Source organism: Lissotriton vulgaris, chromosome 11, assembly GCF_964263255.1.
Source record: "Lissotriton vulgaris chromosome 11, aLisVul1.2, whole genome shotgun sequence".
Lineage (NCBI taxonomy): Eukaryota > Metazoa > Chordata > Amphibia > Caudata > Salamandridae > Lissotriton > Lissotriton vulgaris.
In genome coordinates this window covers 422514091-422586179 of record NC_141699.1, presented here as the reverse complement: position 1 = coordinate 422586179, position 72089 = coordinate 422514091, and the positions used below count along the sequence as shown (strand labels likewise).

Here is a 72089-nt window from a genome sequence, read left to right as displayed (position 1 = left end):
CACCCACTAAACTCGTCATTTGCGGTTCATAGATACCAGACTCGACCATATTCGTGCGAGTCGAAAACATCACTTACAATTGTCACGGAACCTCAAGTCTCTTCAGTTGTTTCTTCCTTGGCAAAAGTCCTCTTGACCACGAAGTAGCTCCAGTCTTGTTCACACTTGTTCAAGCCGTTCACCAAAAGTCATCATCTCCCTCAGAGCCTGCGCTCTGCCCCAGGAGTCGACACACATTACCTGGGGGGGCGCACCCACTCTCCTCTCCTCATCCTGCGACTTGGGCGTCCGATGCAGTCTCTCTGAATTTCCGGGTAATGGGAAGATCCCAGGCTGCACACTACACCCGCAATCAGAGTTAATGAAACTCACTGGACTCTGGGTGCATGATAACCAGACAACTCCTCACAAGGGTCTCAGGCTGCACACGACACATGCACACAACGCCGCTGAGACACACTTGATCTTCTGGTGCCCACGGTCACAGGGCACAACTTGCGAAGGTCTCGGGCTGTAGAAAGCACATGAACACAGCGTTGATCAAAACATGCTTTATCTTCAGGTACCCCCGATCACAGGGCACCTCTCGTGAGGGTCCTAGGCTGTAAACAGCACACTCACACAGCATCGCTGAGGCACACTTGCTCTTCTGGTGTTCACAGTCACAGCCTAATCCACGTGAAAGTCTCACGCTGCACCAACCACACGCGCGCTGCACCGCTGAGTCTTACTTGGCTTCCTGATGCACACTTTCACAGGACAATCCTCTTGAAGGACTCAGGCTGCACCAAGCACACGCACACTGCATCGCTGAGTCTCGCTTGGAACTACACGTGGCCAAGATCACAGGGCACAACTTACAAAGGTCTCAGGCTAGACAGAGCACACACACACAGCATCTCTGAGAGTCTTCTCTGTAAACTTTTGTGTTCCTGTGTTTCCAAACAGGGAGACAGCTCACCTCAGGCCCTTGGGGACAGTTACTTCAGGACACAGCACACCACAAAGTCCTTCAAGCAGGGGGATACAGCACATAGCAAAATCTCTTTAGCATTTCCGTGGTTGAAACATCAAACTGCAGGCCAGCCCCAGATCACACAGCAAGAGCAGTCCTAGCCTTCAGTCTCTTCAGTTGTTTCTTCCTTGGCCAAGGTCCCCTTGACCACAAAGTAGCTCCAGTCTTGTTTACACTTGATCAAGCCATTCTCCAAAGTTCAGGGGCTTCAGCTCGCATAGTTATACGCCTCAATGGCTTTGAAGTCTTTGTGTTACAGGGGGCACTGACCCCTGCTCAACAAGTTCTGGGTGCCTCCCTACCAGTGACACTGTCTTCCTTTGATTAGTGGGGGTCTGGATTCTCAATCATTCAGCATGAGATGGGACAATTGTTTTATAGCACCAGCCAGACCTCTTCAGCTCTAAGGGCTTCTCCTCCCCTACAGTCCAGATGCAGGTCAGCCTGTGCTGTCTCACCTCCTCCCGGATCTTGACCGTCAAGACATTTCCCAGATCCTATCACTTTCAAATCCAGCCAGTCAATCCAAAGCCAGGCAGAGACACACAGAAATGTTTAAAGCACAAAAACCCAGCCACTTCTGAAAGAGTGGCTTACAAACACATAATGCAAAAACCATCTTCATAAAAATATGTGTTATTGCAAGGTGAATCAAGGCTTACTAAACTTCACCTTTCCATCTTAAGCCTTTGGGAAGATCGGCTGGAAAACATATTACACAGCCCTCCCATTCTGTTCTAATGGGCATTATGGCCTTTCAATAGGGAAAACAAAATAGTAGTTATTTTACTGTCAGGACATGACACACACCTTAGTACCTTTCACATGCACTACACCCTGTCCAGGGGGGACCCTTGACCTACCAAAGGGGTGTCTTAGGTGCACAGAAAGGGAAGGGTAAGGTCTGGCAAGTGAGTGCACTTGACAGAACAACATGGCAGTTTCGCAAACTGCTCAAAGGCCCCGCAATGTCAGGCCTGAGTTCCCTTTGCAAGGCTAGTTGAGTGGGTGGCACAATAAGTGCTGCAGGCACACAAGTAACATTTGCATTACTAACCATGCCACAAACAGTGCATTTTACTAGGGACTTCACTAGTAATGCGACATACCAATTATAGACAACCAATTACCATTACACTGTACACAGGGAGAACTTGTATTTTGACACTGTTTAGCAGTAGCAAAGTGTCCAAAACATCTAAGTTGGCAACATATGTCAGAATAAAGGTCTAGGGGAAAAGCAAAATGTTTAGGGAACCTTAGCCCAAAAGGGCCAAGTCCCACAGGGGGCATCTATGTTCTCCCCTCACCCCCACATAAAGAAGAGATGCCAGTTCAAAATGTTGACCTATGCATACAAAGCCCTGCATAATGAAGGATCAGCACACATTAACGAATGATCATCCACCAACTGACCAGACACCTGTGCTCTTCTTCCCTCTTCCTCACAGACACCTCTCGGATCCACCGATCCAAAAGCAGAGGACACACCTCCTCCCACCTGGAAGCCAAAGCCTGGAATGACCTTCACCTGCACCTCAGGACTGCCTCATTGTTCCAGGATGTCAGGAAAGGACTCAGGACCTGGCTGTTCGAATTAAAAGAGCACCGCAAAGCAACTAGCAACTCCAGCGTCTTGAGACCATCACATGCGATTTGCCATGCTTTACAAATACTTATTTGATTGATAAACATGTTTAACCCCTTCGATGCGTGTGGCAAGGTCAGCTCGTCATGGGCGTTACCTGCGCTGTGCGTGTGACGAGTTGACCTTGTCACGTAACGCAGGATTTTTAAAATTGCAGCGCTCAGCGGGAAAACCGCTAGCGCGCATGCGGTTAATAAGAGGATTTCACTCCCCAAACAAGGTCGGAATCACACAGCATGCCATTATATTTACAATATTTTATTGACTTATCAGGGCATTTGCATCGAGATGGCTGCTCTTGTTAATTGTCATCTCACAATTTGACATATGGAAGTTGGCCTTTTCTTTGGATGGGTCTTTATGGACTAAATAGCTTAAAGGGAACAAACATGTGCTATTGGTTAGGAATAGAGCTTAAATATGTTTGGACTCATCTACATGTTTTCCTAAAAATGTCTTAAAGCTTAAGTGATCTATATGATCCTTTTGACTTTCATGAAGCCATGCCTTTATCAATCTACTTTCTCATCTATTACTCTTGGAAATATCCTTGAAAAAGTTCAAAGCAGCGACAAAGCAAGTGTCGGTTGAAACCATCCATGAAGCATTTTTATGAAAAAAGTTTATATGCTGCTCTGTAATATTAGGATTGAGTAAAAATATCAAGAACATCAATATTTGAAGCATAGATGACAATTATTATGAGTCTTTTTGAATTCATTGCTCATTGAAATATGTCGTATGTATTTGAATCCTACAAACTATTGCACCAATTAACCTAAACATGTATGATCAATACAGGCTTTTAAGTGAGGAGTGGTCCACTATTTCCTGTTTTGTTTATACCTGGACTGGGATTTTTTTCTGCTCTAGATATACACATCATGGCAACAGATTTGATTTAGTGTCCAGAGCACCAATGTTGCATTTATGTATCGTATACTGCCCTTAAGAAAGGGATGTGCGACTATTGTACCACAGTTGCCTCTTCATTTTAGAATAGATTAATAAGAGGATGCTCACCCTGTCCCCCTTAGGGCTAAATTAATTTTTTTCTACTGGGTGTAGAGACAGAGCTTAACATTGTGTAATGGTGGCCGCAAGAGAAAATTTCTATGAGGGCCTTTGGGTTAACAGATTCAAGGTTCGGCATATGGATCTGAAGTGTACTGTTAAAAATAAAACTCCCTTGTCCAATGACTTTCTTTTTTTTTTTGGATCCTCTAACTTTCCTCAAACTTAAGTTCAAGAACAATTAGAGGACTCTGTTTATATTTTTTGATTTGTATTCTGTAGGAAACTGCCACTTTTTGCATGATCACCCCATTTTTTTATGCAGATACTGCAGTTTTTTTGACTCTGTGCACTGAGACTCTGATAACTAGACCCCAGTGCATGCACTCTTACTCCTAAAACATGTTTCAATGGTTATAATCCTAATTGGCATATTTAACGTACCCATATTCCTTGGCATATGGTAGAAAGAGTAAACACAAGGAGATGATGGACAGAGCTCTGAAATTGTTCGGACACTCAACCCCAGTCACAGATCTGAGTTGAATCCATCATCATTCTTTAGCTCATTTCGCCACCCCAGTTCAGACCCAGGCATATGCAAATTAGTCTTGATCCTATTCCCCATGGAGAATAGTCCAGCATAAACTGCCAAGCCAGGTCTTCTCTGGACTAGAAACAAGTATCCTGGGACCGATTTTGGGGTAACACCCCTTACTAGCCAGGCTAGCTTGAATCCAGTGGCAAAGTGAGCAATAGACCCACGTCTGGGCATACCCTACCAACTTAGCGTGAACAAAGCAAACAGAAGGAGATGATGGACGGAGTGCTAAAACTTTTCAGAAAACTCACCCCCACTCACAGATCTGGTTTGAATCCATCATCATTCTTTAGCTCACTTCGCCACCCCAGTTCTGACCCAGCCATGTGCAAATCAGTCTTGACCCTATTCCTCGTGGGAACAGTCCAGCCCGAACTGCCAAGCCAGGTCTTTCCTGGACTGGAAACAAGAATCCTGGGACTGGTTTCGGGGTATGACCTTGTTCATCATTCTGTCCATCAATTATTCTTTTTGTATATGGTAGAAAGAGTACCAGTGGCCTGTAATTTAAATGTCAGTAGTGGACTGCAGTCCATATTGTGACAACAATACATTAACAATGCATAGCATGTCTCCAGGCCTGCCGCCGCAGCCTGGGAGTAAATTTTAAACTGCCATTTCAACCTGGTAAAACAAACCTTTTGCCTGGCTTAAACCTTACATTTAAATGCTTATAGGGTGCATGGTTTTGAAAAAGTAGGAAATGCATATTTTATGTTTAACATGTCCTGGAGGTTAAAAACCTCCAAAGTCATTTTTCACTTCAGCAAGGCTGGCTCTCCTATATGAAAAAACTGAGTAACATTATGACAACATAATTCTTATTTTCAATTTGGGAGCAGCTAGACCAATGTTTCAGGGACTCATTTAAATAGTAATTTAGAATCTAACTTAATGATCAAGTCAGACTTAATATTCCATCTAATACTATTAGACTGTACTTTTCCTGCCAAAAGGTCTTTCTGCCAGAAACCAGTGTCACATAACTGCTTATGGATCCATCTGTGGCGAGATGTGGATTGCTCCCAGAATGGGGACAATGTGCTTGGATGTATCGAGGTGAATTTCGACTTGGACATGATAGCCTGGAGACTGTGCCCAGTCCATCCTTAAGCTTCAAGGGATACCTACACTGTCTCTGGCAGATGCGGCTCACACCTAGGTCTGCCTCCATTTTGTCTTCCTGGACAGCTTGGCCTCAAACTCATTGGGAGATGGAGCTACCCCAGAACTGATTGTAAGTGACCACAAGGAAAGATGTGCCCATCATCATAACCACAATACTGAGTGAGCACATGGAGCTGTGACAAGGCAAGGAAAGGGTTTGCCTTGTTGGTTTTAGGGATCAAGGGGTATTAAGGGATAGGTTACATGGAAACACACAGGAAGCACTGCAACATTTGGTAGGATTAACCCTGGGAACTTTTGCCCCATGGTTAGGGAGTGGTCAGGGGTTTCCCTGACCCTTGGCTTGGCACTGGGCAGAAATGTGGCATCTCCAGTACCCTCTTCAGAACACTGCTGGACCAGTGGAAGAAAGACGAACGACTGAACCCACTATTAAGATGTCTGAGGAGAACCCTGATGGCTGTAAGAGTCAGTTGGCTAACCTTTTTATACGCTGCTGAGATTCAAAAGCTGCAAGAAGCCTTTTTCCTGAAAGAGTCCAGCTGGCTAGTGTTGGACAGGCCCTGGAACATGCGTGTGGCTTTTGCTGGAATGAGTTCTGACCCCAGTGGTGTAACATTAGCCTCCACAACCCCTGTGGTACGAGGGGGGGGGGGGTTCAGCACTGTGCACAGGCAAGTGCCCCTGACCTGAGAGCTCCAGGCTGCGTCCAGAGGGTGGGGGCCCATCAATGTACTTTTCAGGGGACCCCCCTCAAGTTTTGTTACTTTGCTGTCTGACCCCCAAGCTTTGTCCCTGAGGTTGTGGAATTCTTAGCTGGTGTTAGAGTGCCAAACTCTAACATATGGGACTTTTTTCCAACATTCTGCCTGAACAAACATCAAGGGACAGAGACCAAATTGTCAGCATCACCGAAGGGCCTGACATTTATGTAGCTGCCACTACGTTCTCCAGTCTTTTCTGTTATGTTAGGCGAAATTTATAAGGCGCACTGACACCGTAAGTTTCCTGGCGCTAAGGGTGCAGGGATTGTACAGTAGGTAGATTAGCCGGTCAGAGTGAAGAGTCTGGTTTTTAGGAGTTTCCTGAAGTTTAATAGGGAGTGATTTGATTTAATTGGCAGGGGAAGGGAGTTCTACAACTTGTGAGCAAAATGGGCGAACCGACGGCCGCCGAACTTTTTATGTTTTATTGTCGGAGGGACCAACAAGTGAAGATACGCCGACTGGAGATTGCGCACCGGGCGGTGCTCCACAATCAGGGAGTTAAGATAGGCAGGGCTGGTGCAGTGAAGGCATTTGAATATCAAACAGACGATCTTGAAGGCTGCCCTTTGTTCGATAGGTAAACAATGTAGTTTACGCAGCAGAAGTTTAGCGGATTGCCACTTTGGGGTTTTAAAAATGAGTCTGGCGGCCTGGTTTTGTACGATTTGGAGATGGCGGAGCAGAGATTGCGGAAGTCCATGGTACAAAGAGTTTGAAAAATCGAGGTGGGACAGCACCAGGGAGATTACAACCTGCGCCAATGCTGCATGCGAGATTAGATGGGTAATTCTACGAATTTTGTGCAGTTACAGGAGGAGATCACCGCCCCAAATTGGGGTTTGAGAGAAAGCTGAACATCGATGACTACCCCAAGACTCTTCACCAAGCTGGCTGGAACAGGGGGAGGGCCCAGCTCTATAGGCCAGAACTGGGGGCCCCAATGTACAGAGCTGTTGCCAGGGAGGATGAGCTCCGTTTTTCCGGGATTTAGCTTGAGTTGATTTTGGTTCATCCAATGCTGTATGTGAAGCATGACAGCTTGGAAACAGTTTGCTGCGTCGGGAGAGTTGAGGGGGAAAATAATTTGCAAATCGTCGGCATAATTGAATACCACGATGTTCCACCTCTTCAGTGAGTGGATCAGAGGCCGCAGGTATAAATTAAATAGCAGAGGGGAAAGGGAGGAGCCCTGAGGGACTCCGCAAGTCGAGGACACCTTGGGGGCCCTGAAGGGGCCCAAACAGACTGCTTGTGTTCTGCCCGAGAGGAAGGACTCGATCCACTTGACGGCCAAGCCCTGGACGCCGGCCTACCTGACACAGTGGAGGAGGACGTTATGGTCCACCGTGTCGAAGGCAGCCGATAAGTCCAGTAGTACAAGTGCCTGAGGTGTCTCCACGTCTGCATTGCCCCTCAGGGCATCCAGAACTGCCAGAATCACAGCCTCGGTCGAATGGGCCGGCCTGAACCCTGCTTGATTGGGTTCCAGGTAGCAGGAGCTTTCGATGAAGTGGGAGAGGTGGTTGGTAACATGGGCTTCGAGGAGCTTGGACAAATAGGGCAGGAGGGAGATGGGGCGGTAGTTAGAGGGGATTGCGGGATCAGCGCCAGGTTTCTTCAACAAGGGTACTAAGATGGCCTCCTTGAAAGAGCTAGGAACCGTGCCAGTGCTAAGAGAGGCATTCAGCAGAGGTAGTATGCCATCAGGGAGAGAAAATCAAACGTCCCGGAGGACAGAAGGTGGGCAGCAGTCATTAGGAGAGCCTGACTTGATACGGGCCGCAAGCCTGGCCAGGGAGTCGGAGTCAAGGACGGGAAGTGCGTGAGAAGCATTTGATTGATAGGAGAGTCGTCCAATGAGCTGGGGGAGGTGAGGGGAGGAATGGCATTCTTAATGTCAGCTATTTTATCGATGAAAAAAGAGTTCAGAGAATTACAGGAATCTTGAGTTGGGACCTGCGTGGGTAGGGTTCGGTTGTCCGTGGTGAGCTCATTCATAACTTTAAAAATCTCCTTGGATTTATTGTGGGCGGAGAGGATTCTATCAGAGATGTGTGAGGATTTGGCCTGAAGGATTGCACTTTTGTATTCTTTTCGGGCTGCGATAAAAATCGCTCTGTCGACGTCGGAATAATTGCGTCTTCAGATCCGCTCGAGCTGTCGCACCTTCAGCTTCTGAGCTTTCAAGGCACAAAAGAACCATCTGTGAGAGTTGCTGGGTCTAGTGCGTGGAAATTTGGAGAGAGGAGCAAATTGGTTACTGGCCGATGTTAACCAGTTGGTGATGTTCCCTTCTATTGACCCGACACTGGCATCAGTGTCGATAGTGGGACAAGTGTTGGCCAGGCAAGTCAAGAAGCCTTGAGAGTCGTATGAGCTCCATTTACGAGAGAGCCCGCGAACCATGGGGAGGGTTTGATCTTGCCACTCACCGTAATAGTGGTATCAATCAGATGGTGATCCGACCAGATGCAGGGGGAAATGGCTGGAAAGGATAGAGCTACATCATAGGTCCAAATATGGTCAAGGGTATGACCCTTGATATGTGGGCAGGGAGATTTGTTGGACCAGATTGAGACTAGATAGGGCTTCAAATAGTTCCATGGCGTGGGGGCTGGCTTTGTCATCATTATACCAGTAGTTGAAGGCGCCAAAGAGGGCGACTCTGGCATGATGTATCATGAGATTTGCCAGCTGTTCGCTCAGGGAGATGGGGAAGGAGGGCATGGGGAAAGGGGGTCGGTATAGGACTATGAGCGTTGGTGCGCCTGACTCAGTTTCTAAGCTGATGACCAAGTTCTCTACCTCCGGAAGAGCGAGGGAGGCCGTGACAGTAAATTTGAATTGTTTTCGTATAATGGCTGCTACTCCCCCCCAGCGCGGCATGAGGGACGATTGAGTGGAGGATATAGTATTCTGGGGGGAGTGCTGCCAGAATGTCGGGGTGGGAGTCTGCAGTGAGCTAGGTGTCTGTGATTAATAAGATGTCAGGTCTTTCTGTAGCGAGGAGGATGAATATATCTGTATTGTGTTTAACCAAGGAGCGTGTATTGAAATACAATACCCTAATGAGTGTGTCATTCCTCGCAGGGTGAGTAATCATCCTACGAAAAATGCCGGCGGATTTAATATGCTCAGCTATGTCGGGAGAGAGTGGCGGGTGCATGAATTGAAGTTCCCTGAAGAGATTGGCAGTATATGCAGGAGGGCATGCAGCGTCTACGGCCACTGGGCCCGGTCTGGCGCTGACGGGCGCAGACGGGCGTGCCTGGCGCGCCTTCGGCGCGCCCCTGTGCCTGTCCGCTATGCTCCCTGTAGTGGGGGGGGCATTTTATAGCAGCACGGGTGGGAGGGGCCGAGCACTAGCCAGCTCACCTGCTCCTCACCCAAGATGGAGGACGCTGTAGGTTCAGACACCAGGCAGCGTATAGTCGGCTGCAACGGGGCTGAGCGAATGAAGACCGGGTAGCCGGTTCAGGACGAGGCAAGTAAGCGTTTTTAGCAAGGCAACACAATTTTTAAAAGTGCAATCAATGTTAAGCACAAAGCACAGTGTAATTAATTAAAAATGACACACAGATACAAAGTAACTAGCCACAGGTCCCGGCTTCCGCCTCAGGACAATCACGGACACCCTACCAATCAGGGCACCCAGGAGAAGTGGTTTTTATAGCAGCATGGGCGGGAGGGGCAGAGCACTAGTCAGCTCGCCTGCTCCTCACCCAAGATGGAGGGCGCTGTATGTTCAGACCCCAGGCAGCGTATAGTCGGCTGCAACGGGGCTGAGCGAATGAAGACCGGGTAGCCGGTTCAGGACGAGGCAGGTAAGCTTTTTTAGCAAGGCAACACAATTTTTAAAAGTGCAATCAATGTGAAGCACAAAGCACAGTGTAATTAATAAAAAATGACACACAGATACAAAGTAACTAGTGCACAGGTCCCGGCTTCCGCTTTAGGACAATCGCGGACACCCTACCAATCAGGGCACCCAGGAGAAGTGGTTTTTATAGCAGCAGGGCCGGGAGGGGCTGAGCACTAGTCAGCTCGCCTGCTCCTCACCTAAGATGGAGAGCGCTGTAGGTTCAGACCCCAGGCAGCGCCTAGTTGGCTGCAACGGGGCTGAGCGAATGAAGACCGGGTAGCCGGTTTAGGACGAGGCAGGTAAGCTTTTTAGCAAGGCAACACAATTTTTAAAAGTGCAATCAATGTGAAGCACAAAGCACAGTGTAATTAATTAAAAATGACACACAGATACAAAGTAACTAGCGCACAGGTCCCGGCTTCCGCCTCAGGACAATCGCGGACACCCTAGCAATCAGGGCACCCAGGAGAAGTGGTTTTTATAGCAGCACGGGCTGGAGGGGCTGAGCACTAGTCAGCTCGCCTGCTCCTCACCCAAGATGGAAGGCGCTGTAGGTTCAGACCCCAGGCAGCGCCTAGTCGGCTGCAACGGGGCTGAGCGAATGAAGACCGGGTAGCCGGTTCAGGACAAGGCAGGTAAGCGTTTTTAGCAAGGCAACACAATTTTTAAAAGTGCAATCAATGTGAAGCACAAAGCACAGTGTAATTAATTAAAAATGACACACAGATACAAAGTAACTAGCGCACAGGTCCCGGCTTCCGCCTCAGGACAATCGCGGACACCCTAGCAAACAGGGCACCCAGGAGAAGTGGTTTTTATAGCAGCACAGACGGGAGGGGACGAGCACTAGTCAGCTCGCCTGCTCCTCACCCAAGATGGAGGGCGCTGTATGTTCAGACCCCAGGCAGCGCCTAACCGGCTGCAACGGGGCTGAGCGAGTGAAGACCGGGTAGCCAGTTCAGGACGAGGCAGGTAAGCGTTTTTAGTAAGGCAACAAAATTTTTAAAAGTGCAATCAATGTGAAGCACAAAGCACAGTGTAATTAATTAAAAATGACACACAGATACAAAGTAACTAGCGCACAGGTCCCGGCTTCCGCCTCAGGACAATCGCGGACACCCTAGCTTCTTCTTTCAAATTGTCACTGCCCAGCCTTGCTTTGACAACTACATATTAATCTTAACTTCCTGCACCTTTTTCTGTATTTTAATTTATTTTGCTACCTCAACCATGTTCATCTCCAGTCTACCTCCCACCTCACTCTGCCCCCCTACTCATTTTCAACTTGACACCTCATTTGAGATGGAGAGACAGATAGGTGCATAAAAAGTTGTAAATAAAGGATGGTAGAAGAAGTGAAGTGAAGTAAAGATAGAGCTATGACAAAGAAAGTGATGAAGCACAGGAAGAGAAGTAGAGGATCATAGGCAGACGTGACATAGAGGTTATCATAAACAGGGGTGGACAGAGAAATGGGGTAAATAGAATGACATGAATTAGTGATTGGCGGAGTAAAGAGTGTTGAGGTACAACAAGAAATATAAGTAGCAAGAGAGATATGACGTAGAGTAAGGTAATAAATAAATAGAGAGAAGAGGCAGGGCAGAGTCAGACTGACCTATAGAGCAATCAGGCAGAACCCTATGGCTGGTGTGAAGTCATCGTGTGGGCCGTATTCTGGCTGTTTGTGGGGCTGTTTTATGAGCTGCTAGATCGATTTTTACTGTTTTTCCTGATAATAAAACAAAAATTGCCTGCAGCATGGCCAAATCCATGCAGTCTTCAATACCTGGCTAAACACTTATAAAGCAAACCTTTACAAGTTCAAGCTGTTCCAATTTGCAAACATGACAACTTTTTAAACTTTCTAATTCACTAAAGGGGGCCACGTCTATTTTGGTGCCCCGACCTATTTTCTGTCCCAGTCCAACCCTGAGGCAGGGAAGGCAGAGGAAGATAGATGAACAGATCCAACTAATTTTTAAAGTCAAAATGTACATGGTCTTTCTGTGTGGGCAGTGCCAGAGACTCTCCACTGCCGGATTCAAGGTAGAAGGCCCCATGGTCTTTGGCAGCATGTCTCCTTTGGTGATACAAACATAGGGCTAGCCCAGCTCCAAAATCAAATCAAGGGCTATGAGCAAAGTGGGGCACAATATGACACAACAAGCAGAAGCAGGTAATGTGGACATCGCAATAAATGGAAGCATTGGCAAAGCTGGTTTGGTGGTTATATCTGTTTGTATTCTTTATTTTCGAGCAGACACCACAAAAACATACTTGTGTCTACGCAAAAAATTACATTTCAAAATAAAATAATATTCTTATGTAATTGAACAGTAGGGGATCACTCTTCAAGGGAGGCATACCAAGAACAAGTATAGAAACCCTTTAGTGTTTTAATGCACATGACAGGTACATATGTTTCAGGTGGGCACCAAGAAAAAGGCACTATTTGTGGGGATTTATGTGGATTGGCCACTGAAGGATGTGCTCTCCAGTGTATGGAGAGTCACACTTGTGAGACACGTGGCTTTCGTACATGGCTCGTGTGTTCAGATAGTGTGTGCAAAAAGTCATGTATCTGTTTAAGAGTACTGACTTGGATAAATGTCTAGAAGGGGAACAGATGTATGAACACGCTTCACCCACTGCAATGTTCTTGTTGTGTGCACCCTCCTAGCCCTATGATATTTACGTCAACATTTCCGGTTACCTTCTCCACTTCTGACTTAAAGTCATTGCTTCTGAGGTGGTCATCTTGTGGTGTTGCAGCAATCACACAATCTTTCCTCAAGACAGCTCGCCTTTGAGGTGCTATGCAAAAGTACTAAATCAAACAAAATCAAGCAATGTTTTCTGGTTTCTTTAGTTATCTTCGTGCCTCTCGTGCCTCTGACCTGGCATTTTAACTATGTTTTGCATCGTCTCGATATAATATTGGCACATATGTTTTCCATTGTACATTCACTGGCACTTTAATTCCATTGCCATATTGTCTGTCAGAAAAATTCCGATGGATATATTAACTGACCCAATATTAGTGATCACAGTCTAATGTTTCCATTTGAGGTAAATACTGCGGTAATGTCCAGCGATGGTAATACTGTTAATTTAGCATCTAAAAGTATTGTAATAAAGGTGAGAAGTACCTTGTGATAACCGAGATGCTGAACAGCAATGTATGTATTTTTATTCAAGTGATTTCTTCCAGCTGGTAGTGGTGGAAAACATTGATAATAATACTGTGAGATGCCTGGGTTTTTAATGCTTCTGTTGTATTGTACCACATTTGAAAACATTTAGGGAAACCCAATCACTGGGCATTACCATTACGGCCTTTCCACCGACTGCTGGGTGAGCTGGACTGCGATTCCAAAACTTCTAGTTTAAGAGAGTTCCGATTTAGCGGCCATATTGTTTCTGGCATTTTCTGGCAGATTAGTGTGCCTGTCGATAGGAATTCAAAAGAAACCAAGATTTTTTTGTTGCTTTCTTTAAGATCTTTTATTGCAAATGTATCAAAAATGTAGGGATAGCAAAGAAGAATGCTGAGGATTGAGGAAAGCAATATACAGTTATGTGATACATTCATTTGCAATAAGAAGGTGGACAAGTCTCTGCAGGTGCTTCATACTCTCTTCTCTAGAAGCAGATGGTAATTCCCAGGATGGTGATGATGATGGAGTTGGCACACTCGCTGAAGGTCGCTATATCTGGTTTACCACACAGAGAGGAAGGAAATAAAAAGTTGTTATTGAATAGCTAACACGAGATAGTAGGATAAAATGGTGACTTGGCGTAAGCATTAATACTTTAGGATTATACAATGACAGCATAGATTTCATTGGACCAATATGTAGTTATTACTACATGTATGCATGATCCGAGAATAAGGCAATGCTGCATTGAATCTCAGAGTATGGTTTATTCCAGCAAAAGGATAGTAGAAAACAAACAGAAATAAATGTGGAAAGTGTGCATTAACATTTTATTCACCATTTATTTAAATATGGCGCTAAAGCTGGACCTCGCACCCAGCAGTGGCATTGTTACCGCTGGACAGCATTACAGATATAGCATCAAAATCCAAGGAGTTCCACATGGTTAACAAAGAAAATTATAAAATTAAATTAAATTATTGTATTTTCACTTTGTGCTCGTGACATTGTGCTAAGATAATACCCGTTTGGCGATAAAAGGTGATGCAAAAGCGATAAAAGGCGTTTAGAGCGGCTTTTTTTATCGCTTCGCAGTTCTGGGGCCGCGTTGATAATAGAGCGAAGTTGTGTCTGCTAGTGTTTCCATAACGTGTTAGTCATGAACGCCTACTTTGCATGTCATTAGAGATATATATCGCTGACATGCAAAGTGGAAAAGAAACGAAAGCTAATGCCTGTAATCCTGCGCTAACGCCTGTTAGCGCAGGCTTGTTAATAGGGCCGCTTTTTCGGCAAAAAGTGCCACAAAAGTGGTGATATTGCTCTTGATAATATGCCCCTGTGTTTTTAATTATTTGGGTTTACTTTATCTGTAGTGCATGGAAAATACTAGGATGAATCCTATCTGCAAATCCCTGTACTACAGAATATAGAGGCAGTGGTAAGTAAGTTATTATTTGTTGTATGATTCATAAATATCATTACAAAAACTAAACACACGGTTTAACATTATACAATAGATTTTATACACAATTGAGTTTCATCAATACATAAAAAGTGTCACTTTCATGTGATTTTATATTCCTAAAAGCATGTTACATAAACATTTTCATTTTTATAGGCTGAAAAAATGGTCTCAACAGTGGTGCATATTTGCAAAACCATGGAGTGGCAACAAGCTAAACCAATGGCAGGGCCACATGCTCTGACACAAACATCCACTATATTGGTGGCCTGTGGGGCCAGCAATATAACCATCTTTCTCCTCTCTCACTGTATTAAATGTGCATGAAGATTGTCCGTGCGTCTGCAATATGACAATGCCTCTCCTCTCTTACTATATTAATTGATGGAGCAAGGATTCGCATATGAAGCGACTTGCTCATACTCATGAACGTCTAATAACAAATAACAAAGTAACCAACCTGTTTGTTTTACTAATTTTGCACATCTTACACTTACATGGGGAATCCGAGAGAAGCTTGCTTATGTGTTTTCTAATCCTAATACGCTTGCATCTAATATGGCTGCTGCTACGTGGGAATTTCTACTGCATGCGTCTGTCATACCAACGTGACATGACGTACTCGCAGCTTTGGAGGGAACCTTGTCGCATCTGTGCACTAGTGCTAAAATGGCTGTTCTGTGTTCTCACATGCAAGAGGCTTGCACTGCTGCTTTAGCTAAGCTGTTCGTTTTGCTTAATCCTAATGCTATTGTTTATATTAAATTAATGGATATAGTGTAGAGATTCAGGGTATACAGTGTAATCATTTATTACTGTGTTCTAAATTGTTTCCTTTTACTTTTCATCTATCGTATTCTTTGGGCCTGGGAGGTGCTAACTACTCCTTTTTGGAAGTCCTTTCTGCGCATGTCACCCTGCAGAGGGAAGATGAACTCTGCGGCATTGAAACCCAGCCAGATGGCAGCAACAGCCAAGATGCGCCTGGGAAGACGACCTGTAACCCAGCTAGAAGCAGCTGAACTGTACTGAAAATTGTTACATTGTATTCAATGTTATATTCACCTCTGTTACCCAAAAGGTATATGTCATGAGAACCTGAAATTTAATGGACGTAGACGAAATTTACCTAAGGAGACTGAGAAAGTCCAACATTTTGGTGGCGTGATGACCTGCCTCCTCCTTTGTCCAATCAAAATTGGGGATCCTTACACTTGTAACATTGGGGGTGGTACACTGACCTGAAAAACAGTATAATTAGCGTAGGTTTAGCTAGAGAAATTGTCCGACTTGTCTGAATAGCTGACCTGTCACTGACTCAACGCACTCAATAGGTGACTAAGAGCAGAGAGATGCGGAGCACTCTGTCGGGAGGTTCAAGAACCCAATTGTTGTTTTTGGGAAGTGAAAGTGCTGGTGAAGCACTTTGTTGGTGAAAGTTGTAACCCAATCGGGGTTTTGGCAGATTTCTTGCAGAGAGGGAGTAGCGCAGGCGTTGCAACCGAAACTGCGGGTGCTGGTCTTAACCTTTGGTGATCCGGTCCTGATCCAAATTCTGGGGTTATCCTGTCCTGATTGTCCTGGAGCTGCACCTGCTTGCCTACTGACACTAAAGTCTTTGCGGTTTCTCCTGTTCTTTCCAACTGACCCGTGGCCAGGGTTGGTCTTCACACTATTCTAGGTAAATATAAATCTGTGTGGGTAATTGTCTTTCTAAATTGCGTCCTTTTCTTTACCCTCCCTGAAATTTGCAAAGCTTTGATTGCATATGTTCCTTTTCTTTCCCGTCCCTTGGTAAATGAGATTTTCATCTATTATTGTCTAATAGCGTGTTCCACTTTTTTACCCACCTTTAGTAAAATGCTAAATGTTTCTATATTAGTATATGTTCTTTATCTCACCCTCCCTAAAAGGAGATAAGCTCAATTTATAGTATGTTCCAAATCTTACCTTCCCTATAGCTGTTGAGCTAAAATCTGAATAATCGAATCATACAAGTTGAGTTCTCCTTTTTCAAACTGTCAATGAATTATGAAAGTCTTTGGGTTTAGTATGTTTCCTTTCTTTACCCTCCTTTAATCAAGTTGCGAAAGTCTGTTTTCTAAAATTAGCATGTTCCTTGTTTCCACCTTCCCTTTATTTCAAATTTTCTAAATGGTTGGCATAATCTATCTTATTCATAGCTATACGCTGTTTCTGATCTTGGTTATTTATAGTTTGACTGCATTTAACCTGTGGCTTATGACTTTTGATGATGATGATTAGATAAAGAGTTTGAACCTACCCTGAGTCGGTGGTTATTATATACATGCAAATGTTATGGTATTTTTGAGTGCCTTTTCTTTAATTTTAATTCCCTGATTCATCGTGTTTAGGTGTCTAGTGACAAGGATTGGTAAGTTACTGGTATAGGAATTAGTATAAACACAAGCTGATACGAGAGCGTGGGTTACCTGTCTGAGGTATATAAAATGTATGACCTTTTTGAAGTATGGGCCCAGGCGAGTATTGGTAAGACCCTAGTCGGGTGACCTGGGCGCTCTGTCAAAAGGTGCATGGAGACTGGACATGTTTCAGGCCATGCTCTATCTAAATATTCTTTTCTGAGGAATTTTTATTTTTTTAAAGAAAATGACATGATTGCCTTTTTAAAGTTATGGTGGGGGTTGAGTTGGTCACTCAAAATGAAAGTGTGCATGTGATAGGAGGAATGAGTTTTCAGCAACTAATATGCTGACTTTGTAGGGCAAAATGATTGTGACAGACATAATTAGAGCCTATTTATTCATTAGTCATGTAGAGGCATTTCGTAAGACTGCTGTTGGTGCAACTTTGAAAGGATGAGACAGACAATAATTATAATTCTGCTCAGAGTTGCCAGTTTTGCAATCTTAATGGAAGTGGTCACTATTGTAACAGTACTAATGATAGTTAGTGGAACAGGATGATTTTCATTGACCAGAAGAAGCTCCTATCATAGAAAATGTTGGAGACAAATGCAATAGATCACACAACTACATATTTTGAAAGCACAGAGAGTGTTTCTTTAAATTTCTCTTGAAATTGCGGAATAAAGTTATAGATTGCGACAAGGCAGGTAGTTTAATCCATATCACAGCTTCTGCTGACTCACAGTATTCCTTACAAGCTTAGAAGAAAAAACACGTTAAAGGTTGGGATCATCTGTTGATCTCCAGGTTCTCTGTGGTTTTTAAAAAAAGAAGCAGCTGCTCAAATAACAAACTTCTACACCGTAAGAAGCCTTCCACATTACACATAATCCTTTAGCATGGCCTGGGTTTCGGACATTAGACAATCTAATTTCTGGTGTAAAATGGACATATGCTCATATTCTCATAGACCACGCACTACATGAGCCATTAAAGAGGTAACAAAAACAAGACACAGGAAAAGGACCAATTGCTTCCAGTGCTAGAATTCTAGAAGAAATTAAACCCAATTTATGTTTTTCTGAAATTCCAGCAAAGATATTTTTGTCATACAGGTTTTTCTGGGTAGTAAACAATGCAAGATGTGATTGGAACGTAGCTAGAATAAGGCAATCAGAGATCTCTTCCTAAACAAAAAATTGCATCTGAGTGTCATAAATGTGTATTTGAAATCTCAGCCCATGAGCCACAAGAATACCCACCATATGGACCATGCATAGCACTGGTGACAAGACTGATCTCTGGGGTTTCCGTTTTCCAAGGTTTTTACTTCTTAGGTGTATTCATCTAGATGGATATGTTGCTGGTGATGCGTTAAAAAATGATATGATCCACTCTAGAGCCTAACCACCCACTACTAACTGTTTGAGACAGTTGAAAAGCAGACCATGAGCCATCAACGGCTGCTGAGCTGCGCCTTAACCTGAGTCTCAGATATTCAAATGGCTGCTCCTTGATATCGAGGACTATTGACTAGCTATCAAATTCTACCGCCTATTTATCGCAAGCTACCACAATATTTAGCTACCCATGGAGTTGCAAAAACACCTCAGTATGTAGCACTTTTTACCCTTTTGTGGGCCCAAGTTTATCAAGCCTCATTTACATTTTGTTTGAGCATTTTATAGAAGTTCAAAATTATTAGTAGTGTGAAGTGGACAAGCAGTCATAGGTTTGCTTATGTTAATGACTTTAAAGTTATCATATGCGTGTATGTACTCTGAGAATGTTGCCTGAGATTGTGATTACCAAAGGAGTGGGGCCATAAAATGTAATTAATGCACCATCATCTAGGACGTAGGAATAATACTAGGTTCAACAATTGACCGGCAGTTGGGGCATGAGAGGCCAAAATAAATCCTAGGGTGTCTAGTAAAATAAAGAGGGTGAAGCCGGGTTATACTTTTCAATAAATTGGATTTTAAAATTACTCAAACTTTAAGTGTCCAAATTTTAACGGCCCAGCCCCTGAAGGTCTCGTCATAATTTCCTGAAAATGAATTTGAAGCTTATTGTTCTATTGAAAAGGGCATTATACAACAATAAAATTGCTGAGAAAAACTGCTGCAGCTTTACAATTTACTGTAAGTGCATTAAAACCATTGAATATTAATCATAAAGTAATTTATTTCTAATTCTGGTAAGAAAGAGAATGAAATCCCTTCTTTAAGGTTTAGCAGCTAAATAGAATCGTTTAGTATTAGTACACATTGTGACTGCCATTCTGTATTGTCCTGCATAGAACACAACTTCAATTTTTTCAATAGAAGCATGTTATGTTAAATGTTATGTTAAATGAATTTCTTGAACTCACATATATCCGAAGGTGTCTCAGCGCTAGCTCAACTGAAACCTAATAACTTCCAGTACAGGAGCAATTAATGTTTGAAGAAAAAAGTTGTAAGAGTTTTTCTGAAGAGGAGTAGATTGTTGATGGCTTTTAGATAGAGAGGTAGAGCATTCCATGTTTTGGAGGCACTGTTGACAAAACTTCTTCCTCCCCTGGAGACTAACTTAAATTTTGAGATAGAGACATTTTTTGCAGTCGAGGATCTTAGGTTCCTCTGAGGAGAGTGCCACTTGAATTTGTTCTTCAGGTAGGCCAGTCCTATACCATGCAAGGACTTAAATATGATACTTTGAGCTTTAAAGATGACTCTTTGCCTGACAGGCAGCCATTGCTGCTGTCTACGTGCTGGTGAGACAGATTGAAATTTTGTAATGCCCAAAAGCAGTCGAGCAGCAGCATTCTGAATACTTTGCAATTTATTCATATGTTGTTGTTACATATTCCTGAATAGAGTATTGCAGTAGTCAACGTTTGAAAGGACCACAAATCACCTGTCCCTGATTGCTGTCATTTGTCGGATCATGTGCTCAAAGCTATGGCTGAGTGAGTTAGACTTTGCTAAAACCAAATCAGTTTTCATGTTGCACTGAACCACCTGCCAGTTGCATGACCATTCAAGTATTTGTTGAGAAGCGGAACTAGAGGTACTACTAGAAGTGCTACTTACCAGTTACTGTGGTTCATGCTCAGGGAAGCGGTACTCCATTAGGTTCCTTTCATTACAGAGGAACAGCTCTAATTGGACTGAGACAGCACACATGGTGGACATACTCTATGGCAATAGTCTAGCAATGGACTATGATTCCCAGCAAGCCACAAACTCTCACATATGATAGAGAAACGGCATACATCTTGGATTTTCAAGTATAACGTTGAAAATGAACGTAAACTATTTTTGTGAACAATTATCTGAACTTTTATGACTCGAGTTGTGTATTCTGTTATTGGTTGCCTGTGAAGAAGCAGGAAGGATTCGAGAAATAGAATATATACATATCTATGTCTGAATGTCATGCACAAGTTATACATGAATGCCACATACAAGATGTCAAGTAGAAACTATAACTCCTATTTCACAAGAAAGGGTACAGGTAAGGTGCTTGAGCTACTTCTTCAAAATATAGGAAGAAGTGCTGGAACACACATATAGTTGAGATCCCTTTTTTTTATTCGTTTTGTTTTCAATAGTTACCAGTTTTATATTAAACTGTAAAGAGTTGTTTACACAGAAATATTGGTTAAGCATATTCATTCACAATTAAAGTTACGCTTAGCATTCTTCACTACAAATCATTTCAGATAACTTTTGTTTTATAGAGATCCATTACATACTGCAGTCCTCCTTGACCAGCACAAGTGATGAGGCATAGTAAAGTCCTGTGTCTTTGTTTTTCCTCTTATGCCAGGTCCTCTTCATGCTTATGCCACTGGCCCTTCTATCCCTGTGTACGTGACTACTATGTGGCTTCTAATGTATCTTGTGCACAAAGTTAATACAACCAGACAGCACTGCCTCTAAATATCCCAAACCATTCATAGACTAAGCTTCATGAAATGGGAAAGCAATAAACAAATACCTTAAGCTCCAAAGCTGTAAGAAATTGACACCAAACTCACCACCGGTCTTCACTGCTGGGAATGTCTGGATTCCATTGCACAAAGCTTCAATATTCTTCCCCAAAATGGCCAGATTCTTGACAGGGTTTTGCCAGACAGAGTATTTCAAATTCTGAGAAATAGGCTGGCCAGAGAGAAACAGATTAACAGATATTGCTGCTGTGAAGGACCACCAGGCACATTGAACCCACCCATTGAACCTCAATACTCTTTCACTATATAAATAGTCAGACACTTTTGAATGCGAAATATCATCCTGCAAAAATATCATGTCCAGAATATTGACTACCAAACAATCATGAAGCTATTTGTCGATAGGTTAGTATACATTTTTTATTCATAACTCCACTTCGATATAGCTTAAAAATATAGAAGATGCTTATAGTTTCAAGATACATATATGATGTTGTAGAGTAGTAAATAATTACATATTAGTTTATCTAAATGTAATATATATGATATGTGTGTATATATATACATATATATATACATACATATATATATTTTATATGTATGTATATTGTTAGGACTGGGGGTCTCTATTTGGCAGAGGTAGGTACCACTGTCCAAATAGGGACCCTTGCTTCTAGTCAGGGTAAGGAGGAAACACTCTTAGATAACCTCTGTTCACCTTCTGGGTAGCTTGGCACAAGCAGGCAAGGCTTATCAAAGGCAATGTGTAAAGTATTTGTACCAACACTCACAGTAACACAGTGAAAACACCACAAACTGACTCCACAACAGTTTAGAAAAAATAAAGGTATTTAATCTAAACTACACAAGACCAAAACGACAAAAATCCAACATACACAGTTCAAGAATATGGCTTCAAAAGAGTTCTAAAAGAGTTCTTAAGGTTGCATTAAAAAATAATCCACAGTTGCGTCACGTTTTAGCCAACAGTACCTTTAGATGCGACAAAAGTTCCAAGTATAAGCTGTAGCGTTGAAAAGCAAGCGATGCAACACTCCTGAAACCCTGGGGAAGTGATGCGACAACCCCGCTCAATGTAGCGGGCGTGTTGCGGTGACTCCGGTCTGTATGGGGAGGGATGCGATACCTTGCGTGTATTCCGGTCACAGGTTTCGGTGGAAGCGGCTCGCAAAAGGTACGATGCAACGATCTTTGGGGCGGCGACGATCTCCGGTGCGACGACGGTGCGCGGTTCAGCGGCGATCTTCTCCTCTCGCGGCCCCTCAATGCGATGGTTCTCCGACGATTCTCGCAGCGACGTGATGCGGTCCGCAAGCAAGCGGTGTGACAATCTCACCCAGTGATGACAGGCTCTGCAACAATGCTCACAGCGATGGTAATCTTCCCGCACCGGTCTGGTGCATCCCGCAAATGAAGGATGCGATGACTCAGGCAGGGCAAAAGGCGCTGCGACGGTCTCGGCCTTCGTAGCGGTGGGAATTTCCTCGCACTGACGGGGATGCGCTCCGCAAGCGAGCGATGCAACAAACTTTGTAGAAAGTTCCTTGAATCTTGATTTCCAGCTTCCCAACACAGGTACAACTTCCAGAGGCACCACACATGGACCAAGCACTCCAGGAAGGACAGAACTCTCTCAGCAGAGTTCAGGGGAGCTGGGGTGAAGTCCTTTTGTTCCTGGGACTTCTTAACAGGAGCCAGCTCTTCTCAGACCCTTGGAGATTCCTTCAAGCAATGGGACACAGCACAAAGCAAAGTCCTTCCCCTCTCCTTGGCAGCAAAGCAACAGCAGGTCAGTCCAGCAGAGCAACAGCAGGACAGTCTTCCTTCTTCAGTTTCAGCTTTCTCCTTGACAGAGGTTCCTTCTTGGTTCCAGGATGATCTAATTTTCTGTAGTCAGGGGTCCTGTACTTATACCCCTAAAAGTCTTTGTTCCCTTTGTGCAAGAGGGCTCTGAGCCCGGTCTGAACCAGTTCTGGGTGTTCCTTGAGCACTTTGTTTTCCTTGCCTCTCCTTTCCTTTCAGAGAGAGGGGCAGGGTCATCAGCCACCCAGCAGGAGGGGAGGCCAGCATTGTGGAAGGCAGGTACAGCCCTATTCAGGCCCAGGTGCTACCCCCTCCCACCACTCTAGATGCAGATGGAGCTATTCAGTCCAGGGATGGCTCACTCATACTCTGGGAGCCACCCAGCATCTGCCCCTCATAAACCAGTCAATTCACAAACAGGCCAAGGCACACAGAAAGGGCAGACAAGAGAACAGCAACTTTCTAAAACTGCTGTTCTCAAACACAGGATTTAAAAAACACCTTTCCTAAAAGATGTGGTATTAAATTCTGAGTTCAGGGATACCAGACTGTTATGTCCTACCTTGCTACTGTGGGAAGATATGTTGGTAGCCACTGTAGCCAGCATTCCCCATGATAGCCTATGGGCAAGGTAGCTTTACAATAGTGAAAAATGAAAATGGCTGTATTTCACTACCAGAGCATGTCACCTGCCCTAGTACATGCTCTACCTTTCACATACACTGCACCCTGCCCAAGGGGGTATCTTGGGCCTTCCATAGGGGTGACTAATGCGCACAGAAAGGGAAGGGTTAGGCCTGGCCAGTGGGGACACTGACCAGGAGGACATGGCAGTTCACAGACTGCACACAGGTACTGCGGTGGCAAGCCTGAGACACCATTTTAGGGCTACTCATGTGGGTGGTACAATCAGTGCTGCAGGACCACCAGTAGCAATTGTATCGCCAGCCCTGGCACACTCAGTGCACTTTACTAGGGACTTCTTGGAGATACAAATATGCCAATCATGGACAACCAATTGCAATAACAATTTACACAGGGTGCACTTGCACTTTGACACTGATCAGCAGTGGCAAAGTGCCCAAAGCATCTAAACCAGCAAAAACGAAATCCAGCACACCGTCAAAAATACAGGAGGCAGAGGCAAAAAGACAGGGGAAACCACGCCAAAGATGCCAGGTCTAACATATATGTCTGTATATGTATATATATATTTTCACTTAAAAACAAAGATTAAATGAATGCTAAAGTTAGGTCAAAATGTCATAACTTTTTTAACAGAAAAAACTATTGAAGTTCACCAGTTATAATTATCTCAGGTAACTATAACTTGTGCCCTAAAGTATAATAACTAGCGTCCCTTTTTATTAACCTTTTTTTCAAGATAGGGTAATGTGTCCTTAATCCTGTAATAGCTACTGCAACATGTTTGTTTTGGCAGCCAATCAGATCTTATCTTTCAATCTGTCCGGTGTGTGGACCCTCTGCCGCATGAAATACACATACATCTTCAACCTTAACTTCTCAAAAACTGCTTAACCGATTTACACCAAATCACACAAAGTACACTTTCTGTATCAATGATGTAGATCCATTCAGCTGTTTTTGCAGTATTGCTGTTAAATGTTCCTACATAAAATTGCATGGGAAAAATGTGTTTTGGGACCCCGTACTTTTTTTCCGGCCTTTGCTTGATGGATGACCGTGAACCTTTCAAGGAATAAGCTGAGGTGGGTGAGAGGATTTTTTTTCAGTATCACAAAGATTCATCAAATTGCGCCAAAGTTGTTAGGAAACCCAAAAATCAGTTTCCAAAGGAAATATGGTCCTAATTATAACTACCCAGTGGCAAACGCCACTGGGTAATACATATATATTTATATGCTTTAATTCCGCAATCCGTTACAGTGGATTGCCTCCATAAGCCTAATCAATGGTGGTATGATCTCATTGGAGTCTACTGCCACCCATAAATTACATAAACATCTTCTCTACTGAAGAGAAACTTCAAGAAAGTCACTCACAATGTATGGTATATCACTGTTGTTTATTCAGACATTGCCAAATTGACGTGTTTCAATTACTGCTGTTGCCTTTCTCACACACACACACACACATATATATATATATATATATATATATATATATATATATATATATATATATATATATATATATATATATATTGGCAAAACGCAAAACCCCCAGACTCTCGGGTTTGAAGAAATGAGAGCACTCAAACCCAATACGGCGTAGGTCAGCCAAGTCTTTTATTCTTCAAAGACCTCCTCGGTTAGTCAGTGTACAAACGCGTTTCGGCGTTGCCGCCTTCGTCAGTGTAACTGACATAGTTTACAAATTACATTTAAATCAACAAACACCGTGATCGTCATCAGTCACGAGGTTAAATTAATGTTAATAAACATAAAGAGAGGCACATAAAGCAATGCATTCATGATTCCTGCGGCGGCCATCTTTAAACGGGCACTTTGCTATGTTACATATATACATATTTACAAGATGCGAGAAAACCAAATTAAATAGTTCATTTGTCATACTGATTGGAAAATGAAAAGAGAAATTAACTGCAATATTCATTCTCGCTTTCTTGACCATGCAATCTAGATGGTAGTTACGCCGCAAGTGCCTACGAATGTGAGTTTCACTTGTAGATTTGTGTGAAAGTCACAACATTTTACATGATTACACGTTACCGAAATAATGTTGCAGTTATATTATGTACAATTTCGCCCTGGATGGGCTTGCATTGTTTACATTCTGGCCCTGAATGGGCTATACTTATCTAATTCATAACTGCATTTTACATTTATCAAATCAATCTAATTGATATACAAGACATTGGTGGTAACTTGTCAGTATACTCTGCTTAAAGAAAAACTATTTACAAATCTACATTGCTGGTTCTGAGAAAAAGAGGTAAGGAGAAAAGAGAGGGATGTTCAGATGTGACTCCACATCTCTTCTTCATTATTCATCCCTCCCGGGGTTTTGGTCTGCAACTGGATAATAAATCTTGATTCTAGTGTCCTCAACTTTTTTACCCAATTGCCCCCTCTTTCTGTTCTGACCAACTGATCCAAGATGAAATAAGTCAGTAGATTGCTGTTGCTATCATGTTCCTGCTCAAAATGGCGGGCTACTGGGTAATTAGGGTCCCTTGATGAGATAGCCCTCATATGTTCTAGGACCCGGAGTTTAGTTTGTTTCACCGTGCTCCCTACATACCTCTTCCCACAGGGACAAGTTAGGCAATAGACTGTGTAGTCAGAATTACAGTTCACCAGTTTGGTTATTCTACCTTTCCTCTTTTGACCAGGAATGTAGTATTCCTTGACTTTCTGGGAATTCTTACAGGCCTTGCACTTCATGCAAGGATAAAAGCCGGAAACAGATGGTTTTCTCTTTCTTCTTTTTTCATAGTGGCTATTTACAAGATGGTCTTTGAAAGATTTCCCCTTTCTGTAAGTAATCAGAGGGTGGTCAGAAAGTGACTTCCCGATTACAGGATCTGTTTTTAGAATCTTCCAGTTCTTCCGCATTACATTGAAGACTTCTGGAGATTTTTCAGAGAAGTCAGTTATTAGCCTGATCTCATTATCTAGGGGTCTAACTTTGTCAGTTAATAGATCTTTTCTTTCGACCAGATCACTTCTCACTTCTGCTTGTGTGAGAATCCCTTTCCCATAGCCTCTTTGAGAAAATCTCATTCTAGACTGTTCCCTAGAGCTCACAAACTCCTTAGAGGTCGAGCAGTTGCGTTTCATTCGCAAAAACTCTCCCAGGGGGATGTTATTTATGACGCTACGGGGATGGTAACTGCGTGAGTGTAGTATAGTATTGCCCGCCGTGGGTTTTCTATAGACAGCGGTTTGTATTTTGTTGTCTTCCACGAAGACCCGTAGGTCTAGGTAGAAAACCTCACTCTGACTCATGCTGCTAGTGAAGCTGAGATTTAAGTTGTTCTTGTTCAAATCAGAAATGTATTCCTCAGCCTCATTCCGTGAACCCCGCCACACCAAAAACAAGTTATCGATGTAGGGGGTCCATAGGACAATGTTGTCCATCCACCGTTCGTTGTTCCCCGTCCAGGCCACGTGCTTCTCCCACCAGCCCACGAAAAGGTTCGCGTAGCTGGGAGCGAAGCACGTGCCCATCGCGGTCCCCTGCAGTTGTAAATACAGTTTTCCTGCAAACAAGAAAATGTTATTCCGGAGACAGAAGTTCGTGAGTTCCAATAACATTTTGTTATGGCTTCGATACTTGATAGGTCTTAATTCAAGGAAGCTTTTCATTGCCATTAGTCCATCTTCGTGTTTGATGGATGTGTATAAGCTGGCAATGTCCAAAGTGATAAGGATCATATCTTCTTCCCAAACCACATCCTGCACGATTCTCAAAAAGTCCTTCGTATCCTTAAGATACGAACTGAGATCCTTCACGAAAGGGGCAATGAAGCTATCGATGTAGCTCAATGTCTTTTCCAATAAGCTGTCTTTGGCAGATACGATGGGTCTGCCTGGAGGCCAAATTTTGCTCTTGTGCACCTTTGGCAGGTGATAGAATGTCGCAATTTGTGGGTAGTCACATTTTAGGTTTTTCCAGTCTTTGAAATCAAGGATGCCTTTATCCTTCCAATCATTGATTAGGTCATTGAATGCTTTTATGCTTTCAGTGTATTTCGCACGTTTTATCTCCACATAGTGTTCTTTATTATTTAATTGGGATAGGGCCTCATCCTCATATTGTCCGCGTTTTAGAATGACAATATTGCCCCCTTTATCACTGGGTTTGATGATTATATTGTCATCTTCTTTCAATTTCTGAATTACTGCCCATTCCTCCTTGCTCAAATTTTTCCTGCTGGTATTAAAACTCTCAATTTGGAGATATTTAATTCCTCAATGACCATTTCCTGGAAAGTGTCTATTCCATCGTGTGGTGTCCTCGGATTCGTTTTGGATTTGATAGTCATTCCACTTTTGCAACCTTGTTGAATAATACCACAGTCCTCCAGAGTCTGTGTAGGTTGAATCTCCCAATCCCAAAAAAAAAAAAAAATATATATATATATATATGTATTCACCGAATCGGCTCTCAATTTGCAGACCCCTGGCGCTCCCGTCTCCGGTGCCGTACTCCTCAGCAGAACCAAGCCTTCATTTATTTCACACACCTCTTCGATAGAAGAATTGAGTACGCACTCACAAAGTTCTTTCTTTTCCCAAAGATTTATTTCGCAGTTGTTTCCAGCGTATCAGCAATTAATTCCGACGCGCTTCGCTGCAAACATGTAGCTTGCTCACGGTTAATGCAATGATGATATTGAGTCCCTCCTATTTCTACGGAGGCCCCGCCAAACATTCTGTTCACAATGCATCACTTCCTGTTTCATGATACCTGAATTTACTTGGGAAATGTAGTTTTTTCGCATCATTTGACTAAATAAACTCAAGTTTACAAAACTGGTATATTTTAGTCACCAATTGGTATCTATTTTTTATATCATTTCATGTGTAGTATTATAACGTAATCTATTTGATTAGGTGACATCCATGTTTCTTAAAAGAGGCCGTTACACGACCATATTTAGATATTTCATAGAATTCGATAGAATATCCGTATTTGTGTTTTTCCAAATTATAAGAGTAACATTTGTAGCCCTCCAGTGGGTATTAATGTCTATTTAAATATGTACTGAAATCCTCATTTTCATTTCATTCTGTATTATTTAATGAAGAAGGTATTATGCCTAGTTTGTCTAGGCATAATAAAATGGTTGACAATAGACAAACTAGGCATAATATCTTCTTCATTAAATAATACAGAATGAAATGAAAATGAGGATTTCAGTACATATTTAAATAGACATTAATGCCCACTGGAGGGCTACAAATGTTACTCTTATAATTTGGAAAAACACAAATACGGATATTCTATCGAATGTGATAAAATATCTAAATATGGTCGTGTAACATAAAGAAAATATTATTACCAGACCTCACTATAACCTCACTTTAACCTTTGTTTTTTTCAGTGAAAAAAATATAAATATACCTTTGCAACATATTCTGGCTACAATTATTTGAAAAATGTTGGTTAGAAGACAAACGTCAGGTAGAATGACATCACAGACATGATGTCAAGTCTTTGTCCAGCTTCCTCAATATTTTTCTGCCCTGTTTTCTGCTCCAGGCTTTTTTGAATTTATTCGCTGTTTAGTCGACCTCAGTTATTCTAGGAAGCACTTCTAAATATTAATGCAACACTTTACATTACAGTTTTTTTTCCTTGAGTAATTGCTGTGCCCCCACTCTCAAGGTTAAATTGTGACCTCCAATTTAAGCAGTACTCTTGCGATGAAACATGCTGTATTTTGTACTGTGTACTCCTTTGTTCCTATTGAAGATGTTGCTACCCGCCTAAAAGACCACTACTTCACTGCCCCTGGAGTCTAATTCAGCAGTGACCAGAGCAAGTCACCTTACTGCAGTATTAATACCAAAAGTGCATTCTTCCCGTTAAAACAACTGATAAAACTTCTCCCTCCTCCACGCCCAAACTCTGTGCAGCAGCTTTAAGTCCATTAATTAACTTGAAAACAGATGATTTTTATGTCTTACATGGAGCCTCAGCGACTACCAGCTCCAGACTGCAGAAGATTCATCCTGCGTCTGCCATAATTGGTTTGGACTAAAAAATGCAGCTCACATTGATCCCATCCTCCACATATTCCATTGTCTAAAGTGCAAAAGTGGAATACATTCTGGATCGTGTGACTGATTGGCAATTACCTAGTGAGCAAAGCCATGACCTGCAACTCTGACAAAAAACAAGAGCACCAAAGACATTTATTTTGCACCCATATTCGCTGTGCCGCTATGTGTCTGTTTTTCATAAACTCCTTTGAATGCATGTTATTCACCATTTGGTTCTTTGAAATAAAGTATTGGTACTAGGGACTAGTGTGCGTTTTGTTATAGTTATTACCCCGGTCCCCAGTGATCCTTGGCTCTCCCTTGTTGAAATATTATGTCCTCCAACTCGACACTAAAATGACCCACTACGTCCCCAGCAAGCCCTGTTAGCCCACGCTCTCTGCCACAAAACAACCTGTAGCCCACATCAGGTCCTTTCAACACTAATTGTCTTCATGAAAATCCTGAAAGCCACACTATTGGTCTTGACTGACTAACACTGCTAAACAGTCACATATACAAATTTCAGTTCTGCACATTCCTCATGTGTTTTGTGCTTATTTGTGCCTTGTGGTGATTGTTTTGTCTTTTTGTATACTACAAATTTTTATAAATACATTTAAAAAATCATTGTATATGACTGCTGCTGAACAGGATTGCCTTGACCAGCAGAGATACAGGTTGCTAATCAGAGGTAAATTGATCAATAAGGAAAGTTTATCTACTGCACCCAGTAGTCTCTCTCAACACCTCCAGTCCAAAAGGAAAATAGGGAAGCTAACAGCAATTAGTTGGCTGGGCAGTTTCCAATAGCTTTGTAGATAGATATCTAATATTGATTGGGTGCTATTTAGGTTGCCTATAGGTTTGACCTCGCACCCAGATTTTACTTCAAGACAAGAATCATGAGTAGTTCAGAGCAAGATTAGAGAGGTTTTTAGGAATATAATCCCATCAACGTCAATGCACATCATTTGTTTTTCTTATAATCTTCTTAATAATGTAAACACTCACCTGACACGAGTTTCTTTGCAGCCAGGAAGACACTGAGCTTAATCAGGGCTTCAAGAAAGCTCAAAATAAAAGTCGATGTTGTGCCAGTCTGCTCATACTGAGGTGACAGACATGACATTCCAACTACCCATTGGCCAATGGGTTATGTGGCCTACAACAAAGCCACAAAGGCATCTATTTACCATCTTGACATTAACTTTCATTTTGAACGAAATTCGAGACCTGGTTAAAGTTAACAACTTCTTGGCAAGAGTGGAACACATGTCAGCTGAATGATGAAGAATAAAAGAACAACATCATTTGGCCTGACCATGTCAGGAGGTTATAACTAAGGACACCTCTGATGATGCGCAAGGCCACTCCCATTGCTCGTCCAGCACACAAGACACCTGTAGAAGCTGCTCGTACAACCATCAAGATTCTGCCCTTCCTTACCTGCTCAGGGAATAGCTCGGCACTTGGGAATTCAGTTTTGCTCAGCGGGGTCACAACGCAGGCCTTCCTGGAGAAGATTCTGGTGGCGATAAAGCCCTGGAAAGCAAAAACACACAAATGACATCACACTAGCTTTTCTGTGAGACAGTGGTCAGTACGGAATATACATATTACTGTATAGCCTATAGTTCTACAACTAGGATTAGATAAGTGGCAACCTAGAAAAAAAGTAGAGGAACTTAATTCCCCCACTACTTGCATTGAACATGAGGAATGTTTTCTGTTGGAAAAGCTAAAAGAAAGATACATTTGGCTTAAAAATGCTTGCATCGCCCTCCCAATTCGAGGATATTATCATGTATGTTATGGCCATTCATCCTCTGACAGATCCCCATGTAGCACCATCTGGCACACGTACCGTCTTGTAGTCCAGGACAGCATCCCACGACTGCCATCCGAGGTTGTGGCTGACGCTAACGACATTGTTCTCTTTGTCGACTCTCCATGAAGGGTTGGTGATTCTAACAGCCTGTGGACAGAATATGTTGTGTCAGTGCCCCCAGGGGAAATACCATACATTGTATTGCATCAGAAGTATAATACACAGAAGCGACCTCTCCATGTCAAAGTGATGCCTTCAGGTCAATACATGTGATAGTTACAGCAGTTCACACAAGTTCAAGTTCAGAAATTTGTATAGCGCACTACTCACCCAGAGGGTCTCAAGGCGCTTGAGGGAGGGTGGGTGCTTACTTGTCGAATAGCCAGGTTTTTAGCTGCTTTCTGTAGGAGAGGTGGTTCTGTGTAAGGCGGAGGTGGGTGGGGAGAGAATTCCAGGTTTTGGCTGCTAAGTAGGAGAAGGATCTTCCCCCCATGGTGGATCTATGGATGCGCGGAATTGCGGCGAGGGCTTGATTGGACGATCGTAGTTGGCGGGTGGGGGTGTAGAAGGACAGTCGTGTGTTGAGGCATTCGGGCCCTAGGTCGTAGAGGGCCTTACAAAGCTAATAGGACAGGCTGGCATTTTCAGTTGTAAGACAGACATGTTGGCCTTGCCAACATCAAATGGAGTTGCTAGGTGCCTTGAATCTTATTGGTGGACCAACTTGTGAACATGGGTGCTGGGACTGACAAAAAGTTGTTCCTCGAATGGCGATCCTAGCAACTCATTTGCCTTGTAGTCAAAATCTGAAGCAAAAATTATTTGTTTTTCATACAATTCATGAATATGTTAAATTATTGAATTTGGCATAACGTTTGATGGTTGGGTGCACTTTTCAAGGGCTAAATAGATCCTACTGCATTCTAATGGACTCACTTTCTAGGACGCAGAAGTATGTAACCAGGCAATAGCATGAGTTGAGGATTTACACTCTGATTGACAATATATTCACATCCAATGGCTGAAGGGGACTCACCTAAGAAAGACAATATTTTCAAGGGGGTTAAATTACAACCTACTCTCTGTGTACTGAACATGAAAGGTTGGCTCTCAAAAAACAAAAAAAAAAGGCTGTTAGTTTACATCAATACTGAGGTGCTCGAACCAGGATACAAGTTACATATTCTACAAATTAAAAATAGCACTCTAAAATAACTAAGTGAAAGTGCGTGTATTCTTTATTTCACCCAATTCCTACTGTAAACAGCTAAGGACAGCAAACTCACTTTTTATTTCGCATTTCATCAGTCACTGCGTAAAAGAAGTTAACTGAATTGTTTTGCAGATTTAATGCATTTTTTGATAAAAATGAAACTTAACATTGAACTCATGTCACTTAGCTGATCTACTGGACGGTTACAACAGAATAATTACAAGCAATCGCCTTCCTTCTAGGAATGGTTTAGGGAATTATCTTACAAAGATTGGAATCCAAAAGCTGTATCATGATGATATGTGCAAGAGGAATGGATGTTGTTACAATGCAAACATTTACAATGCATGCCTTTATGACGCAGTTTTTTCATCGCAACATCCTTTACAATGCATGGTTTTACATCGCATGCCATCACAACGGATTTTTACAAACTACATTTACAACTCATGCCATTACAATGCTTACCATTACAACGCACACCATTACAACGCATATTACTTTTAGGTGTACAGTTGGGTAAGTGTTGGATAGTGTAGGGGTAACAATTACTATTCCCACTCTAGTGAGTGCAACAGGAGGACAAGTGTTGGATAGTGTAGGGGTCAAAATTACTATTCCCACTCCTGTGAGTGCAACAGTGGGGTAAGTGTGGATAGTGTAAGGGTAAAAATTACTATTCCCACTCCACTGCGTGCAACAGTAGGGAAAGCGTTGGATAGCGTAGGGGTCAAAATTACTATTTCCACTCCACTGAGTGCAACAGTGGGGTAAGTGTTGGATAGTGTAGGGGTAAAAATTACTATTCCCCTTACTTACCTTAGATTGCGTTGTAATGACATGCGTTGTAGTGACATGCGATGTAATGGCTGCATTGTAATGGCATGCGATATAAAGGATGCTGAGTTGTAATGACTGCGTTGTAAAGGTAGTGCGATGTAATTACTGAGTTGTGAAGGTTGTTTCCAATGCAAGAGTGGACAGACAGACAGACAGTGGAGGTTTGCATTGGTTTTGACAAAATATTGCTGTTTCTGCAACATGTTTGCTGCTGCTGAGTGTTCTGTGCCTTTGAGTTCAAGGAAAATCTGTGCAGAACAAGAGATCCATTTCCTCAAAATGTTAGACATCCTCTTCACGTCTTCTCCTGCCCTCAGTTGCATTACCTGAAGAGAATTTAATATCTTGAAAACTTGACGCAAAGCTCTCTTCCTCATTTATGAACACTTGTGCATACTACCGAAAGGGTCAGACTTGCTCACTTAGAGCACAATCGGGTGGATGGGTATTAATAGAGTCAACCAGCTTAATGTTATATTTGTAAGATATGCTTAGCCAAAAAGGAGTTATCTGTAAACTCTTGGTAATATAATTGATCATTTTTATATATGAGTTTTTAGGTTGTTAGATCTTTATACATTGGGTAATATATTTGCTGCCTGATGCCTGCAGTATCATTCTACACTGAAAAATAGCTTTTCTGTTAGATGCCTGAACATGTATGATATCTGTAACCGGAATGAAAGTTTAGAGACCTGTTTAAGTCTGAAAGATGTGTGTAACCTTAGGGATAGCTTTCCTACAGGAACTCAGTCCCTATAATTGGATCTGTGTGTCTGAGGGATTGCTTTGCTGTCTAGAGGTTGAGGGGGTCATTCAGATATTAGTGGGATAAGTGAATCGCTCCAATTGGTGCTTCTTCTGCCTCATTTATAGGAGGGAAGTTTGCCTGGTTGGCAGTGCCGCAGCTGCATCCATGAACTCTCTTCTCTGCAGCCCACCTGGCACATGGACACAGAGGTCAGTGCACGAGAAGGTCCACCCTATTTAATACAGTTCCTCTAAAGCATATTTTGTCCTGTCCGGGACCGCCATGAAAGGCAAGAGGGTAATAAGCATGGAAATGATTAATGGCCATACGCACATGAAGAAAACTCCCTGGGTGTCATCAGAAATCATTGTCTGTATTTCCAAAATAAATGCCAGCTCTATGGATGGTTTATAAAATACAAAGCAATGGCTTAATATGACAGTCAGCTGGCATTGTGTATTTTTTCTGCTGAATGTGCTCCAGCTGCTTCAATAGGAGCTTTCCCAGCAAATGATCTCCACTACAAAACATTTCAAAAGAAAAAAAGATCCACCTCAGTTCTTTCCTGGAAAGTTTCAAGGAGAATTTGTCAAGTGGGCCAAGGAAAAGGGGAGGGGGTCTCAAAAATGGGTTTTCCCTATGCAGTTTCCAATAGGAATTTTACACAGAACTAAAACCATAATGGCTGAACAAAATTACCCAAAATTTGGAAGAAATCTAGATCTTGATACAGAAAATGTGCTTTTTGTGAATTGGTGTAAGCTGTTTTTTGAAAAATTATGGTCGCAACTTTATAGATATCTAGCAACACAGTACTCACCAGGTACTTCTGTGGGACACCAGCACTGAGAAAAATGCAATTTGATTCACCAGTTATGCCTAGGTCCCAGGGGACCCATCAATGTGATTGGCTAGCCTCAACAGACAAAAATGTACCAGTCATTATAGGACCCGGGAACTCAACCCCTAAGGCAAGCGACATAAGAGGGCAGGGTTGGAATATCCTGACTTCCTAGCCCTTGGGGAGAATTTTAGAGGGCACCCTGGAGCCATAATTTACATTAAATAAAAATTACTTTGACAATCCCACAAGACTCCTGTGGGACTCCGCACAGCCCTGTGTGTTCCCACGAGAGTCCTGCATTAGCAAAAAAGAAAGAATAAAAACTCCAACCAGCAGGTGCTGGCTACCCTTGGTGCGTTGCTTGCAGTGGCTGGCCATTTGACCATTCTCTGCAGGGGTCGGCAACCCACTAGGGTTGGGCTGGAGTTTATGCTTAGCGAGGGGTTGGCCACTCACAGGGTGTTGGGGCAGGGCCTGTGGCCAACCCCCACAATATGCACAGCCCAGGGCTATGTGTGCAGTAGAGGGTTGGAGGGTTGCTGTCTATGGGAGGGTTGGGCGTAGGGCCCAGCCCATGTGCAGCTGAGGGGTAGCCCTAGTTGAGAATGGTAATAACATCTTACTTTACATTAAAGAAATGTAGAATTTCACAGAAAGAAGCAAATGATAATGTGGCATTGTAATTAGATATGATAGTAATATCTTTGTTTACATTAACAAAAAGAAAATTCACCCAAAAAGCAAAGGTTAAAGTGAAAATATAGTTATGTGAAATTGTCATTTAAAATGTTACAAAGTAAGCTAAAAACCTACTGAAATTCACCAGTTTTAGTTAACTGATGTAACTTTAACTTGTACCCTCGCCTTGCACTGCTTTTTACATGCACATTACATCACTCATGATATGTTCTATGACATCATTGCCAACATTAATGAAAGATATGAAATTACATCATTGATAACAACACTGTGCATGGGGGCAGAATTTATAGTTTCTTCAGTTAACTATAAATGGCCAATTTCAATGTTTTTTTTTTAGTTTGTAATGTAATATTTTAACTGACAATTTCATCATACTATAATGTCACTTTAACATTGGGGTTTAGTCAGTAAAAAAAAAATATATATATAGCAGCGGGTATGGGTAGTTAGAGTGAGGATAGTGTTTCCATTGGAAATACATTTTTTGGTTTGCTTATTTCTTTGACGGATTTGACGAATCTTCACGAACCCTCATAATTTGTTTTAATAATAATACACCTAAACTCAATCCTAGAGCGTTTTAAGAGTAATCCCTTAATCGGAGGCCGAGAATAAGGGGGGAAGCAAAAATAAGTTTTCCCCATTCAATTTTCCATATGAATTTTAGATACAGCCCATACCGCTGAACAATTTACATCAAGCTATTTCTTTGTTCAGAAAGAGTACATTTTGTGATTTGGTGTAAATCCTTTCAGTAACGTTTGAGCAATTAATATTTATAAACTTTGTGTTTATCATGCCACGGAGAATCTGCAGAAGCGACAGATGTCTTGAACAGATCAGATTGGCTGCCACCATATCAACAACGATGTGGTGGCAGCCATCTTAGGATTTGGGATTCAATTGTGAGTCTTAAAAAAAAACATGAAGAAAAGACACAAGGGGACAGAGCAGGGACCCCCTGACCCCCTAGGCCTGGTGCCAAAAATGTTTGTTTTAGATTATACTGGGAATTTGCAGAGGTTCACCAAATCCACAGCAAAACTGTTTGAAAAAGCACAAGCTTTCATGTTTCTTTTCAAAGAAAAATTACAGTGTGGGTCAGGGTCCGGGGCAGTGGTGAAAAATATATAGTTAGGGGATGGTGATGTGTGGCCCCATTTCCAAGCCTCTGGGAGGCCCTCAGGACCCCATTTCCCAGGGCCAACGTATAAAATGAAGGGAGGTGGTGCACGATATCCCTCCTGGAGCCTTATTATGCCCGTAGGACTCCGTCCCCTGGGGCCAAAACCAACAAAGGAAGAGGAGCCACTCAGACCCACTCCCTGAGCCTCTAAGGGCATTGGAACTCATCCCCCACGCTGCCCCAAGCCTTAAAAGGCACAAGATACCCCATCCAATGGGGCCAGCTCAATGACTCTGTCCTGGGCGCCCACTTCCAGGAAAGAGTAGTTACCATGCCCACATCAGTGCAGCAGCACAGACAGGGAAGGCATTTCTGCTCTTAGCCAGTGGGACATTTAAAACACTCTCCTGCCAGGTGGGAGCAGGTCTTTGTTTCTCTGCCTCCACTCTTGTGAGTATAGAATCAGTATTGATCATGCCCTCATTGGAGTAGGCATAAATAGCTGCTCCCTCTGGACAGGAGCAATGATGGCTCCGGCACAATGTGGAGAGTTGGCTGGAGCCTCTCAGCTTCCAACTTGCTACTTGATGAGCACTCCGGGTGGGTACCAGGCATCCAACTATAATTTGGAAAGGCCTCGGGAGACGGGGTCCTGGGGCCATAAAATACTTGCGGATGGTGGCCATGCGGCCCCCACACCACTTTTTATTTGAATTTGGCTTATTGTGGCACAAGATAGGGCTGCACGCCCCACTCTCCTTAGCATATCTGTTTTGGCCCTTGCCGATGGGGTTTCCGAGGTTACTATTGGCGTGGGAGGTGGCTCATGCGTCCCCTTCCCTTTTAAAAAATGCTTCTCGGAATGGGGTCCCTGTGGCCCAAAGGCCAACCCTATGCTGCACATACCAAAGATTATGCCCAGTGTAGGGGTGGCTTCTGGGCCACTGGGGTTAACCACATGGCATGGCCAAAGGCTGCATGTGGCGGAGGTTTGCTGCCTGCAGAGAGGTAGCAGCTGGGTGCACAGCAGGGGGTTGGTTTTAAGTATGGTCAAAAAGATAACTTTACTTTTAAAAAAACCCTAGTAATTCACTGAAAAACTAAAGGTTAAAGTAACGTTACAGTTAGATGAGAATTTTAGTGACAATGTAATCTTTGAACAAAATCTCTGAAAGTCACCAGTTATAATTATTGAAAGTAACTATAACATGTGCCCTCACTGTGCAATGCTCATTATTCCATGTATTACATCTTCTAAGATATCATTGATAATATCACTGCAACATTTGCAATGAAATTATTGGTGGGAGAACTATGCATGGGGGGGCGCATGTTATAGTTACCTTAGGGCGTGAGTTATAGTTACTTGAAATATGTATAACTGGTGAATTTCAGTGGATTTGTTCATTTAACAAGTTACGTTGTCACTGAAATTGTCACCAAACTACAGCGTTACTCACTTTAGCATTTTTATATATCTTTATACAAATACACACATATATGTGCATATGTGAAGAGAGAAATAAAGATATATTTATATAAAGTGTTAAAAGCTATATGTATATATCGTTTTTAATTTATTATTTTATTTTGAAATTGAATAATATAATTACTTTTCGAGCAACATCATGGAGAACTGGCAGGAGGGAGACGGGGACATTTCATTGATGGAGGTTCAAGGTGCGTTAATTAACTTATTACCCAACAAAGCACCGGGTCTAGACAAACTCCCGGGCGATTTGTTTTGGGAAGAGCCCATTGTTTGGACCCTTTATCTGTGTGTCCTATTCAATGCTATCTTGAAGGGGATGAACCCCCCAGACACCTGGAGATATGTACCCATATTTAAAAAGGGTTGCCCTCTTTTACCTACCAACTACAGGCAATCAGCCTAATTGATAACACCCAAAAGCTGATGGACAGGGTTCTATTGGTCCGCATTCAGGCGTGGATGGAGGAGCAGGGAATTTTGAGCCCCTACCAGGCTGGCTTCAGATCACGTATATCAACCATGGACCAGATATTCAGACTTCAGCTACTTTTCTGGAAAACGGTGATGATGGAGGGTGGCAGCCTCTATCTTATATTCGTTGATCTGAAGTCGGCCTTCGACCTTGTGCCAAGGAAGAAGTTGTGGGCGGTGCTTGGGGAGCTTGGCATTCCCCCATACCTCCTCAATGTGCTGGTGAAGTTTCATACAGATAACTATGCACAGGTTAGATGTGGAAAACATGGGGAACTCTCCTTGCACTTCCCTGTCAGAAAGTGGGTCAGACAGGGATGTGTACCAGCCCCCACATTATTTTGTCTGTACATCAAAGGGCTCATTGCCTTCTTAACACCTTGGCTGCTAGGGGTTTCCCCTCCTGTGCGGATGATGTTTGAATACTATAGAATCATGACAAGGTCAACTCGTCATAAGCACAGCGCAGGTAACGCCCATGACGAGTTGACCTTGTCATGAGCATGGAAGGGGTTAAACAATATAAAAGACATCGATGCCTCAAAGCTTGCCACCGGGAGGATACTTGCGCTGATGTTTGCAGACGATACTTTGTTATTGTCCAAGCCCCCCCTAGGCATTCAACGCAACTTGGATGGGTTTGCACAGTTTTGTAACATGAGATGTTTGGAGATTAATCTATCTAAGACCAAATGTATGGTCTTTAACCCTCCAAAAACCTCATGCCCAAACCCCTCCCATAATGGTACCATCCTTGACAAAGTTAGGACCTTTGACTATTTGGGCATCACATTGTCTGAACAATTTGACTGGGGCCCCCAGATGACTAAAGCACGGCTCAGGCTTACTCAGACAGCAGGGGGATAATGAAAATGTAGAGAACATCCGTTTTCAAGCCAGCAGCCCCTGTAGTGGAGATGTATGGAGCCCAAGCAAGAGGGACAACATTATATGGGGCAGAACTTTGGGGGCATAGTTCCTCTATGGACCTCATAAAGCTAGAAAACAACTTCATGAGACAGCTCATAGGTCTACCAAGCAGTATTCCTCTAGTTCCCCTCCGCTTGGACTTGGGCATGAGGCCATTCAACAAAGAGATTGCCCTCAGGCCCTTGACATTTTGGAGGAGGTTATGGACAACCCCCGAGATGAACCCGTACTAAAAGGAGCTGAAGGATCTCCTCCCTAGACTTAATCCCAACAGAATACCATGGCTGGCCCATATTACGAGTCTTCTGAACAGGCTTGGGAGGTCAGAGCTATGGTTGTCTCCTGAGTCATCCTGCCCCACGACATCTAGGGTGGATCTTGTAGAAAATTTCAGGCAATTCAATCTGCTGTCTCTACAGCAGAGCGTTAAAGAGGGCAGGCTGATAATGGAGTTCTTACAAGTCAAAGAGGTGTACATGAAGGAACCCTTTTTAGATGCAATCCAGCCACCTATGGCTAGGAAATTGTATTTGCAAATTAGATTGGGGAATTTACCTATGGCTGCGTACACCAGTTCATGGGCTCCCGAGAACTCAAGTATGTGTCCCAGTTGTAAAACAATGGCTGAAACTAATCTGCATGTATTGTTGTTTTGCCCGGCCTATGTGCCATCCCGCAAACTTTGGATAATCCAAATATGCAAAAATCCAGGGTTTACACGTTGTACAGAGGCTTTTAGAGTTCTAAAATATGATACTGATCCTTCAATCGTATTTGCAGTATCTCAGTTTTTAAATGCCATGTGGCATACTAGGAGAAGACTTTAAAACCAACATTAGGCGAGGATTTATTTGACAAAACCCGATGTTCTTTTTAGAGAAGAGTGCAATGACAATGACTGTTTTGCACCTTTTTAGGAAACTGAACTTGTAAGTTTGTACTTTTAAACAGTGCATATAATATGGAAGCGCATATATTGTACATTTGTATGTCAGATTGTGGGTTTTGTCCTCCATGTACTTTTATGGCCTGAATGGTCGATATAAAGTTTTTACTACTATTACTACTTTTCACTTCATTTTGTAAAAAAAATGTAGCTTTCAAGAAACATTTTAACAAATGTGCTGCATATTAAACAAACTTAATGTTGGTCTGCATTTTAAATAAAAAATAAAAATGTAAGTAAATGTGGGATTAAAAAAAATATATATTCATAATTTAATTTGTAATATTTTAATTATCATTTAGTGCATATTAAATTTGATAAGTTAATGTGCTGTTGCTTTCTAATTTCTTAGCTCTAAGTCAATAATACGTTTTGAAATTACATTCATAATATATATTACAAAATTATAATTGTTTTGAAAATTAAAAAATAATAATAATTATAATTTTCCCTATACTTTCCAATTCATAGACCTATGCCACTTGTAGTAACTTAACACATGTAAATCCTGTTTTACGAGGCTCCACTCCCTGAACTCAAGGTGTGGATATGTGCAAGTCTACACCTAGAAATAATTCTACATTTTTAGGAAGGGTGAACAGCAATAAGGTACAGAGTTACACATACGAACATGAGTACTATACTAGTAAATATACATGTGAGTAAATAGACCACCGTAAAGTTACTTTTGTGAATTGGCCCCTGTGCATTTACATATTCAACTATACACAACCAACCATGCATGATCTCAGCACATCATTGTAACCAAGATGTTTATTTCCTCTAGTGTCAAGAAGCAATTATGTTTTGCTGTGTGCACTTTACAAATGAATGACTCCACTTAAATATGTGTTAGAGTATTTTGTAAGTTTAAAATGCGCACAGTTAACATCAAATGTTCCTGAAATAATACATTTATAAAATTCCTAAAACTTTCATTATAACCATTGGGGCGACAGTCCAGTAAGCCTTCTATGCCTGTTGTATTTTTTAGCACTTTTAAGTCTTTGTGTCATCAAGCGGCTCAAAAAAATATTAAGTTGGATCTGACACATCAGATGCCTTCTGCCTTCCAGCCAACCCCTGATAGGGCCTGTTGCTAGGTCATTGAGCCAAGCCTGAAAGATCCATAATGTGAGAGAGAGAGAGAAAGAGAGAGAGATACAGAGAGAGATAAAAGTACAGAAGGACAGTGACTTAGTGACAGAGTCAGATCATGGTGGCTTGGGCCAGTGCTACTTACGGCCACTGCAAGCAGCTGCTTTTTGAGGCAACACAAATAACCAGGAGAAGGAGCTACATTGCAAAAACAAGTCCTCAATAAAGGAGGTGAAAGGGAGCACCTGAATAGTAAAAAGTGAATTTTCCTGGTCCTCTGAAAATCTTCATTTGGGATTGCGCCGTCTACAATCATTGAATTTGTCTAATGGATGATCGCCATTTCTCACAAACAACATATTCGCAAGGTGACTTACCTCATTTGGGGCTGCCTCTGTCTGGAAGACACCCAGAAGAGTAATGGCCAGGATCTACAATGAAAAAGTTAAATATGTGAGATGTGTAGTAACCCATGCAATCTGTAGTTAATGACTCAAGGGCATATTTATGGTGGTTTGGTGCAAGGCAGCACCGCAAGTCACCTTACTGCTCTGGCCTGCATCAAATTGAAAGGGCAGAAATGCAGTGTATCGATGGGGCCGTTTCGGCAGCCTAACGCCAACGCAGGCACCCTTGCACCAGCGATGCTAAGGTACCTGCTTTGCATGCAGGATTGTTTTTCTGAAGGAAAGGGCATGTTCCTTCACAAAAATAATTCTGGGAGGCTTTTTTCTCTTTCTTTGCAGAATGTAGCACACATAGAAAGAGGAAAAACAAGGGAAAATAAAGTTATTTTTCCTTGTTGTACCTCTCTTGGGGAGGCGTAATGTTTTGGTGAATCCCTAGGGTTACATGGTCTTGAAAATCTGGTCAAAATCCATGGGTGTTGCGTGGGAACACCCACTGCAATGCCCATGAAAATATGATTTGGTAACCCCACGGAGCAAGAGTGTCTGCATTGCATGCAGGATTGTCTTTGAGCTGCAAGAGTCACTTTCCTGTACAAAAACAGACCTGGGAGGCTTTTTCCTCCTTCTATGTGTGCTTGGGAGTTGCAAGGTCTTGTAAAACTTGGCATATGTCAAAATCCATGGCCGTTGCATGGGACACCCACCGCAATGCCCATTCTACACCTCCTTAGAGCAGAGTAAGGCAACAGAACAATTTGGGCTGCCTTGCCTTACTCTACGTTTATGAGGCTATTCCAACCACGCAGAGGGTTTTGCTTGGCACATAAGTATGATTTAGTGTTATGCGCTGCCGTTGAGTCACAAAAATTGACACAAAAGCGGTGCAAGTGCCTTGTAAATATAGTCCAAAATATGTATAGGGGGTGCTACCACATGACGAAGAAAGATGTAGCTACAACTTAGTCTACTTATTTGCTTTTTCACCTCTGGAAATAGCCAGGATAGTTTAAGACAAAATCACAGGATTTCTCAACAAGCCTGGGGTAGTTGGTGACGTTATAGTCTATTCGGAGGGAGACCAGTAGGATTTTGGCACAATCACTAATGCACTGACCATTTAGCCACTCTGTTATTTTCCAGGTTGACTGCAGGCCAGAGAGATGCGTTCAGGCTGGATGGGTGGCTATGATTCATAAAAGCCTTCCAGGGCATCTGGCCCATTCTAGCTGCAGCGACCTGTATTGAGGGCCAGTTTTGTTAAAGTTTTATAGGGATAATTCTGGTTTCCAGTTCAGTCCTCAGTTGAGTGGGTCACATGAATGGCTCATCTCTGAAATCCCACTGGGGCTTGGGAAGGTTCTACTGTGAAACGCTTGTAAGATACAGTCAGTAAGGTATCAGGCCGAATGTTACATACAAACCTATGCATGATAGGAGGGTTGGAGCAGTCAGTCACGTGTCAGGCGTGCACATATTGATCAATGGGTAGGGCAATCATCTAGTTAGATATCATAAGATAAGGTAGGGTGAGGGAGCCAGCAGTGCTTACCAGAGTCTTCATCTTCATGGGATTGTCTTGTACAGCAACGTGAGACAGCTGGGTGACGAAGGTGTGTCCTAAAAGCCTTCTATATATACAGCCTTGGAAAAAACAGGTGATGGAAGCTCGTCCGATAAACTAAAGAGTCAGCATTATTTGTAAATCCACCCCAATGCCAGGTATTGATTTGTTTTATGATCTATTTACTATATAGTCTTTCAGGAGAAATCATATCAGTGACCTTCACACAAATATTCCACTCACTATCTAGTGTTTTTTTTCCGTGATTGATAAATGTGCTCACCTTTGAACGCTTAGAACAGTAGAAGAAAGTATAGTCACTCATTTGGGGCTTGTTAGGAAACCAAAAGGTATCCTGAAGCTACTTGTAATATATCAGCCCAGGATAGTACTGGGTGCTTGTATGGCCTGAGCACTATACTTCAAGGTACTTCAGGGATGTGAAGACAAAATTCTATCAAAAATGTAGGAGCTTCATGAATATAGTGAAGCTATTTGCTTTGAGACATTTGCGTAAAAATTGTAACTTTTTTATCATTTGTATTTCAGATATCCTCGTTTTGATGGATACTTCTAACTTCAAATTCTATGGTGTGTTGCAACTCTGCTGTGTCTTAATACTGCCCTAAAAGTGACAGAGTGAAGCTAAATATAAGCACACGTTGCACACTGGCATCAGTTCATTGCTGTCTGTGCCTACCAACATGGATCTTGAACATAATTCTCAAACTTTTTCAGATGACTTGCCAATTTTTCAGAGTGTGTTGGGGAATAATGTCCCCACTTAAAACAACAGAAATGAAGTCATGCCACAACTACAGAAAGCTGATTTCGGTCACGGGTCAGCATGAGGTGTGTCTTTGGTGCCTGGGTTTTGGACAGAGCTTTAAGTCATAAGACAAGTGGGAAACAAAGATGTGTGTTGCTGAATGAAAGGAGAAGTCTGTTGAAAAGTAAATAAGTCCAAATAGTAGATAAGTAGATTTATTGGAAGCATGGCTAAAACATCTTCCCAGGTTGATCTCCAGAGGGAACTGAAGCCAACAGTGTGGAACACAGATGACAACAATCCATATAGAATGTGGAATCCCACACAAAGATATACAGAGCACATGTGCATGAAAACATACAGCATAAAAAGAGAAACAATACATATATGTTATACTGGCTGGATTACAATGTATGAACACAGTATGTAACACACCCCCATCATCAGAAAATGAAAAGAAAGAGAAAAGAAACTAACATATAGCTAAACAAAATCATTGAACCTTTTTGGAACATTTCTCAAACGGATATTCATTTTAACCCTTGAGGCTACTGTATCATCATTTTGCCTCATAAACTGATTATGAGAACTATGGTCATCATTCCAACAATCATAAGTTTGTGGAAGCACATAGACGGGACATTTTGCTATCTTTCTGGTGTACCATACTTTCCCATCATGAGTAATTACAATATTGCTAAAAACTTTCTTGACTTGCATAGCCTTACCAAATTTTTTAAATCTCTTATTAACCAAACCAGATTTTTGGACTTTAATCCAATCACCAACTTTTAAATTGTGCACTCTAGTTTTCCATTTGTTGTTATGCCATATTTTTGTTTTATGTTGTTTGACTTCTACCCACTTGGCAGTCTCATGTACACATTCCTTCTCATGCATAATCTCCTTGAATTTTTCCCTGAACCACCATGGACATACACTGAATGCAGGATACCTCCCTTTAAGCAACTTGAAGGGACTAACTACGGTGGTGGAGTGTGGAGTGATCCGATATATCCACAAACGTTCCCTCAAGGGTCTCAACCAATTTCTACCTTGTTTGAGAGAATCAGAAACAACATTTTTGAGAACCCTGTTGAAGCGCTCAACCCGTCCCTTCTCATGTGGTTCATAAAGAGAAGTAAACTTATGCTTAATACCACAATTTTTGTGAAAAACACCCTTCTCAGATGATGTAAGTTGCACACCATTATCAGAAACTAAAGTAGCAGGACATCCTTCACACGCAAATACTTCTTTAAAGAAACTAATGACAGCACTAGTGGTAGCCTTAGGGACAATCTTCACCTCAGACCATTTAGAGTGATAGTCAATAATAACTAAAGCGAAACAGGAATTCTCAGGCAAAATGGTAAAGGGACCAGATATGTCGAAAGCAACTTTCTGCCAAGGCTCCTCGGGCCATTTAACTATTTTTAGGGAAGGAGTGTGTACCTTTAGCATCTTCTCTCTGGATACACACTCATTACATTCTCTGACTACCCGGTCAATGAACCTAGCTGTCCCCGGCTACCATAAAAAAAATCTGATTAGCCGTTTCATAGCAAAAATACCTGTATGTGTCCTGTGGGATATCCTTAGAAATACCTCTTGTACTCCTCTTGGAGGAATACACTTCCCAGATTTTAGGAATACATTGCCTTCAATTTCTAAGTGCTCTGAAACATTATAGAAAGGTTAAAATTTTGATCTCACGTTATTTTTGTTTAGCCATCCTTCCTAACAATTTATTTTAGGAGGTCACTCCACCTGTCATCACTCTGTTCACTTTCCACCAAGAATTGTTCAGTGATTTCTTGGTACTGTAAAGGAACAACATCATTAATGTTCACAACAAAATCAGCTTCCTTAACTAAACTAACATCATAATGACTACAAGGTAAGCAAGAAAGAAAGTCTGCAGTGACATTTTTCTTCCCTGGAACATATTCTGTTTTAAAATTCTACTCTTGGAGCCTCAACACTAACCTTGAAATTCTGGATGTAGAATTCCACCCTCCTCTTGTGGACAGTATATTAACTAACAGTTTGTAGCCCGTCCTGAGGATGAACTTGCTACCTCAAACATAAATCCTGTAATGTTCCACAGCCCAAACACAGGTAAAAAGCTCTCTCTCAATTACTGCATACTTAATAATAAAAATATTAACAATAGTTACTTTTGTAAAGCACCTGGTCACACTGAGACCAGTGTGTCCCTGCGCTACGGTAACAATGCAAACAGCAGCAGCAGCCATAAACAGGCAATAATTTAAGAAGCCGGAAATAAGTGCGTCTTCAGACCTTTCCTAAAGATGGATTCAGAACACTCCAGCTGGAGTGTCTGAGAAAGCGAATTCCACAACTGGGATGCAAGATGACAAAACGAGCGTCCACCCATCCTGGCTCTTTTAATTTTGGGGACATGCACCCTACCTGTTCCACAGGACCTTAGCAGTCTAGTAGGTGCATAAGGAGTTAGAAAACCATGCAAGTATGTGGGTTCTTTTCTTTGTAAAATTCGATGGCTCACATACAAAGCCTTGAATTTCACTCTTTCCCAGGTAGGGAGCCAGTGCAAAGAAGCCAGCGCCCTTGTCGCTGAAGCACTCTTAGGGAGCATGAGGATTCATCTTGCTGTTGCAGTCTGAATACATTGCAAGCGCCGCAGGCATCTGACAGTAGCACCCAGGCACAGAATATTTCCGTAGTCCAGGCGAGATGTTACCAGCGCGTGAACAAGAATTTTCCTAGATTCCGTGGGGAGGGCGACAAGGGTTTTCCGAAGTTTCCTCAGAATACCAAAGCAGGCGCCTGCCACCTGCCCGATGTAGTAGTCGAAGGACAACTTATTATCTACCCAAATCCGGAGATACTTAGCTTGTTCACAAGGTATGAAGGTGGGGCCTAGTGACTTGGGCCACCACGCCGAGGACCATACTGCCTATCACCAGCACCTCGGTTTTACTGCCATTCAGCCTCAGGCAGTTGTTTGCCATCCAGTCCGCCAGTTCTTGAAGGCAGGATACAAAATTGGAGGCAGCACCGGCCTGGGCCTGGGTCAAAGAAAACACCAGCTGGGTGTCATCAGCATAGGACAGGACTTGTGCTCTGTTTCATTGAGAGTCCTGGATGCAAAAGCAACATTCCACTCATCCATACCTTCCCTTTGTGATAAAACACTTTCAAAGCCATACAAACTGGCATCAACTGTTATAATACATTCTTTCTTCATGCAAAAAGGTTACAAGGTGGGTGCATTGAAAACATCCTTTTTTATGCTCTCAAAAGCCTTTTGTTGTTCTTCTTTCCAATCATACACAACATTTTGCCTTATTATTTTTCTTAACAGTTCCATTTTAGTGGCAACATTTTCTATAAATTTTATATAGTACTCACACATGCCTGCAAATGATAACAGCTGCTCCTTGTTATTGGGGGTAGGAGCATTGATTATGGCATCAACATTTGACTTTTTAGGTATTCTACAGAACTTTCGAAAAATTTACACTTGTGAGCCTTAAGGAAGAGACCATGACTATCTAATCTCTTACATACTTCGTTCAAATGTATTTCATGTTCCTCTTCATTTTTTGAAAATATTGATATGTCATCCTGGAAGCATTTAACATAAAAATCAATGTCTCTAAGGATCTGAAACATCACTCTCTGAAATACTGACGCCGCTGACGCCGGGCCGAAAGGCATCCTAGTACACTGGAAAAGCCCTTGTGGGGTAATGAAGGCTGTGTATTTTTTAGATTCCTCTGTGAGCTCTGTCTGGTGGTAAGCAGATCTCAGATCTAACTTTGAGAATACTTTAGCACCTTACAACATAGAGACTACTTCATTATATGGGGTAGTGAGTGACAATATATTACAATGTTGGAATTTAATGCCCTCAAGTCCACACACACCCTAAGTTTTTGATCTGATGTGCGTACTAAAGCGATGGGTGAAACCCACTCAGAAGACTCAATTGGTTCAATAATGCCCTCATCTGATAAATCTTTTAACATATCTCATAGTTCATCTCTTATGTTTATAGGTACCCCCTTAACTTTTGTTTAACAGGGCAGGCATTTTCCTTCAAAAAATGTTATGTGTAACATTCCATAACTTACCTAATTTGTCCTAAAATACATTGTTGTAAGTGTTAAAAGTTTCAAGTCAATGACCATTAAGATTAATAGCTGCAATACTCTCCATAAGTTCTTCACTTAAGGACACATGTTTTTGGGACAGTGGGTTAAGGATTATTCCTAATTTCCACTGGTCACGCCAACCTAGCACATTCACTCCTCTTACAGCAATATATAATTTTATCTGCACACATTTCCCTTTGAATCATAACGGTACTTGGAAAAAACTTTCTATATCAATTCTTGACCCATCAAAACTTTCAGCACATATATCTGGTTGTTGTAAATTGTCATAATTACACATGTTGAGTAATTTTTCCTGAAAGTATTGCATAGTGATAATTGTCCAAGGTGAGCCAGAATCTACCATCAGTTCTAGATCAGTACTCATAACTTGGAAGATACATTTAGGAGAGCTCAAGTCTTTATCAGGTTCTCTGTTTAAGATGGAAACAACACATCCCTTGTTGAATTCTGGCATTTCTTTGACACTAGTAACTTTGTTTCCTTCAGAAGTGCTAGAAATGTTATCCGTATCTTGTTGGGATTGAGAAAAAATAAATTTTACATGGCCAATATGTCCCCTGCGTGTACCCCAACGTTTAGTGTACGTGCATGTCACCCATGCATTTTCCCTCTATGGCCTGCAATAATGATGCCTCTGCATTTACGTCCCACATTAGGATGCCTGTCACCAAGTCTCCCATAAAAGAAATGTTAATTCTGCACCGAGGCCCATGTGGCCCATGTGTTTGCATTGTGTACTTTTAATGTATCACGAAAAACCCATTTCTCCATTTCGTGGCTCAGCTCAACCCGTTCCCGAATTGAAGTTTTCATGCCTCCAGACACTCTGAGGGCTGCAGCTACGTATCCTTGACCTCGCATACTTTTGCTAAACCGAGAGGGGCCCAGCCCGGGGTGCCAAGACAGTATTTTGCACAACAGTTATCTGCTTGCTCTACAGAATCACATTCCTGCTTGGTGAAGGAGGTAAACAGTACCCGTCTGCAGAGATAGGGCCTAGCCTTTCTGTCTCCGTTTATGATTTTCAGAGCTCGCGTCCATAGAAAACTCAAGTCCCCCACGCAAAGAACGAAGAAATATATGCCCACACTGGCTCTTGGTGATGAGCGACCTTTGCTTCAGATAATACATCCCCGGACTTAAGATATCAGATAATACCAGACGTACTGGTCGCCCTGACACTGAAGGCCTCCCTACCAGACCGAAAGTCAGCTCCCCCCAGTTACACGTCAGTTGCACGTCATGATCAAGTTGCGCACACAAGTAGGGCAAAGGTTCCAGCTGGCCATGCAACCCCCCTTCATGTATCCACCCACCTATGACTCACCTATGACTCCTCAAGTGTACGCCCTCATGCACGCCCACATTTTCTTATCTTTCTTTCTCTTGCTCTGCCTGGAGTGCTCCTCCTACCTATGTACGAGATTGAATGTATAAATATTGTACTCTGTGAATAAAGTTTAGAAGACCCTTCCTGAACCTTCGTGGTGATGGAACCGATTCTCCCCTAACTCGAGTTATTGAAATAAAGCCCTTTTGAATCGGACACCACGGATTTTGCCTCTCATTTAATGCATGACCCTTTGTTTATTTATAGAAATTATGACAGGGTAATACTTTATTTACCACAGGATGGCGCCTATTGTCCCTGCATACGCTTCCGAAATGTCCCACTCTACCACAATTTCTAGATTCTTTGTTAATTGCTGGGCACCTTCGAAAAGACGCCATGTGTAATTTGCTTCCACACCTGTATCATGAGTTGTGGTTACTGAAAGTGTGATTTCTTCTGTTGGTGTGACTGTTATTACATTTTGGAATAAACTTCCCTTGCGAAGTATCATTTTTGGACTCATTTTTAACTTTGATAACACAAATTTCTTCCTCATTTTCAGTTTTATTGGACTTTTGTTTGACTACCTCCATTTATTTTTCTGATTGTTCTGTAGCTTTAGCTATAGCAATTGCTTCCACTAACTTTGGGTATCCCATGACCCATAACTTTTCTTGTATCTTCTTGTGTTTTACATGTACAATAATTTGATCACATATCATTTCATCAGTAATGGCACCAAAATTGCAATGTAGACTTAAAGATCTTAGAGCAGTTAAAAAAATCCTTGAATGACCCTTCCTCCTTCTGCTCCATAGTGTAGAATTAAAATGTATTTAAAGCAATATTTGTAACATGGTTGAATCTCTTTTCCATCCAGGTTAATGCCTCAATGTACACATTCATGTTGTCTCCTCTTCACCTGTCCCACGTTTTGAGGAAGTGTTCTAAAAATATCCTGCCCCTCAGAACCTAAACAATGTAGAAATATACGTTTTTTCTTTTAGCACCCTTGCGTACACTATCCATTGCTTTCATATAAGTAATGCATTCTTCTTTCCATTTTGACCATGGCATGGGTGAATCACCTTTGTTTTGTAAACATTTGGCAGGAGGTTCAAACTGCATTGTGTTGTTTAAATTACCTGGAAAAAAATTATGAATAAACCAAAAGAAATGACTGGAAAATGTATATTGTGAGTTAAAACGATATCTTTATGTAAATGTGCCCATAGAAAGTCTGCTTGGATGAAGAAGACCTTTCTAAATTTGTGAAAAATTGCAACAAAATAATATAGAATATATAAATAACTCACTCTCAGTAACAGTGACATATAAAATTCTTCAGTAGTAATGATCTCGATGACGCGATGTGCAGGATGCGCACCTCAGCGTGTTTAATTTGTAATGAGCACCTTAGTTGAAACGTGGTAAAGCGTTGTCTAGGTAACCACAAAATAGCTGCCACATACCTGGCACGCACAGGCAGCGCAATGACAGGTGAACACTCTCCTGGATGAGTGTTCTTACCTCAATAGAATACAGAGGAACAGAGGAGAATGTAGAATCTCCTGAGCTCGAATGGGGAAGACGAAGTCTCATGAAAGGTAGGGATCCATTGATCTTGTTATCATTGTTTGAACCCTCACTGCGCCAGAGATATCAAAATGTAGAAATATCGAGGAAACACAAATCCAATCACAAAATTTCCAACAGCGCCACTTGCAACATGTATGAGACAAATTCACCAATCATCAAAGCGGTTGAATAAAAAATAATTCCAGGTCATCCATTAAAAAAAACTTTTATTTGGTAGGTTCGAGAGACACTCTGTTCCCGTGCTGTAGTGTAGCCTAGAGTGAATCTGTGATCTTCAACTTGTCGCCAATGTTGAAAAGTAAATAAGTCCAAATAGTAGATAAGTAGGTTTATTGGCAGTACGGCTAAAACATCTTCCCAGGTTGATCTCCAGAGGGAACTGGAGCCAACAGTGTGGAACACAGATGACAGCAATCCATATAGAATGTGGAATCCCACACAAAGATATACAGAGCACATGCCCATGAAAACATACAACATAAAAAGAGAAAAAATACAAATATCTTATACAGGCGGGATTACAATGTATGAACACAGGATGTAAAAAAGATGTAGCCTACCTGTAGATCCTGCTCCAAGTCATAGGCCCAGACTTATTCCTGGTCATGGGGTTACTCTGCAACAAATCCACTTCCCGCTCGAAGTCTTATAGTAAGTTCAAGTCCAAGCATAAACATCAAAGAACACAGCAGGACTCAAACCCACCTAACTATTCCGTTTCCAAGGAAAAGGTATGAGGGAGTAAATATGTAAGCACACTTTTTCAAGGTCATTAGTCACTGAGTCGATTCCTCAGCTGATCGTGATGTGTCCCAAGTTGCCGCAGCAGATCGAAGCAAATTTAGAGCACATCAGCTCCCACTGGGATAGCTTTGTGGCCCCAAAGAACTGCAACGGCTTCCAGGCTGGATACAGTTGGTGGCTTCCACTCCTTGGGACCCATTAATTACTCGGCCCATACTAGCTCAAGTACAGAGTTCTACTGCAGCCCCTCTATTTATGTCAGTTCATGCCACCCAGGTGCTGCTGCTAAAGCCAGTGGCACTGGAGGATCATCCACATCGGTGTTGTTTGGCTTTTCAGCTACCGGCTGGTAGCAACCCGTGTGGAGCGAAGAGCTGACTGTCACATACACCATTGTAATTGCATTATTTTACATGGATTGAAGGACCTGCAGATCATCCTGTCTGCCGGAATTATTTATAAACAGGGTCACACCCTTCTTATTAACAGGATTTGGCAACAAAGGCAATCGTTATTTGACAGAGGCGGCCACAAAAAGGCGCATCAGCTTTGGCTCTTTTGGTATCGTTCTGGGCCACATCCTCACATGACGTTTCAACATTGACCTTGTTTTCACTGCTAATGTCGCACCAGTTTACGTTTCTGATAGTAGTCACTCTCCTCAACTTCAAACATCTGGACTATGCCTAAATAATCTGAGTACAACATTCGGTGGTCTAACTCCTGACGAAGGCAGCTGGTCTGTTCAAACGCGCTTAGAGTCAATTTTGGAAACCACCTAAAAGAATTATACGTTCATCAACTCACCATGTTTTTTTGCGATATCAATTGCAAATTAAACTATTCAATGTTATGAAGATCATATACATCAATATGATATGTTGAATGCAGTATGTGTGTGTTATGAATGAATGTGGTTAGAATGTTGTTTATTTTTCAGTCTCTGTAGGACTTCTTTTTCCTTTTTTCATAATATATGTTTTATATGCACTAATAAGACTATGTAAAATGTAATAAATATATTTTTATACTTTTTTATTCATTAGTGTCACTATTGGCCTTTCACATTGATGTTCTGAGATTTTTTTGAAGTAGCTCTAGAATATTTACATTAGGGATCATCCAGTACTGACATGCATTGCAGCCCATAAACCATTGTGAGCCTGAACATGACTGATGTTGTGTTACGAAATTACAAAGGCGCAACCTCTTTCCATGCAACCTTTCTCTAACCCTGTGCATCTGCGGAGTTTCACCTATGAGCAAAGACGCCTTTATCCTTTTGGTTCTGACACAGTGCCCAAAGAGGGTGCACCACAGAAAGCTGATGCCCTTACTTCCATTTAAAGATACTCTCTCAGATACTCTGATGACTACCTGGTCGAAACCGTGTTCTTGTCTGCCTGTAATCAACCATGTAGCCAGAGCAGCCAGGTAGACAGACATCATGGACCGGCATTTGCTGACATGGATTTTCTCACCAAGCACCGTACTCCAGAGAGCTCTTTGAGCGAGCCTTAAACAGCAAAATCAAACCCAATTAAATTCCCAGCCCTACCCAGGACAAAACATCAAATCAAAAAAAGTTGTTTATTTTGGATTTAAAATCCTTATAAACAACATATACCATGAAAAGATCAACTAGAATAGTTCTAATCAAAATAAAATCAGTAATAATAAAATGACGCATAGCAGTACACAATACATAAGTCATTAGTACACTGAGAGATCATTCAAATGGAATCAAAATATGTGAATAACCAAGCAAGAACAACATAAAAATATCATGAAGTGTAATTGCAAAGGGGCAGATTATTAATAGCACCAGAAATTAGATGAGACTGCACCTGCATTGTATTAGGGAGGCATATTTTAATAAACGGAAAGCAAGCATTTCATTACAAATGATCTGTGATAACCAATATAATCACTGTGGATCGTTCATATATCTCAGCAAAAAAGCTTTCTTGCGAATGATCCATGCAGATAACAATGAGTTTTCGTTTGGTGCTCTGTGACAAGATAAAAGCGGGCTTATCAATGTCCTAATTCATCACATATTAATTCCTTCCTTGTTTAGGGCGTGCTCATTCTACACCTTCCCACTGCCGTTCCCGATTGAGGCATAACGGTAAGCTGGATCCTTTCGGCATCTGCTTCGTGCCTTGGTTGTTCACTCGTGCAATGCCCTCTGTGCTCACTATAGAACTCATGACAATTAGGTACCTGTAGAGTCCCCTACCACGCACCACCGGCCCTCGCTGAGCCCCCGATCGTGCATGTGACACGACCAACACCCGACACAACGCGCACTCCGGTTTACCAAACCACATACTGTATGTTTAAATCGTCTGATAGGTTTAGACACTCGGCTATTCACACGAGCATGTCCTCCCGCTCATGTTTCAGCTATAACTACCCGATCGCTTTTAGCATCTAAACCTTACCGACAGTGCATGTAATCGAGTTGCTCCATTTACTGGGCAATTAACACCAGCATGCTCGTTTGCGCTACCTTGTCACTACAATTGTTTTGAACTCCACCCGCTCTTGAGTGAAGTTCCTCACTTGTCACTACAAGTAACCTGATTTGGAAAACTTTTTCAGTCTGTGTATCTAAATGTATATATTTCCCTCTTTTCCCTTTTTAGGCAATTAAAGGCTAAATTATTGTTAAGGCTTTCACTGAAATGTCCTGATGATGGTCCCCGTGATTTACTAGGGGGGCCGAAACGCCGTCGACCTACCGAGCACCTAATGCTAAAACGTGATTACTATATGTTGTAATGGTGCCTTGTTAAATAATTCTGTACAACTGCATTAATGACAGAAAACGTGCTTTACCTTAAAAAGCCCTTCTTCGCTCTCTATATCCACCTTCTGTACCCGTTCTGTTAGTGCTGGGCACAGGCTTGTGTTCCACACTGGTTGAATTGTGGAAGGTACTCTTTGTGTTATATTGAACTATATATTGAGTAAACTTTGAAGACCACTGTCCGGCTGGACATGTCACTCGTAATATAGATTGACTCTGTCTATATTTTATTCCTTTCATATAATTTTTGTATGCATGGGACCAGTGTTGCCTGTACAAACTAATTCATCACATAGTCATCTTCGTTACAGGAGAATGGACATGAGAAAGGGTACTTTTGAAAACACTTGCAAATAGACTTTATATATTGCCATGAAGTTGGTGATCCGATTCTCCAACATAGGAATCGTGGTACTATGCCTAAGCCTAAATAAAGTCCTGGAGGGACGAAACACGTGTCGGCTGCAGTGTTTGTTGATGATTGACACCTGGGACTTTCTCTGACAAGTAAAGAAGATTTGCATGAACAAAGAGTCAAATCCTGATCGGTTGCCCCACCTCTTAAAGCTGAACCTATCTCCACCTTTCAATTAGCACTGTTGTCAAGGCTCCTGACTACTTTGCCCATGATGCACCTTTACTTCAATCTATCAACCCTCGAGTTTAGCGAAAATCCTTCTTCAAATTACGTCATTCCTCAGTTGAAACAATACTTTACCCCGCCCTCCCTTCTGATGTTTACTGTTGCGCCATAACTGATGTAATTTGAAAAGTGACATACGAAGGAGATAGGTTTAGCTTTAAGAGGTGGGGCAACTGATCAGGTGATAAAGCAGTTGAAAATATGGCGTGTTTTTAACCGCCGATAGAAAGAGAAATTATGTTGGAGCAAGGAATGGTGCTATTTTAAGTTGCGAAGGTACAAGGTTATATGAACGATATCGGGGGAATGGAAAGCTGAACATATGAAGGAGGTTGTAGGAGGCGACTAGAGTTTAAGATTCGTGGTGTCACTTAAGGTAAAGGAAGGTTTAAAATACATGGTAAAGTGGTTGGCTAGAGCATTTCTCAAGTTTTATTATGGAGGCATCAGTCTCTGGGTTTAGAGGGAAAGCGCTATAAATAGAAACACAGTATGATGTTGCTCCAATGTAATTATAAAGTGTTAAAAGATTTGAAGTTAGATTTTAACAGTCACGTTTTTTAACTTTGCAGAGAAACCCTGACGAAGGACTTCATAGAGTCCGAAATGCATTGGGCAATACATGAACTTGCAACCAAGGATGTTTTATGTTTGTTGACGTGCACAGGAAAAAGGCCTGGATGGGCACATCTGGTGCATGAGAAGTTGTTATAACATAAGCAAACCACAGGTGTTAAAAACTCAGAAAATAAAATGGCATGAAGAAAAAAGGTTTTGGATTACATGGAGTAATTATTGTCGAAAGTGAAAGAGCTATTGAAAAGGATTATGTGATAATCACCACAGCTGTGCACCTGGATTGGAGTGTAGCACCGCTCCATCTTTGATATTGTAATTACCCACGTGACAAGGGGCAGATCACATATTCCAGGCAGCAGGCATGCAGTTTACAGTTTGGAAAAATCTGGTTAAAATTAGTGTAAATAGGTGTGCACGGCAATCTCTAATAGTGAAATTTGATATTCTGCCCAGACATCTGCCCCATAAAGGGCCGATACCTTAGCCTTGGCATTATACATCTGAACTGCTGGGCAGAGTGACGTAGTCTAGCTCTTCTTTATCATCATGAGGATCACCCTGGATTCTTGCTGTAGCTTAAATGCACTGTTCTCTAACTGCAAAGGCCAGGCTAGCTTATTCGTGAACCTAACCCTCAGGTAATCAAATTCTTTCACTTCTTTGAGCAGTTCATTATGTGCCTGGATACTGATACTGCACCTCCTGGATTGATAGGGGTTAAAATACATACAGTTTGTCTTTTTAATATTCAGTTCCAAATACCTTTTGGTACAGAATAGCAAAAAGTCGTTCACTAAAGTTTGAAAGCCAGAGAGGGTTTTAGATGAAAGCAGTCTATCATCAACAAATAATAATGTCTGGACTTTGAGTGCCCAATTTCTGGTGCATCATTTCCAGGAAAATTTCAAGTACTTTCCCAGGTCATTTATGTGTAGTGAAAAGAGAGTGGGAGCCAGCACACAGCCCTGATGAGCTCCCTTCTGGATTTGAAAACAATTTGTCAGTTCTCTTTTTCAACTACACCGGACCTGAGCAAGATTTAGCTCATGCAATTTTATGATAATTCAGATAATTCAATCAGGTACTCCCATGTTATCCAATAATGCACATAGCTTGTGTCTGGAAATGGAAGCAAAGGCCGATTTCAGGTCCAAAAAGACCACATTCAGGTGGTCCTTTTCTATTATCACTGTTTTCCAATAAATTGGGAATAAGCAGAAGATCTGACGGCAACCAGCTTGAAGATCAGGTAGTATGTTGTTCTCACAGACCCACTCAGCAAGTTTTTTCAGAATTTGGAGAAAGAAAAGTTTTTTTCATCCCATCTATCAAACTAATAGGCCTGTTGTTGCAGGGGTCATCTTGGTTGCCCTTTTGGATGTGGGTACTATCTGTGCATGGTGCCATGACTTCAGTAAAGGACCACCCATTAGAACAGCGTTAGTAAGTATATTTACATGAGGACCCCAAATGAAAAATTCTGCAGCAAATCAATAGCATGGTATGCCGTTAGGTCCCAGGGCTTTTCCAGGGTCAATGGCTATCAAGGTCTCAAGGGACTCTTAAAGAGATATTTCGAGAGGGTGTAACAATTCTCTAGAATTGAGTAGATCTAAATCAATTGATTCGATCTGAATGGGAGTCATTTCCAGAGATTGTGTCAACATCAGAGTATAGCCTCTCAAAATGTTCAACACAAGTTTGGGGCTGGAGAAAAAAATCCACTTGAGTGATTGCGGATTTACTTCCATGGGCAAAAGTATTCCAAAAGGACTTGCTGTCCCCTAGTCTCAGAAGAGGTCTTCTCACACATCTGTCTCCCATGTGGATCAAGCATCTTAAGCTGGTTCTTATACGCCCTCCTAGCTAATAACATTTGGTCTCTAATAAATGATTTAACGGACTGTATTAAAACAGTCTTAGTTGGATCTGCAGCACTTCTTAAACAAAGATTGTTTAATTGTTACTTTGTGCAGCCTATTAAAAACCTCAACAAAAAAAGCACCTAGATGGTCAAATAGGTCATCATTGTGTTTAAGAAATTACACTGCACTGTTCTCAGTGCAGTGTCATCAGTTCAATAGATCCAACAACCTTTCCATATATCTGAGCCATGATATTGGCATCGCAATTAAAAAAGGGCCATTTGTTTGTTGTTGGTGAGCAGAAGGTCCACCTGATGCCCAGAATACTGTAATTCACATTTGATGAATAGGGACCATTTCATTGTCGATTGGAGGGTGTTATGGTCACTGTCACTACTGGGGATGATGATCATATCCTCCATCTAAGGCCATAAGTCCAAAGAACGAAGGATGCAATCAATTCTACTGAATTGTTATATCGTTTAAACGTGTGCACACCATCCAAATCAGAAGGGAAATAAACATTACAATGCGGCTGTTACCATGCATAACCAGTACAACACAGCTGTTACAATGCAGGTACAATAACCATGCATACCCTTTACCTCACATGCCTTTACAATGAATTTCACTGTGAAGGCATGACTGGTAAGGGCATATGCCTTTTAAATGTAAGGATTAGGTTAGTATAGGTAAGTATTAAGTGTTTCTATGTGTGTGTATATATATATATATATATATATATATATATATATATATATATATATATATGTATATATATTTACTGAAAAAAGGTTAGAGGGACGTTATAGTTAGGCTCAGGTTTCACTTGTACAAAACCAGTGAAATTCAGCAGTTAGGCTAACTATAACTCGCACCCCAGCAATGCACTGCTTATAACCTCACATATTACGGTAAACAGACATAATATCGAATCCAAAATATAGACTGGACATAATATCGAGGAAAAAATATAGACTAGACAAAATATCGACCAGACATAATATAGACTACAAAAATATCGAGTTATATCGATATTAATAGCCAGAATATCGAATCAAAAATATAGACTAGACATAATATCGACTAGATAGAATATAGACAAAAGAAAATGGAAAATAAGGTAAGTTTTTACTAATTTTTAATAATTGTGTAATATAAATCTGTAGCGGGTAGTGGGTTTATAGGGGAATAGGGTGGGAAGTAATTTAAATATAATTAATTAATTATGTAATTATTAATAATAATTGTAAAAAATTTATAATTGGTTATTAAAAAAAATTGGAAATTAATAATTGATTAATTGATAAATAATTAATTTATAGTAAATTAGTTTCAGTAGCGGGTTGTGGGTTTATAGGGGAAAAGGGTGGGAAGTAAAGCAATAATTAATTAATTAATTAAGTTAATTAACTAAAGTGTTTAATTAATTAATAATTGTCCATGAAATTAAAATTAATTGGTAAATAAAAGTTATTGGTATAGGAAATTAAATTTACTTGGTACTAATATTTCTATAAATTATAATTATTATGAAGTGTTGCATTTTTATACTGCTGCACTCACTGGAGTGGGAATAGTAATTTTTACCCCTACGATATCCAACGCATTCCCTACTGTAGCACCCACTGGAGTGGGAATAGTAATTTTAACCCCTACGCTATCCAACGCTTTCCCTACAGTTGCACCCACTGGAGTAGGAATAGTAATTTTAACCCCTACGCTATCCAACGCTTTCCCTACTGTTGCACCGACTGGAGTGGGAATAGTAATTTTAACCCCTACGCTATCCAACGCTTTCCCTACTGTAGCACCCACTGGAGTGGGAATAGTAATTTTAACCCCTACGCTATCCAACGCTTTCCCTACTGTAGCACCCACTGGAGTGGGAATAGTAATCTTTAATCAATCAATCAATCAGTGACACTTGTAAAGCGCGCTACATACCCGTAGGGTCTCAAGGCGCTGGGGAGGGGGGGTGCCGCTACTGCTCGAACAGCCAGGTCTTCAGCTTCTTCCTGAAGGAGAGGTGGTCTTGGGTCAGGCGCAGGTCGGACGGGAGGGAGTTCCAGGTCTTGGCGGCCAGGTAGGAGAAGGACCTTCCTCCTGTAGTCGCTCTTCGGATGCGGGGGACGGCGGCGAGGGCGTGGTTGGCTGATCGAAGGTGGCGTTTGGGAGCGTAGAAGTTGACTCGGCTGTTGAGGTAGCTCGGGCCTTGGTCGTGTAGGGCTTTGTGTGCGTGGGTGAGGAGGCGGAAGGTGATTCTCTTGTTAATGGGGAGCCAGTGAAGGTCTCTCAGATGTCCGGAGATGTGGCTGGATCGAGGGATGTCGAGGATGAGTCTGGCAGAGGCGTTTTGGATCCGCTGGAGTCTCTTCTGGAGCTTGGCGGTGGTCCCGGCGTAGAGGGCGTTGCCGTAGTCCAGTCGGCTGGTGACGAGGGCCTGGGTGACGGTCTTCCTGGTCTCTGTGGGGATCCACCAGAAGATCTTCCGTAGCATGCGTAGGATGTTGAAGCACGCCGAGGAGACGCTGTTGACTTGCCTGGTCATGGAGAGGGAGGAGTCCAGGATGAAGCCCAGGTTGCGTGCATGGTCTGTCGGTTTGGGTGCGGTGCCCAGGGCGGGAGGCCACCAGGAGTCGTCCCAGGCGGAGGGTGAAGAGCCCAGGATGAGGACCTCCGTCTTGTCCGAGTTCAGTTTCAGGCGGCTGGTCGTCATCCACTCGGCTACCTCTTTCATCCCTTCGTGCAGGTTGGCTCTGGCGGCGGCGGGGTTGTTGGTCAGGGAGAGGATCAGCTGGGTGTCGTCGGCGTAGGAGATGATGCTGAGGTGGTGTTTGCGTACGATGGCCGCGAGGGGGCTCATGTAGACGTTGAAGAGGGTGGGGCTCAGTGATGATCCTTGGGGGACGCCGCAGATGACTTCGGAGGCCTCTGACTTGTACGGTGGTAGGCGGACTCGCTGTGTTCTTCCGTCGAGGAAGGAGATGATCCATTCCAGCGCCTTGTCCTGGATTCCGATGTTGCTGAGGCGCCGTATTAGGGTGCGGTGGCAGACCGTGTCGAATGCCGCGGAGAGGTCTAGGAGGATGAGGGCCGCTGTTTCTCCATTGTCCATCAGGGCTCGGATGTCATCGGTGGCGGCGATGAGGGCGGTCTCGGTGCTGTGTTTGGCTCGGAAGCCGGACTGTGAGGGGTCGAGGGATCCATTCGTCTCGAGGAAGGCGGCCATCTGCTTGTTGACGGTCTTCTCGATGACTTTGGCTGGAAACGGGAGAAGCGAGATGGGGCGGTAGTTCTTGAGGTCGGTGGGGTCCGCTGTTGGTTTCTTGAGTAGAGCGCTGAGTTCGGCGTGTTTCCAGCTTTCGGGGAAGATGGCGGTGTCGAAGGATGTGTTGATGATGTCTCGCAGGTGGGGTGCGATGACAGCGTCGGCCTTGTTGAAGACGTGGTGAGGGCAGGGGTCGGTTGGTGATCCGGAGTGGATGGAGTTCATCGTGCGGATGGTGTCTTCTGTGCTGATCGGGGTCCAGGCGTGGAGGGTGGTGGTGCTGGGGGGTGGCTGGTCGGTCGTGGTGTGCGTTGGTTGGTTGTTGAAACTGCTGTGTATGTCCGTGATCTTGTTGTGGAAGTATGAGGCGAGGGAGTTGCAGAGGTCTTGCGATGGGGTGATGTCGTTGTTTCCTGCGCTGGGGTTGGAAAGCTCTTTCACGATGTTGAAGAGTTCCTTGCTGTTGTGTGCGTTGTTGTCCAACCGGTCCTTGAATGCTGTTCTCTTGGCGGCGCGGATCAGCTGGTGGTGTTTCCGGGTGGCCAGTTTGAAGGAGGTCCTGTTGTCCGGTGTCGGGTCCCTTTTCCAGACTTTCTCGAGGGCTCGGCAGTTCTTCTTGGAGCTCTTGAGTTCGTCGGTGAACCATGGGGCCTTCTTGCTGCCGGGTCTGCTGGGCGGGGTCCTCAGCGGGGCGAGTTCGTCCGCGCAGTTGCTGATCCACTTCGTGATGTTATCGGCGGCCTGGCTGGGGTTCGCTGAGCTGGCAGGAGGGTGTTGGCTCAGGGAGGTGGCGAGCTGGTCTGCTGTGATCTTGTTCCAGCTTCTGCGGGCGGTGTGTTGCTGGTGTTGGTGGGTCGTCGTTCTCTTGAAGGTGAAGTGGACGCAGCTGTGGTCCGTCCATTGAAGCTCTGTGGCGTGGCTGAAGTTAATGTCTGTGCTGGATGAGAAGACGGCGTCGAGTGTGTGTCCGGCGAGGTGGGTGGGGGTGGACACCAGTTGCTTGAGTCCCAGGTTGGCGAGGTTGTCGAGCAGGGTGCTGGTGTTGTGGTCGTTGTTGTTCTCCAGGTGGAAGTTCAGGTCCCCCAGGAGGATGTAGTCAGCGGAGGGGAGGGCATGCGGGCTGACGAAGTCGGCGATGTCCTCGCTGAATTGCGTGCGTGGTCCAGGGGGTCGGTAGATCAGGGTGCCTCTGAGGGTGGTGTTCGGGTTGGTGTGGATCTGGAAATGCAGGTGTTCGGCGCTGGTCAGGGTGTTGTCGGTGCCTACGCTATCCAGTGCTTTCCCTACTGTTGCACCCACTGGAGTGGGAATAGTCATTTTAACCCCTACGCTATCCAATGCTTTCCCTACTGTAGCACCCACTGGAGTGGGAATAGTAATTTTAACCCCTACGCTATCCAACGCTTACCCTACTGTTGCACCCACTGGAGTGGGAATAGTAATTTTAACCACTACGTTATCCAACGCTTTCCCTACTGTAGCACCCACTGGAGTGGGAATAGTAATTGTAACCCCTACGCTATCCAGCGCTTTCCCTACTGTTGCACCCACTGGAGTGGGAATAGTAATTTTAACCCCTACGCTATCCAACGCTTTCCCTACTGTTGCACCCACTGGAGTGGGAATAGTAATTTTAACCCCTACACTATCCAACGCTTTCCCTACTGTAGCACCCACTGGAGTGGGAATAGTAATTTTAACCCCTACGCTATCCAACGCTTTCCCTACTGTTGCACCCACTGGAGTGGGAATAGTAAATGTTACCCCTACGCTATCCAACGCTTTAGCTATTGTAGAATTCACTACAGTTGTTACAATAAATTGTAACCATTTTGCTATGCTACGGTAAAATTATTATATATGTTTATTTAATTAAAAAAAATTATATAAATATATATGTATTTTTTTAAATATTTTTTTTAATTTACAATAAATATTTATTAATATAACATTAATGTAATAATTTTAAGTAAGTTTATAATAAATATATTTATTATTACATTAGTTTTAACTTAATTTAAAGACATTTAAAAAAAACTATATTTTTACAGTCTATATTTTAGTAACTCGATATTTTAGAGTCGATATTTTAGTACTTACCTGTTTAAAGATAGCCAGTCGATATTTTGGCCATCGATATTTTAGCAACGATATTATGGCAACTCGATAATTTTGAGGTCGATATAATTTCAGTGATCCCATACTACATCACTCATTACATGGTAAGTGACATCACTCATGACATCACTCAAGACATCTCAAATTACAACACTCATGACCTCACTATTGACATCATCTGGTGACTGTGCATGTTTTTAAAAAGTTTATGAGTGGTACATATACTCACCCGCTAGGGTCTCAAGGCGTTGGGGGGGGGGTTTGCTTCCACTGCTTGAAAAGCCAAGTCTTGAGTTGCTTCCTGAAGGAGAGATGGTCCTGGGTGAGTCGTAGGTGGATGGGGAGGGTGTTCCAGGTCTTGTCTGCCAGGTAGGTGAAGGATCTCCTCCGGTGGAGGTTCTGCGGATCCGTGGGACGGTGGCGAGGGCAAGGCTGGTGGAGCAGAGCTGGTGGGTTGGCATGTAGAACGTGAGGTGGTTGTTGAGGTATTCGGGTCCCAAGTCGTGGAGAGCCTTGTGTGCGTGGATGAGGAGTCTGAACATGATCCTGAAGAAACCCCATGGAAGCCAAAAGGTTTGAGATCACCTCACTCGTGAATACCCTAGAGCCCATGCTACCTACATCAGGGAAGCTGTGTGCATAGGTGTGAAGTGGTGTTGGAAACCGCTGTCGAACCCAATTGAGGACTTCAGGAAATTGCCGCTGCTAGAGAAGGATAAAGTGTTCGGTGGATTCAAGTTGAAGGGTACTTGCAAGTAGAGGGGATTGAGTCTGTGTCACTCAGGAGTGAACTGGGGACCTGAAAGACGAATGCCCACCGATATCTGGAGTTGCAGGAGAGTTGACAGTTACCTTGACTCTGCAGCTGTGAGGACCGGGCCATGCTTTGGTAGACCAGGAGCTATGCATGAGCTGTCCTACATCAAATGTCAAGAGTTGAGGGGTCCGTGTTCATCGGGAGCACCAACAAGCCTTGGCAACTGCAAAAAACATGGAAGTCAAAGAAGGTGCAATGTCGGGACCAGCAAGGTCTTGGGTACTCACTACAAGCAGGGGAGTCAGGGGAGGCCCCAAGCAATCAGGGGAGCTTTAAAGAAACAAATGTGACCCTCAACAGGACCCACAGGATGGAGGCCCTGGAGTCGCAAGAGGACCTCGAACAGCTCACCAAAAGATGCAGGCCACGTTGCAAATATTGCAATGTGGATGAAGATTCTGGCCACTGGGGAAGCTTGAGGTTGGGGCTACTTCGAGCCTGGAGATCTTGGTGAAAAGAAGCCAACAAGCCTTTGCAAGTTGAAATGGTGCACACAGGTCTGGTTCCTGTAGCTCCTACAAGGGATACTGGCCTCAAACTTGGTGAGAGAGCAGGGAACACCTCAATAGCTGTGGAGAACCACAATCTGTGTTGCTGCACCTTTTGGAGTCCATGGGAGATCAGGATAAGCAGACTGGTTCCCTTAGTTGTGGTGCCTGCATATGCAGGGAAGTCACTCCTTCTTTCAAAAGGGGGAAATTCCTGCGGTGTCTTGGATGCCCACAGGCCTTGGAAGGTTCCTATATGGTGCACAGGCACAAATGATGCAGCAGACTGGAAGGGAGATGAATTCAAGCCCAAACGAAGCCCAGCAAAGTCCAGAGTGCCCAGACAGTAGAAGTTGAAGTGGTATCCAAATTGAATTGTGTCCCACAATGAATCTAGAGACTTACACCCAGGTAACCCCTTAAGTGCCCTAAGTAAAGGGTTGGGACGATTCAGGGGACCGTCCCAGGGGAGGATTTGGACAGGGGGAGGATACTCCCATTTCCTTTGTCTAGTTGTGTGCCAGAGCGAGAGCCAATGGCTCCCAAAGCTGGTTTGAACTGAACTATGTACGGAGGCACCAAATGTGCCCCTCATGCAGAGGCTCTGGCAAGCGCACTCACCCTTCCCCAGTACAATAAATCCTGTCTGGGTGGTGATCACACCTCCCTGTGATAGGAGACCTATTGTTCTGCCTTCCCCCGCTCAAACATGGCTCAGCAGCAGGAGGGCAGAATCATGTCTCTGGTTGGCAGCACCCATGTTGTGCTATTTGGGTCTAGAAGAATGGTACCAGGAGCACTGAGAGCCTAACGGAGGCCCGTTCTAGTGCTTGAAATCATACCTTCCACAACATTTACGGTGTGGGGTCATGATTCCAATGTGTTTGATACCAAACAGGATAGGATTCGTTACAGTCAATTTAGAGATGGTTGTCGCTTAATTATGCGGTGCCCCGCTATATGGCATATGGCTGCTTCACTTACAACCTGGGAGAATGAACTACGTAGGTTGTAGGGCCTCACACATAAAACCAAGCACCCTACTTTCAGGATTGTAAAGGCCTGCTATAGGGGTGACATAGGTTTTAAGTGAAGTGACCCTAATATAGGAAACCTATACCTTTTGTAAGTGGTGCTGGCACCAGCTTACACAGGCTAGAATGGCAGGCCTGTAGTTACAGTTTGAATGATCTCACATGTGTGGCATAATACATGCTTCAGCCCATGGGGGACCTCTGGAGTACCTATGCCCTGGTACCTTAGTACTATATACTAGGGACTGATAAATGTACCCCCGTATCCAATCTGGGATGTACCTAAGTACTGAACATAACAATTTAGGGGAGAAAACAGAGAGACTTGGGTCCTGATAAGTAGGATCCCAGTCAGACTAGTCAATCACAGCTGAGCACCAGGCAAAAAGTGGGAGTACACATACACAAAAAAGTTAACAAAGGGTCCTAGGGGAATTTTTAAAGACCAGGTAGTGTTTAATCCCCAATCTACGACTAAAAAAAACACAAAAAACCTGCCGGTCTACGAACCGGTAGGTTTTTTGTGTTTAAAAAGTGGGAGTAACCATGCAGAAGGATCCTACCTACCTACATGCTGCTATCGGGAAGCACAGGGTCGGGGGAAAAGGTTTAAAAATCGTAAGCCAACAACGAGTCCTACCCCTGATAATCATACTGGTGCCCTAACCCTCAAGGACATTGATAATTTGATAGAAGATGTAGAAAGCCTCCTGGGAGATTTTGAAGAACCCTAGGACTGAACTAACCAAACCAATGAAGAAAGTGCCTTCTATTTTTAAAGAAAAGAAAACAAAAACTAATGTAAGGCAGCCACTCCAAGCTTCCTTAGGCATAACTCCTGTTAAGGACATACTTGCCGTCGAGGTTGTAGAGGGTGATGTTGTACCAACCCTCACTGTTCACCAAACTATATCTGGACAGTTGCCTCTTTCCATTTTGCTTTCAATAATTTGTGTGAACAGGTTTCTGCAGTTAGCAAGTCCCTAAAAGACGTTGGTTCCACCAGAAGACCGATCAAAGCTTTATAAGGCTTCCTTTCCAGCTACTTTGTGTGGATCTCCTTGGAAATTAACTGTTCGTGCTGACAAAGCAGAGTGTAATCTGGGTCTCCTTACTTTGTCCATATACTCCGAGGAGTCCATACAGAGATTGGGTATCTGAAGTCTAAGGTCACCTGGGTGCTATCAGAAATTGGAGAGCTTAAAGACTTAATTAAACAGTCTCCTGCACCTAAAACGCTCAAAGGTATCGACAAGAGGGTATATACTACATTAATTAAGCACACAAATAGGGAAAATAACAAAAGCATCACTAAAAGTGGTACACCATCTTCCTCTGTACCTTCTTTTGTAAGAAATCTAGTTTCCAGGAGGCATCCACCTCAGATCACTAAAGGCCCTGTAAGTTCGTTCCCCTACAGCCAAAAAAAGTAGATCAACAACGCCCAAAATGGTACTGACCCTTTGGGAAAATGAGCGGATCCAACTTATCATCTATATCATCGCCAAATAACTCACCGTTCTTCTATTTGGTAAATGTTACCCCAATATATAGGGGAGCTTTTGAAGACGAGGAGGTTCTTTTGAATAAATGCATACCCCACATCCGGCCCATCTATGACTGCTGCTCTGTTGTTCGTTCAGATATTTTACAGGCTAAATGCTACCCAGACCCATCTCATTCTACAGAGAGGTTTGATTATATCAGGTTGAAACTTAAGTCAAATTTCCATGTAGAAGGCTTACTCACTGTAGAAATGCGCAGGATTTGATCATGTAGCTCACACATCCAACTCAAATTGAATGCCTCTTTTTTTTCTGAGATACCATCCCGTAGAGGGGCTCCAGGTGTGCCAATCTGCATTCCACGAGTTGGCCCGCTGACCTCTTCTAACCAACATTTTGAAACACTGGACAGCTCTATGATTGATTGACTGTTTCCATCTTTACAATCCTTCGAAGAATCTTGCAAAGGTTTGCAGCTAGTAGATGAGAGAGTAGAACAGATTAGTGATTGTGCAAGTCCTCCTTTACACACTATATCAGTTATCCCTACTAGCCCAATTACAAATATTTTAGTTTGGAACTTGGTAGGCATTAGGTCTAAACTGGGTGATTCAAGTTTGGGAAAGTATGTAGATGAGTTTGACCTTTGCCTCTTTCAGGAGCCCTGGTTGTATGAGCCACTCTACAGATTGGGATATGTTACACATTCTCCTTCTACAGACTCTCCGAGCAAAATGCAACCCAGGTCGCGTGGAGAAGTGTGGCTCAATGATAAGAGCGGCAGACCCTGATGCAGAGATCTAGCCCGGGACCAGGGTTCAATTAACCGCCTCGGCGCGTCTTGGGCTCAAAAAATTCCACGGACCTGATAATTCTCGCCTCGGTGCCTATTCAAATCATGGAGTCCCACTCTGCAAATCTGGGTAATAGCTTGCTTAATCTCCAGAACAGACCCCACAACGCTAAGGATGCCTGGCCTCCACCTTGGGGGTGCCCAGGAGTGGACGCCTCACAGGGAAAGCCAGGATGGGTTCCACAGCGGTATTCGTACAAGCGCCTTGAGACCCTTGCGGGTGAGTAGTGCGCTATACAAGTATCAATTTACATTTTCAATTTACATTAGCACACTTTATATTCTTTTTCTCATCATATGTGCACCCTATAAAATTCTGGATTATTCCATTATACAAACAACTCGGATGTCCCCAGCATCAGGATGCTCTATGGCTGCTGTGAACTGGATCCAGTCAGGCTATTGTCTGTGTAGCTTCAAAATACTTATTCTGGAGCTGCTACATTAGGATGAAAACATTGGTCTGAACTTCTAGATAGCATAGCGGCCAGTATTTTTATATGACAATGGGCCAAATTTTGCTTGCCTTTTAAACCCCTTTTCCTCATCGGTTTTGGGTATAATGATCTCACTTTTTAATAACGCTATTTTTTATAGATGATCAAATGATTGTATTTTAAGGTTATTGTCCCTTTTTGAATATGTCTCTTCTTTTAACTTTTTATAAATGTTGGACTATTATCCTTTCAAAGGCCATTTTCTTGAATCTGTGAAGCCTCATGGAGCTCATAGAGCTGCTTATTTTTACATTTTGTTGTATGTATATTTGTCTTTTCTGTGGTGTACGTTTATGGTTGTAAAATACTGAATAACTTATTTGATATGTGTGTGTGTGTGCGTGTGTGTGTGTGTGTGTGTGTACAAAACAGGTGTTTGTACCTACCTGTACATTTTTTAGAAAGCATATGCCTTTTACCAGGCTTGCTTTTATCGCAAAAATTTAAGTATTTTACAAGAAAATATAAATATATGGAAAGGGTTTATACTTACCTATAAAATACTTATAATTGCTTGTAAACCCTTTACCACACATATGGCTTTACCATTCATGCTTTTGCAACGAAATTTGTTGTAAAGGCAAGCGTGGTAAAGGTATATGTGTTGTAAAGGCATGCATGGTAAAGGTTATTCATGGTAATGGCATTCGCGTTGTTATGGCCGAGATTGTACCTCCATGCGTGGTTCCATCATACATCATCCAAGATCAATGTAAGCCCCAGATGTTGGGTCACTAAAACAGAGTACCTTTCTAGCTGTGCCAGGTCTAGTTGCAGTATACCTCAGGCCTTATCTTCCTCTTTGAAAATGCCCAAGTCAGCATTATCAAATGGTTCATAGGCAAAGTAATAATCCCCATAAATTATAGGCAAACCCCCAGGCAAAATGCCATCAACAAATTCCTCAAGACTGGTAACTATGGAGGACTTACGGTTGAAGCCACATGGTCTATTGTGCACATTAAATGTATAAATAGACGTCCCATCAACAACTGAGAACAGCAGGCAAGGATATCGAGTGAATTTAGCAAGAGCCTTTTCATACAACAATTAAGTGACATTTTGGCCATATTACAAGACAGCCATCTGGGTGCCCTCTTCCCACAGAAAGTTTGTGAACCCCACTCTCAAACGAGGGTCAACACATCATGTTTCTTGAAAGATGCAAATGTCAAAAGAGTCGACAAAAGATCCCCAATCAGGGTCATCAAGTTCAGATTCTAGCCCAGTTACATTCCAGGAAAGGATCTTCCATTCGTCAAAGGGATTCGAAGAGGAACTGGCAGCTTGTTGATCAGGATGTTGTTCACAGATTCCCTAATTGAGTCACCCTCTGATAATGGGTGCCTGGGATAAGGCCTCAGTAAACGCTAGCGGAATAATGGTTTCTTGTTGTCGTAAGGTTGCCCGGGTCATGGGAGGACTGTACTTTAATTTGATATTGGAGGAAGACGTATGTTGCACATTGTTGTAAGCATTGCTTTTCTGTGAGTATGTGATTGTGACTTGGATGGCATTGGGACCTCGAATAGGCCTGCAGGATGGAACTTGATGCTACCTAAGACGCCTTGGATAGGCCTGAAGTTGGAGGCTTACTGCCAGCTGTTAGTGTTGCCTTTGACGGGTATGGAGCTTGGGACTCACTGCGAGTGTTCGATTGTGCGTTGGAGCTGCAGTGCAGATTCATAAGTGTACTTTTCTGAATGGAGACTGTGCGTTCTTTTCTGACTGACACTTCATATTGTGAGTCACCTGTGGAACAAGAGGTCAAAAAATGTATTGCATAACTGTGTTGATTCATGCACTGTAATGAAACACATTAATATTTTGCACAGTCAGCCCTCTAAGCCCTTGCAAACTTGTCTATGTCTATGTATTGTAACATGGTAATGCATTTACAGAGTACCTTAGGACAGTGTTTCTTAGCCCGTGGTCTGAGTCTTCATTGGGGTCCACAAATCCTACTAGGCAGGGTCCACGACTGCTTAGAAAATTAAATAATATTAACAGTTTATAAAGTGTATATAAATAACTAAGCAAAATTGAATATTGAAAAAGTTAGTATCCCCGGATATATTGTGGGAGCAGTGCAAATTCATCAAACAGAATGTGGTATGGGCGATGTATGGTTCCAGTTGAATTTCGAAAATGCTCAGATCTTCCCACAAAAATTAAAATGTGGATTTATGTTTAAATTTATTTATAAATTAAATGAAATATTTAATCACTTTTGTACTGTTTTGATAAATGCTTGCTTTTGTATTTTTCGTGTATTTTTTCCGGTTTAAATCATCAAGAATGCTTAGGCTGCCTAGTTTCTGGCAATGACTCATTGGGGGGGGGGGGGGGGGGGTGTTCCTGGATTCAGATAGTGATTCACTGGGAGTCCCTGGGTTTCAGTGATGGAAAGGGGCGACCATTCGGTCCCCCCGAACGTATGGTGGAGTACCCCGATCCCCCCGGGAGGCCATCTTGGGCGGGAGGCGAGTCTCGGCTGGTATGCCCGAAGCGGCGTAGCCGGGGCGCGCCTTTTCCCGCCCTGGAGTGGGTTATCCTAGACACTGACGCGGCCGGCCACGCCCCCGGAGGCAGGCGGAGGCGGGTTTACGCCCGCCCGAAGACGGATAAAAGGAGCAACAAGCCAAGAAAGCATCCTCTTGTTCCTATGCTCTGAAGCTGCACCTCCCCGCTGCACGTGAGCTCGAGACGGAACGAAGAGCCAATTTTGAGCGTTGTAATCTTGTTTTTGTTTTACAGATATCTTCGTTGGAGAATGCCGGGCAAGAAGGTCGGAAAGCGGGTCGGGACCGATCAGATGCTCCGCATGCTCATAAAGGAGGTAGCCGAGTTGAAGAAGCAAATGGGGGTAAAGAACGGGGAGGGAGGACCGAAGCGAATCGTCGGACCAGCATTGCCGGGAGTAGTCCCTAGCGGGAGAGGCAAGAGGTCCAAGAGGGGGGCACCTGGGGGGGAGGCCCCGGTTCCCGATACACCGATAGAGGAGCCCATCTCGGTTCCGAAGGAGGGGCATCCGATCCCTGTGGTAGTTACCCCCGTGAACGGGGAAGATATGCCTCCCGAGTTGGCGGCACAACTGGCAGCGTGGTTGGGAAAAGATAGTGAGGGCACCACGGCTGACGACGCCAGGGCAGTAATGAGACAACTGCGGGAATCTAGAGAGGCTGCGAAGGCACCATCTTCTGTTCCCCCACAGGTTCCGGTGGCTGGGATTGCAGCAGGCGCG

The 72089-nt window shown here is 42.9% G+C and overlaps 1 protein-coding gene across 1 annotated transcript; it reads right to left on the bottom strand.

The window, feature by feature from the left end:
* Positions 1 to 12257: 12257 nt before the first annotated feature.
* LOC147679932 (gastrokine-1-like) lies at positions 12258 to 43788 on the bottom strand. Its single transcript, XM_086943499.1, has 6 exons — positions 43735 to 43788; positions 42153 to 42206; positions 31399 to 31509; positions 30981 to 31076; positions 21079 to 21202; positions 12258 to 13751 (listed from the first exon to the last, which is right to left on the bottom strand). Exons 1-6 carry the CDS (start codon positions 43750 to 43752, stop codon positions 13681 to 13683), a joined length of 474 nt encoding a protein of 157 aa, XP_086799625.1. The 5' UTR covers positions 43753 to 43788; the 3' UTR covers positions 12258 to 13680.
* Between the last annotated feature and the right edge of the window lie 28301 nt (positions 43789 to 72089).

Bases quoted from the DNA above. Each gene is read 5' to 3' on its own strand.
- LOC147679932 (XM_086943499.1), bottom strand. The intron at 31,077-31,398 runs GTACGTGTGCCA...TTTGCTTTCCAG, and splicing joins CTGTCCTGGACTACAAGACG to GGCTTTATCGCCACCAGAAT. The intron at 21,203-30,980 runs GTAAGGAAGGGC...CTCTCTGGCCAG, and splicing joins CCGAGCTATTCCCTGAGCAG to CCTATTTCTCAGAATTTGAA.